Source organism: Arvicanthis niloticus, chromosome 15, assembly GCF_011762505.2.
Source record: "Arvicanthis niloticus isolate mArvNil1 chromosome 15, mArvNil1.pat.X, whole genome shotgun sequence".
NCBI lineage: Eukaryota > Metazoa > Chordata > Mammalia > Rodentia > Muridae > Arvicanthis > Arvicanthis niloticus.
This window is the reverse complement of record NC_047672.1, coordinates 6,467,544-6,539,632: the sequence shown is the minus strand read 5'-3', so window position 1 is coordinate 6,539,632 and position 72,089 is coordinate 6,467,544. Positions and strand designations below refer to the sequence as shown.

The 72,089-nt window shown below is 35.9% G+C and overlaps 3 protein-coding genes across 3 annotated transcripts; all 3 read left to right on the top strand.

Moving 5' to 3' along the window:
- Positions 1 to 2,407: 2,407 nt before the first annotated feature.
- Positions 2,408 to 3,298, top strand: LOC117720974 (vomeronasal type-1 receptor 90-like). Its single transcript, XM_034519668.2, has one exon. It carries the CDS (start codon positions 2,408 to 2,410, stop codon positions 3,296 to 3,298), a length of 891 nt encoding a protein of 296 aa, XP_034375559.1.
- Positions 3,299 to 19,256: 15,958 nt separating this feature from the next.
- LOC117720958 (putative vomeronasal receptor-like protein 4) lies at positions 19,257 to 25,169 on the top strand. Its single transcript, XM_034519663.1, has 2 exons — positions 19,257 to 19,287; positions 24,283 to 25,169. Exons 1-2 carry the CDS (start codon positions 19,257 to 19,259, stop codon positions 25,167 to 25,169), a joined length of 918 nt encoding a protein of 305 aa, XP_034375554.1.
- Positions 25,170 to 35,728: 10,559 nt separating this feature from the next.
- LOC117720957 (vomeronasal type-1 receptor 90-like) lies at positions 35,729 to 55,860 on the top strand. Its single transcript, XM_076913211.1, has 2 exons — positions 35,729 to 35,779; positions 55,162 to 55,860. The coding sequence occupies exons 1-2, from the start codon at positions 35,729 to 35,731 to the stop codon at positions 55,858 to 55,860; spliced, it is 750 nt and encodes a 249-aa protein (XP_076769326.1).
- The last annotated feature ends 16,229 nt before the right edge of the window (positions 55,861 to 72,089 follow it).

Sequence of the window (72,089 nt, the reverse complement as noted above, 5' to 3'; positions counted from 1 at the left end):
AGCCTAAGTGAATGGCAGAGAAAGATGCCACTTGATCAATTAGGAGATGCATCATTTTCTTTATGTGATAAACATTTTCAAAGCAATGGATGTGAAGAGAGGCTTTAAGAACTTATCTCTAGGAGAAGAAAACAATACTACAGATTATTATCATTTAACTTACATTATCATCTTTTTATATTATTCATATTCCATGTGCTATATTAATAAATTGTAGGTGTAAAAGTAATAAAAATAATTATACATATATCTTTTGTGAATTTGCAATTTTATAATTGGTATATGGCTAGTGTTCTTTTAATTTAGAGAGCAGAGCTTGAGGTAAGTGTTATTCTGGAGTTTTTATATAATTATTTAAGTTTTATTCATTTTATTTTACTTATATGAATATTTTTCTTGCATGTATTTATGTGTACCACCAACATTCCCTGTCACAGGCAATGGATTCCTCCAAACCAGAGTCACAGGTGGTCAGGAGCCATCATGTCATTCCTGGGAATCTAAGCCCGGACCATTGCTAGAATTAAAAGTGCTCTTAAGCACTAATCCCTCTCTGAAGCCTTAATCCTAAAGCTTTTCTGCACACAGAACATCAGTGTGCAGCTACTGTAAATATCTGTTGATGACATAATTAGATTTTTTTTATCAATTGAGATTAGTCCATTCTTTAATAAATTAAGCATTTTAGGACCAAAAATTACATAAAAATAAAGTAGGTGATTTATCATTTTATATTCATGGGGAAGTTTTACAATGGACACTTCTACTAACTTCTTCATTATTTCTATGCATACAGGAATACATGCATGTGTCTCTATATGTGTAATATAAAAGTAAAAGTGGACATATACTTAGGCTCTCTTTTCCTCTCAAGGTTCTAGGTCAGTGTAGTTATTTTCTATTTCTTTGTTACAAAGCTGGTTTTAAAGTACTAAATTTATTCAATTCAGTGATGAATTGATCCTAGTAACCAGGCCAAGTAATCTATGTGAGCACCACAGTTGAGACTCCTTAGTGAAACTGTAAAGATTCATGGTCCTGGTGATATGTGATAGCACTTGGCAACTTGTTTGAAAATGATAGGGAAGGAATCTCAAACAGGACAAACAATGTGGTGGTCAACTTTATTATTACATATTTATCATATTGTGTGGAAAATAGTGTTTGTTTTAATGTCACGTGATTTTCCTTCTTAGAGGCTCCTAGCTCCACATCTTCAGGTGTGATTATGTAACCTTTAGAAACTATGAAAACCAAGAAAGAAAACGTTACCATTGCAGGCTAGGGGTGAGTGTGGGAGCAAGAGAAGGCAGAATAGCAAGATACAGGTATCTGAACATGGAAATGGGATAGACTGTGCTACTTAGTAGGCAGGAGGCAAGTACATACAAAAGAAGTTGGGAAGAATATAAAGTGGAATTAATCACCTTATCAAAGAGGAAGATGGTAAAATGCATGGGTTCTTAGGTAAAGGTGAGAGAGATAGTCAAAGAATAGTGTAGTTGGGTAAAATAACAACATGGATGGCTAGAAAAAGTCATAAGGATTCATATTGTTAGTGATTTACTTTTCTCCCCCACAAACCCAAAAGAAAAATAATATTTGTCTTGATAGCTTGAAGTAGTTGTTTAATCCACTATTGAAGTTCACAAAGGGTTTCAATGTGATGGAAAGTGAAGTGGAATCAATCTAGGACCATTTATAACTATAATAGTGAAATAATTAACAAGGTGTGGAAAGTAAGGTAATGGTCTCCCAATGTATTTATATTTTCAGTTCTAAATCCTGAGGATGTAAAATTTCATTGTTAAAAAAAATTAAAATGATTGATTTAGATATATCTTTTCATGATTGAAATAGTGAGATAATCATGAATTATCACTGTAATTCCATTAGAATTATGAATCAAAACCAGGATAGTTGTCAACGAGTATAGTAAAATTATGAAATATGAAGTAGAGTCTCCTGATATTTTTCCTACACCAATATACATTTTGTTCAGATACATAGATGAAATAAATATTCTGTAATCATTAGTACTATTTTAGGTGTTAACTATAAAATGAGACAATTGAAAAATGAGACAATAGTTTTAGATTTCTCAGGCATTAAACTTAGTTGAGACAAAGCGTTCACTCTGTATAGCTATGAATATAAAGGCTCTTATTATCTATAATATTTTATATCCAGGAGATACATGCATGGTATGTATAAATCTTGTCCATGAAGAATATTCTGGAACATGAGTGGTCAGAGATAGATTAATGAAGATTTAGTAGAAAAAAAAATAGAATGATGATATTGACACACCATTTAATAAATCAAAAGTTTTATGTATTCTGTATTTTTTTCCAGATAGATGAAATACACTGCTACTGTGCTTTAAAGATGAGTATACTCTGCATTTATGTCCTCATTAGAGAAGGTCCTTTATTTCCAAGCTGGAATTGGAGTCCTACCCAATATGTTTCTTCTTCTTTTCTATACTTTCATAATCCTACGTCACAGACCTAAACTCATGGATCTAATCTCCTGTCAACTGACCCTGGTTCACATAATGATGTTCCTCACTGGAGGAACTATGTCACTTGCATACATATTTGTGTCACTAAATGTTAACAATGATATCAAATGTAAAGCAACTTTTTACACAAATAGGGTAATGAGAGGCCAATCTATCTGTATCACCTGCCTTCTGAGTGTGTTCCAGGCCATCACAATCAGTCCCAGTACCTCTTTGTTGGCAAAATTTAAACACAAACTTAAAAAAAAATACATTATCAATGCATTATGTTATATTTGGTTTTTCAATTTGTCTGCCAGTAGTAACATGCTCTTTTATGTTGGTGGTTTTACTAATGTGAGTGAGACCAAGCAGGTGAAGGTCACTAAATCTTGTTCACTTTTCCCCATGAACTACATCATCAGGGGATTAAGTATTATACTGTCAACTTCCAGGGATGTGTTTCTTGTAGCAGTCATGCTGACTACAAGTGCTTACATGGTGAACGTTTTGCACAGACATCACAGGCAATGCAAGCATCTTCATAGCATCAACAACCGTAAAGAATCCCCTGAGAAAAAGGCCACACAAACTATCTTACTGCTGGTAATTTTCTTTGTGGTCATGTACTGGGCAGACTTTATCATCTCACTCACCTCACACCTGTTATGGATCTATGACCCAGTTGTCCTGACTGTTCAGAAGTTTGTGATATATGCCTATCCCACAATTACTCCTTTGGTAAAAATCATTTATGATAAGAGAATAATCAATGTACTGAAAAACTTGCAGTAAAGTGCCACTAGATTTTCCAAAAACTCTAGTTTATTTCTTCTCCTTTAAAAATGTTTCACTTATTTTTATTAATATGTACAAGTGTTATACCAGCATGTATGCATGACTGCATTCCTGATGTGCACAGAGGTCAGAAGAGGTCTCTTGGGTTCCCTTGGAACTGCAATTTCAGATGACTGAAGGTGCCATGCTGGTATAGCTCTGGTAATTGTGGGTTTTTTAATTTACAGACTCTTCTTAAACTTCAGTTGTTCAAGTAACAAAGTGACATTTTTCATATGATTCAAATAATGCTTGTGGTATTACATACATATATTTTGTTGACATTATTGATGTGAAAGACTATAAACTTTCTTAACTTCATTGTACAGCATAAGTTGCTCTTTCTGCATGAATTCTCTTCTCTCTTCTTTCTACTTCATAAAACTGTCCTTGATGCTGAAGTTACTCAAAAGTAACTCCTAGATGATAGCAAGTTTCTAAGCCTCTTCTTCGAAACCATCTTAATCTATATTAACTCATATTTTAGTTAATATCATAGTTTTAATTCTGTTTATCAATTCAAATTTCTCTGGATCATAATTTAATGGGAATATATTTTTTCATTTTTACCACAGTTGCTCAATTAGTCCTATATTAAGTTTTCTTATCTCATTTTTTACTTCATTTAATCTATATTCATAGAAATATCATCGATTAATAAATATTGTTATATACAGATAAATATGTCCAATGTAGTTTTTGTGAATGTTTGTATGCTTGTGTATATGTCCACTGACAAAAAAATGTGTGTTCATGTTGATATTGGAGCCAGGAGACAACATTGGTGTTTGTATTTCAGAAGCACTTCACCTAGAGCTATGATAGAGTGAGTGTCTCTTCTGTACCTGGAGCTTACTAAGTAGGCTCTTACCAAATAGGAGCCCATAAGATAAGGATTGTCCCATCTCTGACTCTCTGACCCTGGATTCACAGGTCATACCCTACCATCTCATAGTTAAGTTCCTCTTTTATAGGACAAACTTTCTTTCATACAATATATTCTCATTAGGTTTTCCTGTTCTCCTAGTCCTCCCAGTTCTTCCACATCTCTTTTACCATCTTGAGCAACACTTTTTGTGTCTCTCCTTATGAAACAAAAAGGCATCTAAGCAACAATAATAAAATAAACAGCAATAATTCAAAACAAAATAGACTAACTACAATAGGGCAAAATGTACAGTTGTAAAACAGTCAAAGAAAAAGTACAATTAACTCATACACACATAGAAGCACACAAGTTCAACACAGTGATCTTATAAAAATACAAAACTAGATAGCTTTTGGGTTAGGGAAGGGCTTTATCTACTTCTACTCCAGGACACTATCAGGTGCAATCTCTGCGGTCCCTGTGCATGCTGCCAAAGTCTCTGAGTTTATATGTGTCCATTGTGCTGTGTTTAGATGGCTTGATTTCCTTGGTCTCTCCATTCACTCTGGCTCTTCTAGTCTTTCTACCACCTCTTCCACAAATTTTACTGGGCCATTGGTGAAAGAATGTAGTAGTGACATCTAATATAATACTGAGTGTCTCAAGGTCTCTCACTCTCTCATATTTTTCTGTTGTGACTCTCGGTATCTTTTCCCATTTGCTGATGGCTGAAGCTTCTGTGATGATGGTTTAGCAAGCCTTATATCTATGACTCCAGTAGATTTTCATTAAGAGTCATTTTATTGTTACATTCTTTTACAAGAACATTAGTATTTCATTTTCTCCTTGATCCATAACTTATCAATTCTCAGGTTCTTGTCCACCCAAGCAATACTGATAATGGTTTCATCTCATGCAGTGCATGATGTAAATCAAACTAGATATTGCTTGGTTACTTTCACAGGCTTTATGCCACTAATGCACAGCCAACCCTATCTTGCTGGCCAGTCACTATTGCAGTCTGAAGTTTGTATAGCTAGCTGCATTGGTGTTTAACTTTCTCTTAATGTAGTATGCATGGTACTTCACAGTATCACGAACTCTGACCAGTTAGGGTAAATCATCTAGATAGTTGCAACTTTGACTTCTTCATGTTTAATGAATTGTGTAAGTGATGTCCTCAAGAATATGGTCTTGCCATCAACTTGTGGACAGCAAACAATAGTCTAGACAAGTCACTGTGTAGTTTGAGGTTCCATGTAGCACAGTTTGAGAATAACTCAATTAGATATAGATGGAGCATCATTACATGATGGCAGATTTCATTTTGGTTTCCATGTCCCATGATTTGGTCAACTCATTAAGATTGCCTTTATATTTTAGTAAGCTTCTAGTGTATTAACTTTACATATGATCCCTTAAATGTTCCTTATTTTTAGTTGTTCTTTCCCACTTTCACTTTCTTGACCATCTTGCCTGTTCCCAGTTCATACTTTTATTTTATCTCCCTGCAAACATCCATAACTGTAGAGTCTAATTTCCTCTCCTAGGTAGAGCCATCCTTCCCCTTCTATCCTTACTCTATAACTAACCTTTGTTGTTATCTGAATTATAGCTTGCTTATGAATGAGTTAAGAATTAAAAGCCAAATATAAGCAATCAAATATTTTGTATGTCTTCTTGATTGTTTTACCTGACTCAGAATTATGTTTTCTAGATTTACTCCTTCATCTGAATATTTAATTAGTTTTAATACCTGAATGATGTCTTATTACATAAATGAACTACATTTTCTTTACTGATTTATCTGTTGATGAATATCTAGGTTGTTTGCAAATTCGAGTCTTATGAAGAAACAATGTCTTTGGAGTAGTAGGAATAAGTGTTCTCTGGGTATATGTCCAATAGTGGTGTAGCTGCATTTTGAAATAGATCTATTCCTGACTTCTCAGGAAACCACCACACTGACTACATAGTGGATGTACAAATTTGTACTCTCAACAGTAATGTATGATTTTATCCTTACTCCACATCCTTGTCAGCACTATGTGTCATTTGTACCATTTATCTTGGCCATAATCCTTAGCATAAGGTTAAATCTCAAAGTAGCTTTAATTTGCAGTACACTTATTACTAGAGATATTGACTGTTCTTCATAACTTTCTCAGCCTTTTAAGTTTCCTCTTTTGAGATTTCTATGTTTAGGTCTGTACACCACTTTTAAACTGTGTTATTTGTTTTCCTGATGAGAAAGTTTTTGTGTTCTTTATTTTGGATAATAGCTCTGTATTGACTTGTCCTTTCAACTTGATACAAGCTACAATAATCAAAGACAAATGAGCTTCAGTTGAGGAATCGTCTCTATGAGAACTATCATATTAAGTAATGTATTTTCTCAATTATTGATGAATGAGGAAGGGCTCCACCCACAGTAGGTGGTACTCTTTCTGAGCTGGTTGTTCTGTGTTGTATAGTAAAGCAGAATATGCAACACAGGGGACAGAAGGGGACAGGACACCCTTCCATGGCCTCTGCATTACCTCCTGACTCCAGGATTCTGCCCTGTTTGAGTTCTTGTCCTGATGTCTTTATGTCCTGATGCTGTTAATTAACAGCAATGTGGAAGTACAAGTTGAATAAACCTTTCCCTCCCCAACTTTCCTTATGTTCTTGGTGTTTTGTCATTACTATACAAACACACCCTAAATAAATCAAGCTCTCCACTGGAAGTTTAATTGTTAAAAATGGGGTTGCCAGGCCACAGTCAAAAACTCTGACCCAGAATTGTTCCTGTCTAAAAGAACTACAGAGATAGAAAAGAAAAAGGGTCTGATGGAAAGGAGGTCCAGTGACAGACCAAAAATTGAATTCAGCTCAAGGGGATGCTCCAAAACCTGACACTATTATTGATACTATGGTGTGTTTACAGACAGAAGTTCTAACATGGCTGTTCTCTGAGAGGCACAGCTGCTGACTGAGACAGGAGTAGATACTTACACCCAATCAATGAACAGAAGCCTGGAGCACCTTTGATTAAATTGTTGAAAAGCTGGAAGAAGCTGCGGAGGAGGGCTACACCTTAGGAAGACCTGCCAGTCTCACTAACCTGGAAACCAGAGTTCTCTCAGACATTGAGCCAACAACCAGGCAGCATACACTAGGTGATATGAGGCCCCTGCCACATATACAGCAGAGGATTGTCTGGTCTGGCCCCAGTGAGAGAAGATACATATAACCTTCAAGAGAACTGGGGCCCCAGGAAATGGGAAAATCTGGCATGGTGGGAGTAGAAGAGTGGGAAACCCACTTGGAGACGGGGGTGGGGGGAGATATGAAATGAGGAACAGTCTGAGGGTGGACTGGGAGGGAGATCATTACTGGACAGTAAAAAAAGATTGAATGTTAAAAAATATTTTTTTCCATTTCGTAGCTGTCTAATTTGTCTGAATGATGGTGCCTTTTGCCACGCAGATGAATTTTAGTTATCAAGGTCCCATTTAATAACTGATGTTCTTAGTACCTGTGCAATCAGTGTTCTGTTCAGAAGAAAATTTTTCCTGTAAAAATTACTTCAACACTATTTCCAATTTTTTCTTATGTCTGATTCAGGGTATCTTTCCTTCTATTGAGGGTATGATCCAGTTGGAGTTTAGTTTTGTGCAGGTTGTTAAGTATATATCTAATTGCATTCTTCTTTATTCAGACATTTGTTTTGATCATAACCATTTGTTGAAGATACTGTCCTTTTCCAATTGTTTATGTGTGACTTCATAAAAATTAGGTGTCCATTGGTTTATAAACTTATGTCTAGGTCTTCAATGTTACCTCATTAATCAATGTATTTGTTTTTGTGCCAATGCCATGCTGTTACTATTACCCTAGAACAAAATTTGAGATCACATCTAAAGAACCAGACTGTAATTATCTTAGGCTTAAAAGCCATCTCATAGTAAAAGAAAGCAAGGTTAATGATTAAACTTCTGTTTCTCAAGGATTGGTCAATACTCCACCTGTAACCATAACTACAAATGGTTCTATACTGCCTTTTCAAGAAAAGACAATCATGTCTTTGTTTCAAAATGTTGTTTATAACCATCTTGCAACCCTACCATTGTTTATCAATTTATATATTACTACCTATGACTACAGTGTTATGACAAACTTGCAACTATGTCTTTCTTTTAGGAATGCTTAACTTGTTACATTAATATTCTTCTTCTGTAACCCTGTATATTTTGACACCAAATCTCCTACTTTGAAACCCCCTACTGCTGAACTATACAAGATTTGTCTTCTTCTCATCAAATGCTGACTTCAGGCCTGCATTTAGGGAGAGACAGTCGGTATACATGAATAAGAAAGCTTCCTTTAACTAACTCCTTGCTTTAACTAATTTGGCTATAACAATTTGGGTTCTCTGGTCTTTCTCCTCCAGTCTTTAGAATAAAAAATACCCTCAGAATTATTATTTATTATTATTATTATTATTATTATTATTATTATTATTATTATTATTATCCAAGTGTTTTAGCTACCTCCATTTTTCTTGTTTTTGCTTTTATGTTTTTTTTTGTTTGTTTCTTTTATATCCATATGAAGTTGAGAATTGTTCTTTCAAGTTCTGTGAAGGTTGTGTTGGATTTTTTATAAGGATTGGATTGAATTTACAGATTGGTTTTATGAAAAATGACCATTTTTACCATATCCTCCTGTTCATTGAGCATGGGTTATCCTTCCATCCTTTAATATCTTCTTCAATTTCTTTCCCCAATAGCTGAAAGTTTTTTATGATACAAGTCTTTCACTTGCTGTATTAGAGATTTCTCAAAATATTTTATATTTTTGGAGGCTGTTTTTAAAAGTTTTGTTTCCCTAATGTCTTTCTTAGTCCATTTATATTGTATAAAAAGACTGTTTTTAATAATTTTGTATCCAGGGAGTTTGCTGGAAGTGTTTATCAGTTGTAAGTGTTTTCTGGTAGAAGTGTTAGAGTACATGCTCTCAATCTGTGTGTTCTTAATCTTTTGGGACATTGCATGACTATTTCACAGAAGTCACCTTAGACTACCTGAAATATCAGATATTTATATTGCCATTTATAACTAGCAAAATTACAGTCATAAAGTAGCAACAAAACAATTTTATCATTGAGTGTAAACATAACATGAAGAATTCTATTAAAGGATCACAGAATAACTAATGTTTTGAAAATGTTTTAGAGTCACATTTTATACTATCTGTATTAGTAGGGGTTCTCTAGAGAAATGGTAGAATGAATCTATATCTGTAGGTAATTGTGGCTAGAGAACACAGGGTTCCTCATGCTAGGCTGTAGGTTGTTGGCTAGGAATGCTCTGGGTTCCTCCACTGGGATGTAAGACATGGCTGTTGTGGCTCCAGGATCCCTCATGGCTCCGTCCCAATGACAGGAGAAAGTCCTTGGGTTTCCAGAACAGGTTTATTGGCATGATGGATGGTGGTTGGATCTGGATGCACCCCACCAAAACCCAGGGCAGATCTGAGTTAAATAGGGAAGGAGAGAGGGGGGAGGGGCTGGGCAAGAATGCTTAATTGACTCCACCCTCTGGCCTTCAGGTACCTCATTAGTATGTAAATCTCTCTAGGGCCTGAGGCCTGTTCCTCATGACTGATGGTCTTAAACTTCTCTGTGGGAGGGATTGTTGGAGGGCTGAAGCTAAATGAAAAGAACAAGGGCCTGGGAGCAGAGCTGAACTCCTGCCATCCAATAAAGGTTCTGGGGTTACAAGCCCATGCTCGACCAAGCACCCAGCTGCTTCTCACAGCCCACTGCCCCACATATAGACATGAGTTACATTAGAATTCCTTAAATGTTATGGTCCAGAGAAATCAACAATGGCTGTCCACCAATGGAAAGTCCAAGAACTCATTAGTTATTCAGCTCATGAGGCTGTATGTATTAGCTGGCCTTCAGTATATTCCAGAATCCTGAGGAGACTGGCTCTAATGCTAGTGAAAGAATGGACTTGTTAGCAAGTTCAGGATCAAGCAGGCAAAAATAAAGTAAAGTTCTACCTTCTCTCCATTTTCTTTAAGTAAGCTGCCAGTAGAAGTTGTGGTCCAGAATAAAGGTGGATCTTCCTACCTCAAAGATCTAGATTAGACCTAGCACTTCCTATTTTAAGTGATTTAATTAAGAAAAAGTCCTCTTGGTGCTGGAGAAATGGATCAAAAGTTGAAAGCACTGTCTCTTCTAGAGGTACTGAATTAAATTCTGAGCAACCATGTGATGGTTCACAACCACCTGCAATGGGATCTAATGCCCTCTTTTGGTGTGCATGAATACTGTAGTGGCTATTCCTGGTTGTCAACTTGACTATATCTGGAATGAACTGCAATCCAAAATTGAAAGGATCACCTGTGTACTGATCTTGAGGCTGGGAGATACAAGTTTCTTACCTGGATCTTGGCATGGAGAAATTGAGGCATAGTGGCTATGAATCATAGGAGACTAAGGCAAGGACTCATGGAGACTGAACAACTCTCTACTGAATGACTACGAGAGAGAGAGAGAGAGAGAGAGAGAGAGAGAGAGAGAGAGAGAGAGAGAGAGAGAGAGAGAGAGGAGAAAACCACCACCTTAATCAAAATAACCAGAACTAACAATCATGTTGAATCACTAATCTAATATTCAACATGAATGGTCTACCTTCTCCAATAAAACAACACAGGGTAACAAAATGGATGAATAAAGAGGATCTATCATTCTGTCGAATACAAGAAACAAACCAAAGCACCAAAGACAGCCATTACCTCAGAGTAAACAGCTAGAAAAAAGGTTTTCCAAGTTAACTGACACAAGAAACAAGCTGGAGTAACCATTCTGATATCATATATCTAATAAAATAGACTTTCAACCAAAAGTATAGAGAGATAAATGCGGATATGTAATAGTCATCAAATAAAAATTCCAACAAGATGATATCTTAATTCTGAACATCTATGCCCTAAATACAAGGCCAACTACATTTACAAAAGAAAAAATACTAAGGCTTCAATCACAGAACTAACCCCACATATTAATAGTGGGAGATTTGCCCACCCTATTCTCACAAAAGACAGGATATTAAGACAGAAACAAAACAGAGAAATAATGAAAACAGATGGATCTAAGATGTCTACAGAATATTTTACCCAAACTCAAAAGAATACACCTCTTCTCAGTACCATATGAATCTTTCTTCAAAACTGAACATATACTCATTTATAAAGCAAATTTCAAAAGATACAAGAAAATTGAAATAACCCCTTGTATCACATCAGAACAAAATGAATGAAAGCTAGAATTCAACAACAGAAAGAAAACACAGCTTACATACTCATGGAAACTGAACAACAGTCTATGTAATGATCACTGCATCATGGAAGAAATAAAGGAATTGAAGACTTTCTAGAATTCAATGGAAATGAGGGCACAGCATACCCAAACTTATGGGACAGAATGAAAGCACTGCTAAGAGGAAAGTTTATAACACTAAATGCCTTCATAAAAATTTTTGTAGAGTTCACATTCAAACAACTTAAAAGCACACCTGAAGGCTCTAAAAAAAAAGAAAAGAAAAGAAAAATAAGCAAATATATCCAAGAGGAGTACATAGTAGGAAATGATCAAAATCAGGGTCAAAATTAATTAGAAACAAAGGGAATAATATAAAGAATCATCAAATTCACAATCTGAGTCTTTGAGATAATCAACACAACAGACAATTTTTTTAGCCAAACTAGTGAAAAATGCAGAAAGAGAGTACACAAATTAACAAAAATAGAATGAAAAAGGGAGATATAAAAACAGACACTAAGGAAATTCAAAGAATCATCAGATAATACTTCAAAACCCTGTTTTCCTCAACATTGGAAAGTCTAAATGAAATGTACGATATTCTGGACAGATACCACTTACCAAAATTGAATTAAAATCAGGCACACTATCAAAATATTCCTATAACTCCTACACAAATAGAAACAGTCATTAAAATCTCCAAACTAAAGGCACTCAGGGCCAGGTGGTTTTAGGACAAAATTCTAGCAGACTTTCAAAGAAGAGTTAACACCAATACTCCTTAAACTATTCCACAAAATAAAAACAAAAGGAACATTCTCAAATGCATTCTTGCAGGCCATAGTCACATTGATATCTGATCCAAACAAAGACAAAACAAAGAAAGAATTTCCCACCAATTTTACTTATGAACATTGATGCTAAAATATTCAATAAATACTTGAAAACCAAATCCAAAACCACATCAACCACATCATCCACCATGATCAAGTAGGTTTCATCTCAATGTTGATCATCTCATTAGATGTTGAAAAAGCCTTTGACAAAATCCAATATCCTCTCATATTAGAAATCTTGGAGACATTGTGGATATAAGGCACACACACAAATACCATAAAAGCAATATACAGTAATCCATAGCCAATATCAAATTAAATGAAGAAAAATCTAAAGAAATCCTTCAAAAATCAGGGGAAAGGCAAGGATGTCCATTCTCTTCTTATCTTTTCAAAATAGTACTTAGATTTCTAGTTAGAGGAACAAGAAAACTGTAAGAGATCAAGGGGATACAACGTGGAAAGGAAAAAGTCAAAGTATCTCGGTTCACAAATGATATGATAATATCCATAAGTGATGCCCAATACCTACAGCAGATAAATACTTTCAGGAAAGGGGCTGAATACAAAATTAACTAACAAAAAATAAGTAGCCCTCCATTACAAAAATGAAAACTGGCTGAGAAAGAACTCAGGGAAACAAGAACCTTCACAATAGTAAGAAGTTGTATAAAGTATCTTGGTGTATCTCTAACTGAGAAATTAAAAGATTTATATGACAAGAACTTCAAGCCTCTGAAGAAAGAAACTGAAGAATATATTAGAAGATGGAAAGATCTCTAATGCTCATGGTTCAGTAGAATTAATGTAATAAAAATGGTCATCTTACCAAAAGTCATCTACAGTTTTAATGCAATTTCCATCAAAATTCCAACACAATTCTTTACAGATCTCAACAGAACAATTCTCAACTCCTTTTCATCTCTAGGCTGCCATGTTGTCTTATTAACAGTATCATTTGCTTTACACAAGATTTTCAATATCATGAGATTCCATTTATCAGTGCCTGAGACATTGGTCTTCTGTTCAGGAAGTTGTCTCCTGAGCCAATTAGTTCAAGGCTATTTTCCAATTTCTCTTTCATTACATGTAGTGTTTCAGGTTTTATAATGAGGTCTTTGATCCACTTGGACTTGAGTTTTGCACAAGGTAATCAATATAAATCGATTTTGATTCTTCTACATGCAGACACCCAGTTAGTCCTGCACAATTCATTGCTTTATTTTTTCCATTATATGGTTTTGGATTCCTCATCAAAAATTAAGTATCTATAGCTGTGTGAGGTTGTTTCTGAATCTTCTATTTGATTCCATTAATTAACTTGTCTGTTTCTATAACAATACAATGTACTTTTTATTGGTATTGCTCTGTAGTACAGCTTGAAATAATTGATGGTGATGCCTCCAGAAGTTCTTTCATTGTGCAGAATTGCTTGAACTATTCTGGGCTTTTTACTTTCACTTAAGAAGTTATACACCAACAAATCAAATAACCCAATTTAAAAAATGGGGTATAGAGCTAAACTGAGAATTCAGAACACATGGATCTCAACTGGCCAGGAAACACTTAAAGAAATGTTCAATGTACTTAGTCATCATGAAAATAATCCTGATAGTCCATCTTACAACCATCAGAATGGCTCAGATCAAAAATTCAAGAAACTGTACATGTTGGTGAGGATAAGGAGCAAGAGGAAAACTTCTTCCTTGGTGGTGGGAGTAAAAACTTGTACAACCACACTGGAAATCAATCTGTTTTTTTTTTTTTTCAGAGATTTTGGAATAATTCTAACTCAGGTTTACCACTCCTGGCATATACCCCAAAAATGCTCTACCATATACAAAACACATGTTCTTAGCACCTTTATTCCTAAAAGCCAGAAACTGGAAACAACTCAATTGCCTCTTAATCAAAATAAATAGATAGATAGATAGATAGATAGATAGATAGATAGATAGATAGATAGATAGAGAAAATGTTCACTTACACTCAGCTATTAAAGAAAAGGACATCATGAATTTTACAGGCAAATATATAAAACAAGAAAATATCAATGGAGTGAGAAAAAAATGGAGTGAGATAATCCAGACCCAAAAGACACACATGGTATGTACTCACTTAAAAGAATACATTAGCCAAAACGTACAGGATACTCACAATATACTCCACAGTCTCAAAGAAGCTAAGCAAGATGGAATTCCCAAGCAAAGATGCTTGAATCTCACTCAGAAAGGTGAGTAAAAACATGATAAGCAGCAGATGCAGGGAGCAAACTTGGTGGGAGAAGGGATAGGATGAAGAATGAGGACTGGGGGTTCAGGATCAAGTGTGTGGAGAGACCTCAGAAAGGACTAGAGTGCCAGAAAAATGATGGGAAATCAGCAGATGGTGGGGAAGAGGGTCGTCTCTAGGAGATACCAGAGACCTAGAATGGGTTGGGAACTGCCAGCGTTATATGAGATTGACTTTAGTTGAGATTCCTGGCACTGGGGATTGGAATCTAATTGGCCACATCCTCTAGACAGGCAAGACCTGAAGAATAGTCATATGGACACCAACCTGTCAGGATCCATAATGGGACAAGCTAATAATTAGCAGGTGATAATCCTGAAATGGCTTGCCTTGGATTATTATATAATCTGCGACATGTGAGTCCTTATTCAGCAAGTCTGTAAGGGACTTATTTTAAGAAAGATTCCAGCTATTAATATGCTTTCCCTATTATTATTAAATATATGTAACAATCACTAGACAATAGCACACCCCTTTGTAGCAGATCTCGGCAAATCCATGAAGATGTACTGTCTTGTAGTGATCCTATATAGACAAATAGATGACTTCTTAAGTCTTAATGATGATCCTATAAGAATTCCTGAAATTATATCAATGATTATTAAGCTCTTTTATAGTGGGACTGCTATTAGGTCCCTTTCTGATAGTCAAAACTGCAATGAGAACTCTGCCAGTCTCCCAAGTGTCATCAGTTAATTGCTCTTAGATAGTAACCAGACTTTCTCCTACTCAGAGCCCATTCCAAGAAGTTGTAAAACAATTAACCACAAATCACTAACAGGAGACTAACGATTTATTATAGGTTCTAGGACAGAAGATAAAATGTTGCCTAGGTTTATTTGTACAAAACTTCACTAATTTCTTAGTTATAGTTTTAAACCTTCAGTGACCTTGTGGAACTAGAAGGTGATGGATGTTTAGCCAGATAATTACTCCTAATGGATATGCATGTAAACACTCTCTGTTGTAAACTTCTATTTCAATTTATGATTTGATTTTTGGTGTGAACTTGGGTGAACTTTGTAACTTGTGATCATGTACTCTGAAAGATGTATAAGTACTGAAGACAAAGATAAAGTGGTTGTCATCAATGTTTGCCCCTTCCTTTCTTCTTTCTCTCCCTAGAATTTTTTCCCTTAGAGTTTTTCCCTAATTAATTTTTTTATTTCCCCACTTAAGACCTTTCCACTTTTCCCTTTAGATAGCTTTCATAGAAAACTGTTTACACTTAGTAATAAACTCTATAGTAACTTCTCTAAGTGTCTTTTTCTTTCTGGGATCTCAGACTAGCAGCCATATGTTAGAGTCCAGAAGTTCCTGCTGAGATAATACAAAGACTATTTCCTTAATCCTTTGCTGCTTTTATGATGAGGTGCTAAGTGCCAGAAACTGCAGTCTCTGGCCTCAGAGGATCATAGAAGGCAAATCAGCTACAGTAGCATAGTAACATAGATGAGTAAACTTTTATTATACAGTAACCCTAAATATCACGTAAGACCAAAGTCTTACCCAAACCTTGTAAGATCAAGTCTTATCCCCACTGATGTTCTTCCCCCTCTGCTGCCTCAAGAAGAACCAAGAAGAAAAGAGAAGAAGAAGACTTCCCCACCAAGCCAGGGCTGGTCCCCCAGCACCAACACACCCTCAAAATATTTGACCCCCAAATTTGCACTATCTACAAGAAATGCATGGACAAAGATAGAGCAGAGACTGAGAGAATGGCCAATCAATATATGGAGCAAGTTGAGATTTATACTAAGGGCAAGCACCAATCCCTGACATTATAAATGATACTGTGTTGTGCTTGCAGATAGGAGCCTACCATAAGTGGCTTCTAAGAGGCTCATCCCAGCAGCTGACTGAAACAAATCCAGATGCCCACAGCCAAATATTGGATGGAGTTTGGAGAGTCTTATGGAAGAGTTATAGGGAAGGAATTGTGGGCCCCAGAAGGAATTGTAAATCCATTTGAAGACCAACAGAGGAAATAAACATAGACCTTTGAAGGTCCTCAGAGACTGAACCACCAACCAAAGATCATAGAAGGGCTGGGCCATTGGCCACCCACACATATGTAGCACTTGTGCATCTTGGTCTTCATTTGGGTCTCTCAACAAGTGAAGGAAGGGCTGTCTCTAAATCTGTTGCCTGTCTTTGGATACTATTCCTCTACCTGAGCTGCCTTATCTGGCCTCAATGGGAGAAGATGTACATAGTCCTGCAGAGAGTTGATATTCCAGATTAGGGGAGAGGGATACCCAAAGGCAGGCTTCCACCATCTCTGAGGAAAATGAGAGGGGTTAGAATATGTGAGAGGAACACCTGTATCAATATGTAGCTAGATGATAGATAGATAGATAGATAGATAGATAGATAGATAGATAGATACATACATACATACATACATACATACATACATACATACATACATACACACACAGATACATAGATGATAGATGATATAATAGATACATAGATAGACAGATAGATGATAGATAGAGATAAATGACACATAGATAGATGATAGATAGATAGATAGATAGATAGATAATGAGAATATGATAGTGAAATCTCTCACTCTCACTATGAGAGCATTGCTATGTAATTTAAGCTGCAGTAGTGCCTTTTGTTTTTGTTTTTGGTTTTTGGTTTTTATTAACTCGCGTGACCTTGTGTTTGGTGCACAGATGTTAAGAATTGTCTATATTCTTGGAGTATTTTCCTCAGATGAAATTTAGTATCCTTTCCTATTTCCTCTCATTAGTTGTGGTTTGAAGTCTACCTTGAAAGATAATCCAACAGCTACTCCAGCTTGCTTCTTAGGTATATTTGCCTGGCTGTCCTGGAACTCACTCTGTAGACCAGGCTGACCTCGAACTCAGAAATCTGCCTGCCTCTGCCTCCCAAGTGCTGGGATTAAAGGCGTGCACCACCACCACCCGGCTTTTGTGTACTTTCTACATGAAATGAAGTATTTTGATCATATCCTTCCTCTATTTCTTGGTAGTGATTTTTCGTGGAAAATCATTTGAATAACATTCTTAACAATCTTGAAAATTTTAATGTTTACCTCAACAATAGTATGTATGTTGATCTCCCATACTGAATTACATTGCAACCAATAGTTTAATGAGGGTTAAAATCTTTCCTTCTTTCTCTCTCCCTTTAATTTAAGATAATAGCCACCCTATACTCCTCAGATATATGTTTTAATTTATGTAAAAATGAACTATATGGTACTTGCCTTTCTATATCTAGAGTATTTCTTCCAGATAATATTGATTTGTCTATACTGCTACCAGTGAAAAAATGTACTAATATATAATAATTTATATGGTATTTCACTGGAGTTCATCACCTGCTGAAGCTTATAAGTTTCTGTTCATAGTGCCAGCTGAAATACCTGGTTCTATATTCCAGTTGAAATTAGTACATAATGCCTTCTGTGCTCATTGGTGAATTCTGAAAAAGTAGGATTTAAAGGTACGAATACAATCAGGTTGAATCATCCATATGCTATGTACTGAAGAAATGACTTATCCTAAATGACATATAACTGACCTGTGCAAGAAGTATGCTAGTCAGTAGAACAGGAAAAAATGTACAAGAACCATATTTATAGCATGTCCTAAATTCAGTTTTCACCAATCTATTGGCTCTAGCCCATGAATCAGTGAACAACTGGACATCTGTTTACATCTGATTTCATGCCAAATATATTCATAATCCCCAAAGTTTTTTCACTTATGTCTTTTATTGTTGTCCCAGAAATGGGTTGTAATGCATTAGCTGCACACTTCCAGGTAGAATCTGCATAGTGTGCAGACCCCTCAGCAAACCAGGCCCTAATCTTGTTTTCTTAAGTCATCTAATCATAGGTCAACCATGCAATACCCTCAGTATATACTTGATGATTGAAAACCTTGTGATAGGAGAAGAGCAATAGGCATTAATCATTACTCTTTGTGCCACCAGAACCTGCTGTGGCCTTATCATATAATCAACACCCAGCATGTTGATTGATGGGTACTGTGCACACCCAAATTCATAACTTGGTTGTTCAAATAATACCAAGCTTAAACAGAACCTAGAATCACAAGGTAATCTGGTGGTCCACTGTGAAATGTTTGGTTTCTTCTAAGAGTCAATAACAGGTACTGAGCTGTCTCTCCAGGAGAGACCATCTACTTGTAGATGATGATAGAGTCTTGTTCCCAAATCCCAAGGGCTCCCGTTGTGATTCACATATAGGGACACACTGAAGCTCCAAACAAGATCTCTATCTGCTACTGAAACTCAAGTAACTTGGATCTTCTTCCTTCAATCACAGCACGGCTTTTACTGTGTATGTTACTTTAAGATTGGTGTCATAAAGCACTTGGAATGTATTGAGCAGGCTCTGCTAATTTCAAAAGTTTACCTTGAGAAATCAGCTGTTCCTACTCCACAATTCCCTGTAATCAGGAAAATTCAATTTTTTCATTTAATGGGTTTTTTTTTTATTTGTCATTTTAAGTTTTTCTCCTAGAGCTTTCAATCAACTATTTAGTTCTCTATACTTATAATATGCATGAAACTTTTAATTCTGCTCTTGTCTTTCCTATGTGTTCTTTGTGTTTCTTGAGTTTTATAGGTGTGTCCTTAGATTGGTTTCTTCTATGATCTTATTGAAAGTCTCGTGTTTGCCATTGACTTGGGATTATTTTCCCTCACCTGTGCCTTAAACTCTAAGGTTTGACATATTTCATAGTGTCTTACATACACAAATCATTCTACGCATGGTCTCTATCAACTGAGCTACATCTCAGCTGTACATTTCTATTTCTTCTAATAAAACAATTACATTACATCACTTCTGTGTGCTGTATTAAAAAAGATTACTTTTCCTAAGTGTATTTGGAGGAAGTGAAATTTTCCTAATTTTATCAAAAGAGATGTTAATTTCTTGGTGAAACCTTGAAATTTCTGTCAAGTAAAAATGGAGGACACCATGAAAGTTTGGGAAGCAGGAAGAATACCATAAAGTATCTAAAAAGTTTTTATACTTATTTTAATTGAGGTATTAGTATTATTGATACATTTGTTTTGTTAAGGACTGAGATCAGTTAATCCACATAGACAGATATGTCTGGAGAGCATAGCTCACACCTAGGGAACCCAGAGTTCAGCTGTTCCTAATACACTGCTCTTCCGGAATTAGAAAAGTTTAACTTTTCTATTTGAAAGTAAAACTTTGTAACAATGTCAAGGTCAGAATTTCCTTCTCCAGATGATATGATAATTATGGGGCTATAGGGAGATGAGCTGATGACAGTATTTCCTTATAACTAGTTTTGGGGCCTCATGCTACAGGAATGCTTGTCAAAGGCACAGCCAGGTGAGTGTTTCTTTTTCTCTTCATTATAGTGAGCTTTAAGTGGGTATGAGAATGAAGCAGGATTTTCTCTACTAAGTGATTTAAAAAAATCTGCTGCTTAGAATATTAATTTTGAGACCTATTATATAATAAGCATTCAATGGATGATTGTAGACATAAAGATATCAATGTAATAATTTATAAAAGAACAAAGATTACACATTGTGGTCTAATTATATACATCACCAAAGAAGGACGCTATTGGAAAGTGGACAGGTGCCTAGCAGAAGGATGAAGAAAGAGACAAGAAAGGTTAGTAGGGTGAAGATGAATACAATGCTTATGCATTATGTATTGAGTGAACATGTCCTGAAACTCACCACTTTTTACAATCAATGTACATTCGTGTGAATGTTTAAAAGTAGCTCCCAATGCAACATTTAAGCAGAATAATTGACATAAGGTTCTCCTGAGAGTGTACTCTAGTAATTCTAAGATCACGCAGGGTCCCACCTAGGTATTGCCAGCTCTATTAGTTTTCCACTCCTGAAACAAGACCCTCAAATACTTTAGAGGGTAAAAAACAAAGATCACACATTTGTTGGTATACAAGAGTTCATTTACAGCATTAGGTTACATTTAAGTTGTAATTTGTATTTTCTTCCTTTCTCAAGTTAACTGGTCATATGCCTTTAATTATATAAAGTGTAATATTATAAAATATAAACTGGATAATTTGCTATAGATATTTGAATGTTTCAATTAAAATATATTCAGTTTTAATATTTCATGTTTTCTAAATTGAACTTTTTTCATATCCTACTGATATAATATTCAGCAAGCTTTTCATTAGCAGTGAGAAAAGTATTTTAAATTACTAAATAGTATAAAATTATTTAAAGTCAATAGCCCCAAGTTTCCTACAATAGTTAGAAATACAATTGCTTATTAAAATGTATTTCACAAAGAAATGCAGAGTAAATTTATGTATAGGTGATGAATATCTCAAACACTATTCTTATTTTTCTGGAATATATTTTACTATTGTATATAAGATTAAAGTGGAAAATGAATACAGGTGTAGTGGCACATATCTATCACACTTGTGATCCCAGCACTTTTTTTCTTCCTTCCTTTTCTTGGCTTTCAATATAGTTTATTCTTATGAACTTACAAAAGTAGATAAAAATACTTATTTTCAAAGTACAGTTAATGACTTAGAAAAATTGAAAAGCACTAAAGGTTTTAAATTTTTAACAGAAATTTTTATGTGAGGAATATTTTAAGTCATTCTAGAGGGCAACCAAGACTACTTTATGCAAAGTGTTTTTTATGCAGACTAACACAGAATGCTGTTATATAATCAGCCTATCCCGTAGCCATCCACAATGGCTTTACAGAATACTTATTTGACCCACTCTGATGGGGAAACTCATGTGAATTTCAATTCAGTTGCTTCAGTAAAATTACTGCTGCCACATGAGATCAAAACCCCATCATAGCCCTGCATCAAAATTGAATGTAAAATCAGAAAGACTAAAAGACTACCATATCCTTCTTTGCCAGAATTCTCACTGACCTCAGGTGGAAAGACCAAACGTGTTCAGCAGTTCATGTCTAGGCTGGCAGTGGTTCAGGGCTTCATATTAACTGGTGATGGCTTCCATAGAGAGTAGAGGAAGCCTGGCACCATGACTGGACACACTTGTAGTGACTACACTTTTTGGGTTGTTGTGTCAGGAAGTGTTCTTGAACCCCAAACTACTCGGGCATGGGCTCTACTCCAACACAGCCTGGACACAGCAGGATGGAAAGAGAAGGTGGAGCAGCCTTGAACCCTCAGCAGGACAAGTTTTTATAGGAAAATAGGAGCAAGTGAGAGGGTGAGAAGGGAGTATTCAGTCTGGCAAGCATCCAATAGAATGACTATAAGTAGACAGGGGGATGCTCTGAAGCTAGACCTTATATACAATCACAATAGTCTAAAAGTACACTTAAAACAATCAGATAAATCTTTGCTTAACTGTTGCTAGGAAGTAGCTAGGGAGTAACTCTTGCCAAGGACAAGTGTTGAGAATTTAACCTATGTTCTTTGGAAGAACAGTGAATGCTTTAAATGATGCTCCATCTTTCAAGCCCCAACTGTCCATGTTTTTCAAAATCCTGAGAGTTAAAGCAACACAGAGCTAAGGCAGAATTCATCAAACAACTGGAAGCCACTGCAATGCAGTCCAGGGAGCAGAATCAGACAGGACAGCTGACTTCTGCTGAGGAGAGCAGGAAAGCTGTGAATTGAGCAGATAAACCCAGGGCAGACTGTTGTTTTTCAGACGTTATAAAACAGCCCTCTAGGCAAAGATAGAAAGACATCCTCCTCCTCCCACATTCCTGCCTCAGAGATAAGCAACAGCACAATGTGTGTACAGGGTTCATTAAGGCAGATTGGTTTGAGAGTCTGGAGCTAGTAATTTTAAAGGACAGAAGGAAAAAGAGGAGGGAACCACAAGAATAAATGAAGACACTCTTAAGTTTCAAATCTCCAATGAGGCTTTGCTTTATATTCCACTAATGAGTATATCTTAGCATCTGTTTATATTAGCATCTATCCATCTTAGCATCTATCCATCTTAGCATCTGTCCATCTTAGCATCTATCCATCTTAGCATCTATCCCAGCACTTTCAGGGCTAAGGAAGGAACACTGTAGATTGATTGAAGTCAGTTTGAATTACAGGTTACCATATTCCTCCCTCTTTTTCTTAAACACACACACACACACATACATACACACAGAGAAAGGGGCCAGGGACGGAGAGGGAGAGAGAAATATAACAAAATTAACCTAGAAACAGATAATGTAGATTGATGAAATTGTTGATTTTTATCAAATGGAACAAAATTATGCCAGTTAATGTCATTAAGTCACTAGCCACAAATTTACCACACCACAAAATCCAAATAAACAAACTTGAGTTTGCATTTGCAGTCATTACAGAATTTTCAGTTTGTTTTGAATAATTCATGTCAAATGTCTGCACCAGTAGTGTAGTCAGGGCCCATGGATTTGATTAATTCAATAGGAATCACATTCTCTATTTTTAAAAAGTTTATTTTGATGCACAAATGTATATTATGTAAGTCTTAGTTTTTCACTCAGTTGATGTAAAGATAATCTGTGAGCATCTCTGGACCACAGTATGTCATTGCTCTATTCATAGTCTCAGTAGTCCAATAATTTCATACACACACACACACACACACACACACACACACACACACACACACTTCCAGACCACATCTTCATATCTTTCCAAAACTCATGCTGTGCCACTTGTTATCAAACTCTGGATATGATTGCTTTCTCACAGTCTCCGAAGTGACAGTTCGGCTATTCTGCTTCATCTCAGGGAAACTGGCTGGTAAGTGTGAGATGGTAACACTCATCAACATCTGTGTGCTTCCAATTACACTTGTCATAAACTGAATTTTCGAAGAACAATTCATCCCTTTAAGTTATCTAAGAGTATCAGGTAATAGCTCTGAATGGTCTCCCACTGTATCTGTGTCTTCAGTTCTAGATTATGGGGGTGTACAGTTTCATGGAAAAAGAAACAAATAAAGGATGAATTGAAACAGGCCTTTTGCTGATTTTATCATGATTTTTGTTTATTTTAGTGATTCCATTAGAATTATGAATCAAGAAAAATATAGTTGCAAAATGAAACATTGTAAAAGAATGGAACATGAGACAGAATCACTGAATTTTTTGAATATCTTTTGTAATTTTTTTCCAATCCAACATACATTTTGTTCAGTTGTACAATTTTAATTAATATTCTGTGCTCATCTTTACCATTTTAGGTGTTAAGTATAAAATGAAAGAAATTATATCAATAGTATAGTATTTCTAAATTATTATTTATTTATAAATTATTTATAAATTATTTCTAAGTTTACTAGGGTAAATCAAGCAAAAATTTTATTATGTACAAGTATGACTGTTATACATTTATTATTTGTAATATTTTATATATACAGGAGATACATGGAGAATATCTAGACATGTAGGCCATGATGTACACTGTGGAACACCAAAGTTAAACAGAGAGGTTAATCAGAATTAGTATTGAAAATAGAATAATTATAATAGACAATGCTTTCCAGTGAATCACAAGTTTCATTTATTCTCTGTTGTTTTTTCTTCTAGGAATGAGAAATATACTTCCAACTATACTCTTAAAATGAATACGCTTTCTACTTATGTTCTCATTAGAGAATTTCCTTTATTTTCAAGCTGGGCTTGGAGTCCTAGCCAATATGTTTCTTCTAGTTTTTTATATTTTCATAATCCTAAGTCACAGACATAAGCTCATTGACCTGATCTCGTGTCAACTGACCTTTGTTCATATAGTGATGATCCTCACTGGAGGAAATATCATGCTTACAGACATATTTGAGTCTCTGAATGTTGAGAATGACATCAAATGTAAGGCAACTTTTTACATAAATAGGGTGATGAGAGGCCTCTCTATCAGCATCACCTGCCTCCTGAGTGTGTTCCAGGCTGTCACAATCAGTCCCAGTACCTCTTTGCTGGCAAAATTTAAACATAAACTAAGAAAACACATGATTAATGCTTTATTTTCTATTTGGTCATTCAATTTATCTCTTAGTAGTAACCTGCTCTTCTATGTTGGTGGTTTTACCAATGTGAGCCAGACCAAGCAGATGAAGGTCATTAAATCCTGCTCACTCTTTCCAATGACCTACATCATCAGGGAAATGATTTTAACAGTGACAATTTCCAGGGATGTGTTTCTTGTAGGAGTCATGCTAATCACAAGTGCATACATGGTGATTATCTTGTTCAGACATCAGAAGCAATGCAAGCACCTTCATAGCATCAGCTATCTGAGAGTGTCCCACGAGAAAAGGGCCGCACAAACCATCTTGCTGCTGGTGGGGATTTTTGGGGTCATCTATTGTGTAAACGTCATCATCACACACACCTCCATCCTGTTGTGGATGTACAGCCCAGTTATCCTGACTCTTCAGAATTTTGTGGTGAATGCCTATCCTACAATTATTCCTTTGGTACAAATCAGTTCAGATAAGAGAATAATCAATGTGTTGAAAAACTTGCAGTCAACATGTCCCTAGATTTTTTCATTTTTTACATATTTACTTTATATAGTACTCACAGTGCCCCTTCTGGTTACCTCCTCCCACAGTCCTTCCTGCACACCTGCTTTCCCTTCTCCTAAGAGAGGGTTTGCTTTTCTTGCCTGGGCATCACTCTACCCTTGCATTTCAAGGCTCTGTGAGGCTAAGGTATTCCTTTCCCACTGAAGAGCAGCCCAGATAGAAGAGCATGTCCCACATACAAGCAACAGCTTTTGGGATAACACTAGCTCCAGTTTGGGACCCACATAAAGACCAAGCTGCATATCTGTTACATATGTGTGGGGAGTCCTGGATCCATATGTGGGGAGTCCTTGATCCAGTCCGTGTATGTTCCGTAGTCAGCAATTCAGTCTCCAAGAGATCCAATACTTCAGGTTAGTTTTGTTGGTCTTCCTGTGGAGTTCCTACCCCCTTTGGGGCACAATTCTTTCTCTATTCTTCCACAAGTGTCTCGAAGCTCCATCCACACTTTGGATGTGGGTGTCTACATCTGTCTGTGTCAGCTGCTGTGTGGAGCCTCTCACAGACAAACCATGCTACATTTCTGTTCCAAGCATAGCAGAGTATCACTGACAGTGTCAAGGATTGGTGCTTGCCCATGAGATGGGTTGGGCTAGTTATTAGCTGGCTATTCCCTCAGTCTCTGTTTCACCCCTCATCCCTGCATTTCTTATAGATGAGATAATTTGGGGGTTTAAAGTTTTGTGGGTGGGTTGGTGTCCCTATGGCTCTACTGGAGTTCCTACCTGGCCAGAGGTGTCAGCCTCCCAGGTGTTCATATCCTCAGTGCTGTGAGTCACTGCTAAAAACACTCCCATTAATTCTTTGGTGCCTCCCCTATCCAAGGTCTCTATCTCTTTCTGGATATGACCCCTACTTCTTCCTATCCCCATCAGTTGCAGGTTTTCATTCATTCTTATGGCCATCTGGCTAGCATGCTTTTCTCTCATCACACCTGACCTTGAGGACCCAAGCCCCCTGATCCCCTCTTTTACCCAGTTCCTTTTTTCAGCTGCCTTACATGACTTTTCCATTCCTCCTTCTATATGAGGCTCAAGCATCCTTGCTTGTGTTTTTCTTTCTCTCCAACATCCTTGAATCTCTGGAGTGTAGCATGGGTATTCTGTATTTTATGGCTAATATCTACTTATAAGTAGATTCTTTTCAGTTTCTAGCTATTATGCATAAAGCTTGTATAAACATAGTTAACTAAGTGTCTTTGTGGGATGTTTGAGTATCTTTTGGGTGTATACCCAGGAATAGTATAGTTGGGTCTTGAGGTAGGACTATTCCTAGTTTTCTAAAAAATGACCAAATTGATATCCCAAGTGGTTGTACAAGTGTGCACTCCAATCAGCAATGTAGGTGTTTTCTCCTTGTTCCAAATCATAGCCAGCATGTGTTATCACTTGACATTTTGATTTTTGCTATTCTGACCAATATAAGATGGTATCTCAGCATTGTTTTGATTTGCATTTTCCTGATGGTAAGGATTTGAACATTTCTTTAAGTACTCCTCAGCCATTAGAAATTCCTCTATTGAGAATTCTGTTTAGATCTGTACCTTATTTTTAGTTCAGTTATTTGGGTTGTTGGTGACTAATATTTTGAGTTCTTTATAAATTTTGGACATTAGCCCTCTGTCAGATGTAGAGTTGGTGAAGAGCCTTTCCCAGTCTGCAGATTGCTGATTTGTCCTACTGACAGTGTTCTTTTTTTTTTTTTTTTACAGAAGTTTTGCAGTTTTATGAGGGCCCGTGTATTGATTATTGATCTTAGAGCAAAGCCTGAGCTATTGATGTTCTGTTCAGGAAATTGTCTTCTGTACCAATGCACTCAAGGATATTTTCTACTTTCTCTTCTATGAGATTTAGTGTACCAAGTTTTATGTTGAGGTCCTTGATCCACTTTGAACTTAAGTTTAGTGCAGGGTGAAAAGTATGGATCTATTTTCATTCTGCTACATTTAGATTCCAGTTAGGCCCACATCATTTGTTGAAGATGATTTCTTTTTTTTTTCTATTGTCTGGTTTTCGCTTTTTTATCAAAGTGTTCATAGGTATATTGGTTTATTTCTGGTTCTTTGGTTTGATTCCATTGATCAATGTGTCTGTTTCTGCACCAATTACATTCACTTTTTGTCACTATTGTTCTGTAGTACAGCTTGAGGACAGGAATGGTGATTCCTCCCAAAGTTAAGGAATTGTTTTGGATATTGTTTGCCAATTGTTTGGCTACTTTTTGGCTACCCTGGTTTTAAATTTTTATATAAAATTCAGAATTTCTTTTTCAAGGCGTATAAAATATTATGTTTGAATTTTGATTGAGATGGCATTGAATCTGTAAATTACTTTTAGTAAGATGGCCTTAAGAAAGCAATGCTGGCCTTCATGCAGGTTCCAAGCAACTGAAATGGGGGCTATCTTAAAAGTTGTTGTTTGTACATGTGTTACATTCTACTAGCTGGGATTCTTTGTCTGGTCTTAGTAAGAGATAAAGTGCCTAGCCTCACAGAGTCTTGTAAAGCCAAGGTGAGGAAGATACCCAGGGCCTTCCATCTTCTCAGAGGATAAGGCAAGTGGTGGGGGAGGGGTTATGGTACAGTGTGACTAAGAGGGACAGTGAGCAGGATGAGAAGTAAATAAGAAAAAATAATTAAAAAAACAAAGCAATGCTAAGACTCAGATGTTCTCCATGTCCCCTTCGTACCTTCAAAACCAGCACCATGTAGGTGACACTTACACTAACAATTATGGCTGTCAGCCTTAGCTCTGTCTGGAATGCAGCTTCTGTGTGCTGACTCTCAGGAGACATTTTCCAAAAGATTTCATCACAATGATGTTAGACTCTTCCTAATCAACACTAATTTCTCAGCTTCCATTGACATGAATCAAATATTCCAACAAAGCAGAGGCTTCACTTTAGTTCTTCTAGTAAATTGATGATCACAGCAGCTTCTTCAGGCCAAGCTAGAAAGAACCACAGAAACTTAATTCAAAATACCAAATGGCTTCTATCCAGGGCAACTTCCACATGTAATTGTGGAGCAGCACATTATTCCTGACACTACAGGTTTCCTGACTTCTTAAAAGCCTGCTCAAACTTAAGACTCAGAGGTAAGATATTCATGGTCCCACTTCTCCCCTGTCCCCTTGCCCACTGGGACATCAGCCAGCCCATCAGCCAGAAAGTCTACTCCCCCCATTTGAGCTCCATCTTCCTTCTGTCCAATCATCATGCTACCCCTGAAACAGAGGAACTCTACACTGCTTCCCATCCCTCAGATCTACCTGAGTTATGGGAGTCCTGCTCCAACCCCAGACTCACAGGGACTACAATGCCAGCCAAGACCAGAAAAAATCTGGTGGTGAAAGGCAAGCTCGAGAATATAGTCAACAGAATCCAATACAGTATAACCGAATCAGAACCTAGCTCTCCTACTAGAGCAATCACTAGATATCTTAACACACCTGAGGAACAAGACTGTGACTTTAAATCTCTACTAATGAAGATGATAGAGGCTTTTCAAGAGGAAATAAATGAATGCCTTAAGGAAACAGGTAAACACAATAAAAAAGGTAGAAAGAGATTTTTCCAGCCAATTTCAGTAATGAACTTCTACACAAAAATATTCAATAAAATTTGAGCAAACTGAATTCAAGAACATAGCAAACATATCATTCAAGTAGGCTTATCATTCTAAGAATGCAGAGATGGTTCAATTTGTGAAAATCTATAAACACAACCTATTATATAAGTAAACTTCAAAAAATTCCCATGATCATTCCATTGAATGCTGAAAATCATTCAATAAAATTCAACACTCTTTCATTTTAAAATTCTTGGAAAGATTAGAGATTCCAGGCACATAACTAAACATAATTAAAGCAATACACAGCCAGCCAAGAACCTACATAAAATAAATGAAGAGAACTGTAAAAGATCCCACTACTATCCATTAAATGACAGGTCTGCCTACTGTATCCCTGTCTAATTAACATAATAATTCTATCTAATTATAATTCATAATAGTTCTAGCTAGAGTGATAAGACAGCAAAAGGAGATCAAAAGAATTCAAATTAGAAAGAAAAAATTCAAAGTATCACCATTTGCAGATGACACTATAATATGCATAAGTAACCCATACTACCAGAGCACTCCTACATGTGATAAACAACTTTGGCAACATGGCTGGATATAAAATTAACTCAAAGAAATTACTAGCTCTCCTTTATATAAATGATAACCAGGCTGAGAAAGAAATCAGGAAAGCAACAACTTTCAAAGTGACCACAAATAATATGCTCTTTGATGTAACTCTAACTAAACACATAAAAGATCTGTAAGACAAAAATATATCATGCTGAATGAGGTAACTCAGCCACAAAAGGACACATATGGTATATACTCACTGATAAGCAGATATTACAAAAAAAAAAAGCTCTGAATACCCAAGATAAAACTCACAGACCATATGAAGCTCAAAAAGAAGAAAGACCAAAGTTTGGATTCTTCAGTCCTACTTAGAAGAGGAAAGAAAATAATCACCAGACATAAAGGGAGGGAGGGACTTATGAGGGAGAGAGAAGAGGGAAGAAAAACAGGGGTCAGGACTAGGTGTGGGTGGAGATGGGGAAATGTACAGAGAGTTAGGAAATTGAACGAGGTATATAGCACTGGGAATAGGAAACCAGGAATAGCCACCAGAAAGTCCCAGATACCAGAAAAGCAAGAGGCTCCAAGCACCCGCTGGGGATGAGATTAACTGAATACCCAACAAAGGGGAGAGAGAACCTTTATAGATCATATCCAGAAATTAGGCAGGGCCCCAGGTTGAAGGATGGGACTACACACCCCTCTCAAAAATATTAACCCAGAATTGCTACTTTCTAAAGGAAATACAGGGACAAAGAGTGAAGCACACTGAAGAAAAGGCCATCCAGAGATTGCCCCACCTGGGGATCCATCTTATATGCAAACACCAAACCAAGACACTATTGTTGATATAAAAAAATGTCTGCTGAGAACCTGATATAGCTATTTCCTGAGAGGCTCTGCCAGAGTCTGAACAATACAGATGCAGATGCTTTCAGATAATCATCAGACTGAGCACAGGGACCTCAATGGAGGAGTTAGTAAAAGACTGAAGGAGATGAAGGCTTTGCAATCCCATATGAAGAACAATATTAACCAAACAGAGACACCCCACCACCACCACCAGAGACCTCAAGGACTAAACCATCAACCCATAGTACACATGGAGGGACCCATGGCTCCAGCTGCATATGTAGCAGTGGATTGTCTTATCTGGCATCAATGGAAGGGAGACCTTTGGTTCTATGAAGGATCAAAGCCCGCACAGTAGGGGAATGCTAGGGCAGTAAGTTGGGAGTGGGTGTTTGGGGAAGAGCACCCTTTTAGAAGCAGGGGTTAGGGGAGGGGATAGGAGGTTTGTCTAGGGAAAACTGGGAAGGGGAATAACATTTGAAATGCAAATAAATAAAAATAAAAACAATAAAAAATTTTTAAAAATTTCTGAAGAAACAAAATGAAGAAGGTTGAATGATCTCCCATGTTCATGGATTGGTAGGACTAACATAGTGAAAATGTCCATCTTACAAAAAGCAGTCTATGGGTTCAATGCAATTACCACCAAACTCCCAACACAAGTTTTTACATAGCTGGAAAGAGCAATTTTCAACTTAATATTGAAAAACAAAAACCCAGAATAGCTAAAGCAATCCTGAGCCATAAAAGACCATCTGGAGGTATCACCATCCCTGATTTCTCAAGCCAAAATGCAAAGCAATAGTCATAAAAACAGCATGGTCTTGGTATAGAAAGAGACATGTTGATCAATGAAATTGAATGGAAGATCCAGAAATGAATACATGTGCATAAGGACACTTGATTTTTTGTCAAAGAAGCTGAAAACCATACAGTGGAAAAAAGAAAGCATCTTCAACAAATGGTGCTAGTCTACCTGAATGTCTGCATGTAGAAGAATACAAATAGATTCATATTCATCATCCTGCACAAAAACTCAAGCCAAAATGGTTCCAGGGTGTCAACATTAAAATGGATACATGAAAGCTAATGGTGAAGAAAGTGGAAAATAGCCTGGAATGCTTTGGTACAGAGACTTCGCGAACAGAATACCAGTTGCTCAGTCTCTAAGATAAGCAATTGATAAATGGGACCTCATAAAACTGAAAAGTTTCTTTAAGTCAAACGACAGTGTCAATCCTACAAATGGCAGCCTACCAGTTGAGAAATTATCTTCACTAACCTTACATGTGACTGGGGGCTAATATCCAAAATTTATAAAGAACTCAAGGAACTGGACACCAATGACACAAATGACCCAATTAATAAAAAAAAAGTACAGAGCTAAACAGAGAATTATTTTTTTCATTTTTATTGGATATTTTATTTACACTTCAGATGCCATCCCCTTTCCCCATCTCCCCCCCTTTAGAAAACTCCTATCCCAGTGAGGTACAAGATCGTCCTAATACCCAGTCCATCATTTTGTTGACTAACCAGAACATCTGTCATCTATCCTAAGAAGGGGGCGGGGGGAGGATGGGGAAAGGGTATGGCATCTGAAGTGTAAATAAAATATCCAATAAAAATGGGAAAAAAGAAAACCCCTATCCCATGCCCCCTTTTCCTTTTTGCATTTATACATTTTTAAAAAATGTTAATCAGAGGCTTTATAAGTTTGGTAATGCTCAATCAGAGGTGTAACCCACTACCCAACCTAGATATATCAACTATCTTTGACTGGTGGAGATACGTGAACATCTGTCTCCCTGTCTCCCCCCTCTTTCTCTCTCTCATCACCTAGCTTCTCCTCTCCTTCTCCTCCTCTCCTTACTCCTTCTCTTCCTCTCAGTACTCCTCCCACCTTATCTCCTCCTACATATCACCCTTCCTGTTAAAATAAAACTTTTCTCTCAAAATACAATTAAAGCATAATTATGCCAATTTGTACCAGTGAGGTACAAGATAGTCTTAATACCCAGTCCATCATTTTGTTGACTAACCAGAACCTCTGTCATCTATCCTAACTAAAACACTTAGTTCTGAGTTTGGCTTTTTCCTTGGCTTTAGGATGAATGTCAGCTGACAACCAGCCACTCAAATCTTTTCTCTCAAGGTAAATAGCCAGGATTGGCTATGAGGCTATAAGTTTTCAACCCCATCAGAAATCCAGAATGACTGAGTTAACTATAATTGTGGGAAGCACAAAGCATAGCTTCTAAACCTTAGCCAATTTATAGAGACCTCTGAACACCTGGACACTCCCTCTACTACAAAACGTTGGAGCATCTGTTCTTCTGCCTTCTGGCCCAGGATCATCTGACAGACCTTAGTGATACAGAGTTATTAAGGGCTGATTACTCTGTCTAGGCAGATATAATCAGTCGACTATTCTGCAATTGTGTCCTTTTCTGGACAGTAATTTGTCTGTAGATGGAAAGAGGCAATTCTTGTCTAGTGTCTGTCTCACCAAAACTGGAGTAACTCCAAAGATGCACAATTTCTTCTTAGAATTCAATATAGGAAGTTGTCAGGAGCAGACAGGTCTCTAATCAAAATGAACATTAATACAGAAATGTTTGTCACATCAATTCTGTGGACTTCTGACATTTTGAAAACCAACTATCCATGTAAGGTAATCTGGACAGTTATCTGTTAACTCCTCTCAGCTATTTCTAAATAAAACATAGAAAACACCCTAACAATAAACTCCAAGCCATGAATTTGCTATAGTCCCTTAACTCACAAGCTAACCATCTCAAATCAGTTAAACAAGTTAAAGAAGGACTGGGTCTAAGCCTTATATTCCTAAATGTGTTATACTGGTACAATGCCTATGAGAATAACAATATGCATCTCACTTTTATATCACTAAGAAGCTCATACCAATGAAAACCTTAAAATTTGTAATCAAAGTAAATTGGTGCAATTTAAGAATTTATATCTTCATCTTGATAAAAATTGTACAGATTTCTACTAATAGGTTATGGCTATGCAATAAATCCTAGCTAATCCTCTTTATTCCCACAAAACCACTACTTTTCCCTAGAATGACAGCCCAACATTTACCACCTTAGTCCCCAAGCCCAGGGAATAGGGGTGCTGACTCTTCAGTAGCTTCTTCAAGCTGATTATGGGCATTGAGATATTAAAAGAGGAGTGGGAGGAAGAGCAAATTGATAAGCCTCTGATGCTGTGTCTTCACTGCATCCAGATGGAATTCCCAGACCTCAGAGATTTGAGCAGGTCTGCCCAGCTTGCTTGATGAGAAGATACACCAAGGCTGGTCATTCTTCAATATACAATTTAAACAGAGAATTCTTAACAGAGCAATCTCAAATAGCCAAAAATCACTTAAAGAAATATTTGATGCCTTATTCATCAGGGAAATGCAAATCAAAAGAACCCTGACATTCCATCTTATGACAGTCAGAATGTTTAAGTTCAAAACTTAACAGATAGTACAGTCTTTGCTGGTGAGACTATGGAGAATGGAAAAAAACACTTCTCTATGACTGGTGAGACTGCAAACTGATACATTCACTCAGGAAATCAATCTGGCAGTTTTTCAGAAAATTTGAAATAGTTCTAACTGAAGACCCATTTATATAGCCCCTGGGCAAATACCCAAAATATACTCTATCATAACATAAGGACACATATTCTAATATGTTCACAGCAGCTTTATGGATAATAGCCATAAACTGAAAGTGACTCAGATGCCTATCAACTGAAGAATGGATCCACAACACAGCCTAACAAGACCAACACCCACGCACGAGTTAAGAGCCCTGCACATGTATGCTCTTTGGTTGGCTCAGTCTCTGAAAGCCCCCAGGGTCCAGGTTAGTTGACACTGTTGGTTTTCATAACATGCTCCCATCATTTTCAAGACTTTCATTCTTAACCCCACCACTTCCATAAGGGTCTTTGGTGTCCATCTAAAGTTTGACTGTGAATATCAGCATCTGTTTTCATTCAATGTGGGTTAAAGCCTGTCCGAGGACAGATATGCTAGGCTCCTGTCTGAAAGCATAATGGGATATCATGAACAGTGTCAGGAATTGGTATGTGCCCATGGGATAAGTCTCACGTTTGGCCAGCTATTTGTTGGCCATTCCTCAAGTCTCTCCTCCATTTTTGTTCCTGATTTCTTTTTTTTAGTTGAGACAAATTGGGATTGAAAGATTTAGGTGTGGGTTGGTGTTTTTATCTCTTCTCCGAGGACCTTGCCTGATTTCAGATGGCAGCCTACTCAGGTTACATGTTACCATTTATTGGGCATCTCGGATAAAATCAGTTGCATTTACTCCTGGGAGCCTTCCATATCCCAGGTCTCAGGAAAGGCTACAGATTCAGATTCTTTTTAACTGTTCAATAAAAAGAACTTCTGTACAATAAAAGAACTTATAGAGGTATCACCATCAATGATTTCAAGAAGTACTACAGTTCAGTAGCAATGAAATATGCATGCTATTGATATAAAAACAGACAGGTTAGTAAATAGATTCAAATTGAAGACCATGAAAGAATCTCATTCACCTATGGACACTTGATTTTTGACAATGAAGCCAAAATTATAAAATGCTAAAAAGAAAACATCTCCAGTAAGTAGCACTGGTCTAACTTGGCGTCTGCATGTGAATGAATGGAAATAGAGCTATATTTATCACCTTGCACAAAATGAAGTCTAAGTGCAAAAAACTTGATACACAATATCTAATAGAAGAAAATGTGGGAAATAGACTTGAACTCATTGGTCCAGAAGCCAACTTCCTGAACAGAACATCAGTGTCTCAAACAAAAAGATCAATATTTAACAAATGGGACCTCATGAAATTGAAATGCAAAGGAGAATGTCAATAGAACAAAGTGCTAGATTGGGAAAATATTTTCAGTAACCCTTCATTTGAAATAGGGCTCATATCTATAATTTATAAGGAACTCAGGAAGTTAGACAGCAACAAAACAAAAAATGCAATTAAAATAGGATATAGAACAAAATAGAAGGTTGTAAACAGAGAAATGCCAAATGGACAAGAAGCACTTTAAGAAATGTTCAATGTCCTCAGTCACCAGGGAAATGCAAATCAAAATGACTCTGATATTTCATAGTATAACTGTCAGAATGGCTAAGATCAAAAACTCAAGTGACAGCATATGCTGGTGAAGGTATAGAAAAAGAGTAACTCCATTGCTGGTGGGATTGTAAACTGGTACAACCACACTGGAAATCAATCTGGTTGTTCCTCAGAAAATTGGAAATAGTTCTACTTAAAGACCCAGCTATACCACTCCTTGATATATACCCAAAAGATACTCCACCATACCACAAGGACATGTACATACTCCACTGTGATCATAGCCAACTTATTTGTATTAATCATAATCTGGAAACAACTCAGATGACCCTAAACCAATCAATGGATACAGAAAATGTGGTTCATTTATACAATGAAATACTACTCAGCCAATAAATGAGGACAACATGAAATTTGTGGCCAAATGGATGGAACTAGAAAATATCATCCTGAGTGAGGTATTCCAGACCAAAAGGGCATGAATGGTATTTACTCACTATTAAGTGGATATTAGCCAAAAAGTACATAATATTCAGGATACAGCCCACTAGTTTAACCAGAGGGAAGGACTACATAAGGATGCTTCGATCCCACATAGAAGGAAAAAAATAATCATAGGAGGCAGAGGGCAGATGGAACTATGTGAGAGAGGGGAGGGGAAGTGGAAAAACGGAGCAGGAGCAGGTATGGGAGAACAGGAAAAAAGCCCAGATGGCCAGGATAATGAAAGGAAGTCTGCAGCAGCATGGGGAGGGAGCAAGGGGAACCCTCTAGATAGTACCAGAGATCTGTGATGGGACAGACTCTCAAGACTCAATGGGGGTGCCCTTAACTAAAATGCCCAACTCCAGTAGATACCATGGGAGGAATGGGATCACCAACCATCTCTTAAAATTTCTGACCCAGAATTGATCCCTTCTAATATAACTTCAGAGACAAGATGAAGAAGAGACTAAAGGAAAGGCTGTCCAGTGATGTATCCAAATTGTAATCTATGTCGTGGGAGGGGGTTGTGGGGGGGGTCACCAAGGCCTGACACTATTATTAATGTAATAATGTTCTTACAAACAGAAGCTAAGCATGCCTGTCCTTAAGAGTCCTTACTGGCAATTGACTGATAGAGATGCAGATACTTACACCCAACCATTGGAATGAAGTTGGGGACCACTATAGATGAATTATGGAAATGATTGAAGAATCTGAACAGGATGGCAACTCCATAGGAAGACCAGCAATCTCAACTCACCTGGACTCCTGTGATCTGTAAGGTGCTAAGCCACCAATCATGGACACACATGGATGGCTCAAGTCCCTTGGAACATATGTAGCTGTGGACTGACTTTTCTGGTCTCAGTGGGAGAGGATATACCAAATTCTGCAGAGACTTGAGACCCCAGATAAGGGAAATACCCAGAGAGTGGTGTGTGGAGCATGCTCTCAGAAGCAAAGACAAAAGGGAGTGGGATGAAGAACTGTGTGGGTGCGTACCAGGGAGGTACAACATCTGGAATGTGAACATTAGTAATTAATTAAAATAATGAATTAAAATTCGAATTGTCCAGGTTCTTAAGAAATGTTTCATTTGTTAAGAGCCCTTGCTCTCTTGTGAATAAGACACAAGTTCCCAGCCTTCTTCCAGGATTTTTTACATCACAACCAGACACACATTTTTCTGGAATTCACATTCACAGCAGAATTCCCACATTAATCTTCTCACCGGCTGTGTGATACCTATTATGATTGGAAAGCAGAAATTGAGGTTATTAGAGTTGCTTTTACCAAATAAAACAGTGAAGTAAAAACACTATCTGATTCCCAAGGAGGACTGGAGAAATTAATGCTAGTATCAAGGATTAAAGAGATGCAGAGGTAGTGATTTCTACCACTATCTCTTATTTGGCTCGTGTAGAAAAAAAATTAAAGTATTCCATGGTGGAGCATTGATTCATGGAGAATAGCTGTTGACTATGATGATGGTATTGAATAACTTTCTTCAATTACACTTGTTATTCCAGATGCAATTTTTTCTCTTGGGCAGATTATCTTATTTTCTGATATCAGTAAGTAGACAGTGACCTTTCAAATGGTTTTTAGAATACTTGTTTTTTTTTTAAATTAGATATTATATTTATATTTCAGATTTTATCCCTTTACCCAATTCCACCCACTACCCAGGAATTCCCTATCCAATCTACCCTTCTCCTGCTTTTATGAGGATGTGCCCCCACCTGCCCCTCCACTTCCACCTCCACACCCTTGATTTCACCCCCAATCAGGAAATGCAAATCAAAACAACCCTGAGATACCACCTCATACCAGTCAGAATGGCTAAGATCAAAATCTCAGGTGATAGTAGATGCTGGTTAGGATGTGGAGAAAGAAGAACACTCCTCCATTGTTGGTGGGATTGTAATCTGGTACAACCACTCTGGAAATCAGTCTGGTGGTTCCTCAGAAAATTGGACATAGCATTACCTGAGGATCCAGCTATACCACTCCTGAGCATATACCCAGAAGATGCTCCAACATATAACAAGGACATATGCTCCACTATGTTCATAGCAGCCTTAATTATAATAGCAAAAAGCTGGAAAGAACCCAGATGTCCTTCAAAGAGGAATGGAAACAAAAAATGTGGTACATTTACACAATGGAATATTACTCAGCTATTAAAACAATTAAAACTATTAAAAACAATGAATTCAAGAAATTCTTAGGTAAATAGATGGAACTAGAATACTTGTTCTTAAAGGCCTAAGAAAAGCAATTTGTTTTCATTTAGCAATATCAGGTGAAAATCTTGACATTTCTACCTCAAAGTATATTAATTCTCTAGCCTTATAAGTTAGTTCAAAGGGATTCTGATCCTTTTTCTCTTTCATAAGATATAATGCTAGTCTACTTTATTGATGAGATTATGCTGCTTGGAGCAAGTAAGCAGAAAGTATCAGTCTTTCAGGACTTCTTGATAATACACATGAACATTAGAAGATGGGAAAATAATTCCAACCAAGATTTAAGGACTTTTTACCTCAGTATACATTCTAAAATTCTAGGGGTGAGGAGGATGAAGAAATATTCCTTGTAAGGTAAAAGGTAAGTTGCTGCAACTGTTTTTACCTACTAACAGGAAAATGAATGCTTACTGTGCCTATATAGATTCTGAGGACAACACATTCCTTACTCGGATGCATACCTCCAGACCATATATGCAAAGCCACTTGGAAAATCTCTAGCTTTCAATTGTATTGGAATAAGTTAAAACTCTTCAGCAGGCCTATACTGTAGTATAAGAACTTTTCTACTTTGGCCAAAGATCTAACAGACCCATTTTACCTGAGCTTCAGTAGAAGACAGGGATCCTCTTTAGATCTCTAATGGCCCATCTATATGAATCATAATGGAAGTCCTTGGGATTTGGGATTAAATATCTACTTTGCTCTGTGGGCAGATAATCTCCTTTGAAGAGCAGTTCTTAGACTGTTAGTGAACCATAGAAGAAGGCAAGCATTTAACAGTGATTACCATGTGATTTTACCTCCTATTTATGTTTGAGCAACCAAGTTGTGAAGTTGGATGTGCACAGTAGCCAACCATTATCAAATGGAAATGGTGTTTATGTGATAAAGCCCCAACAGGTTATGAGAGCACAACAGAAAATGAAGAATGCCCATGGTTCTACTATTACAATGTCTTCACCTTTAAGCATGCACTGAATGCATTATGGGATGTGACCTATGAACAGATGACTGTAGAAGATAAGGTTAGGGCCTGGTTTACTGAGGGTTCTGCACAATATGAAAATGTCATCAAGAAGTGGATAGTTATTGCACTATAGCCTCTTTCTAAAGAATCATAAAAGACATATATGAAGGAACTCACATAAAACTTCAGAGACTACAAATATGTTTTTCATGAAATTAGATGTAGACAGATGTGTAATTATTTACTATTCATTGGTTGTAGCCAATAGATTGGCTGAAAACTAAACATAGAACATGCTGAAAATTTTGTTCTTGTACATTCTCCTTTTCCAATGCCTATCACTCATTTTATTCATGTCAGATGTTGATGAAGGTTATATTTGATTTTAAGGTGGGTCATTACTTCAGTGCATAGTATATGGATGATTCAACCCAATTGAATTAGTACCATCAACAGCCTATTTATCCAGAATTTAAAACTTACCAAAGAAGGCAGCATAGAATGCTTCCAACTGAAGTATCAAATCAGAAATCTTTGCTAATGGTATGGTCAAAACTTTAGGAATTTAAACTAGTGATGAGATCTGCATATTTGTGGGTGTATCTTAGTGTTCTTAACATGGGCATCACTATTGTATTAGATGAATGAAAATGAAGTAAACTCTTTTTATTGATTTTTTATTTATTAAAATATTTCAAATGTTATCCTCCTTCCAAGTTTCTGATTCTCAAACCACCCATCCCATGACCCTCCCCCCTGCTCCTATGAGGATGTGCCCCCACCCAACCACCCACTCTCACTTCACTGCCCTAGCATTCCCCTAGGTTAAGGCATTGAGCCTTCAAAGGACCAAGGGCTTTGCCTTCCACTGATGCCAGAAAAGGCAGTCCTCTGCTACATAGGCAGATGGAGTCATGTATCCCTCCATGTATACTTTTTGTTTGGTGTTCTAGTCTCTGGGAGGACTGGGGGAGGGTCTTGTTGATTTTGTTGTTCTTTCAATGAGGTTGCAAACTCCTTTAGCTCCTTTATTCCTTCCCCTAACTCCTCCATTGGGGTCCTGTGCTCTGTCCAGTGGTTGCTTGCAAGCATCTGCACTTGAATGAATCAGACTCTGGCAGAGTCTCACTGGGGACAGCTAAACCAGGCTCCTGTCAGCAAGCTCTTTTTGGTATTAGCAATGGTGTCTTGGTTTGGTGTCTGCAGTTGGGATAGATCTCTAGCTGGGACAGTATATGGATGGCCTTTCCTTCATTCTCTGCTCCACTTTTTGTCCCTACATTTCCTTTAGATAGGAATAAGTCTGGGTTAATATTTTTGAGATGGGTGGGTGGCCCCATCCCTCCACCAGGGGCTGTGCCTAACCTCTGGATATGGTCTCTACATGTTCTCTCACCCTTTTGTTGGGTAGTTCAACTAATGTCATCCACTTTCAGTCCTGGGATACTACTCTTGCTTTCCTGGCATCTGGAACTTTCTAGTGGTTACCTCTAGTTTCCCATCCCCCACTGTTACAAACCTCCATTCTACTACCTGACCCTCTTCTCCCAGGTCTTCTCCCACACCTGATCCTGTCCCCTTTTTTCTTACTCCTCCTCTTTTCCTCTCAGGTCCCTCTCTCCCTCTACTTCCCATGATACTTCTATTCTCCCTTCTAAGTAGGACTGAAGCATCCACACTTTGATCTTCCTTCTTGAGCATATGGTCTGTGAGTTTTATCATGGGTATTTTGAGCTTTTTGGCTAATATTCACTTATCAGTGAGTACATACCATGTGTGTTCTTTTGTGCCCTATTTTCCTCATTCAACATATTTTCTAGTTTCATCCATTTGCCTGCAAATCTCATGAAGTCCTTATTTTTAATAGCTGAGTAGCACTCCATTGTATAAATATGTGACATTTTCTGTATCCGTTCCTCTTCTGAGGAGCATGTGGATTGTTTCCAGCTACTGGCTATAATAAATAAGGCTGCTATGAACTTAAGAAAGCATGCATCCTTGTTATATGTTAATGCATCTTTCGGTAAATGACCAGGCAGTAAATTCTTATTAGAACAAATTTTTAAATGATATATTTCTATTCTATATAATGTTAAAATGATCACAATACTTTGTTACAAACTATATTATAAAGCCGTAGTTAGACAAAGAAAGAGAAAGAAACAACCAAGCAACAGTAACAAAACATGGCTGTCACATGGAATAATGGAACAGAAGAGAAGTTAAAGACATTGAGTCATTCATTATATTGCAGCCACTAATCTTTGCCAAAGATGCTAACAACACACACTGGAGTAGAGTCAGTCTCTTCACTAAATAGTGCAGGAAAATTCTATGTCCACATATAAGATAGTTAATGTACAGCCATGTCTTTCATGCCACACTAAAATTAATTCCAAATGTCTTAAAGACATTAACATAAAACCAGTTTCTGGCTTTTATGAAAAAATTTGCTATGAACACAGTAGCGCAGGTGGCCTTGGGGTTTGGTGGAGTATCTTTTGGGTATCTGCCCCAAAAGTTTGTTTAAATAGTAGTTTATGTTGATCAATTTTCAGTTATTGAACCATGCATGCATCTGTGGTATGATGCCTAGTTGATGATCATTTTGATGTGTTCTTGGATTGGGTTTGCAGAATTTTCTTGAGTATTTTTGCATCAATATCCATAAATGAAATTTGCCTGAAGTTCTCTTTCTTTGTTGGGTCTTTGTGTGGCTTAGGTATCAGTGTAACTGTGGCTTCATAGAATGAATGGGGTAGTGTTCCTTCTGTTTCTACTTTGTGGAGTAGTTTGAGGAGTAACTAGTAACTTACCACATCTGAAAGCTCTATAACAGAAAGTAGCAAATTCAGCCAAGAAAGAAGATGATAGGAAATCATCAAGGCTGAAATTACAAAGGAAAATTTTACAGAGAATGAACAAAACCAAGAGCTGGTTCTATGAGAAAATTACCAAAATACATTAACCTTTAACAAAACTAGGTAATGGGCAAAAAGACAGTATCTAAATTAACAAAATCAAAAATGAAAAGGAGACATAACAGTAGAAACTGAGAAAATTTAAAAAAAAACATTCTACTATAGATTCTACTACAAAAGGTTAGACTCAACAAAACTGAAAAACCTAGATGAAATGGATCATTTTCTATGAGATCTAAAGTACCAGGTTAAATCAAGATTGAGGAGGGAACATGTTCCTAATTTTATAAGAGTGGCTGAATCCTAGGTGACAAACTGAAGTCACTGTCAAGTAAATATGAACTGAACCATGAATGTTTTCAAGGAAGGATACCTTGGGTAATCTTAAATGTTTTCTCTTTCTTTTAAATTAAATATTATTATTGTCACTTTTGTGTGCAGAATAAGTTAATCACACAGACAGATATGGCAATGAGAGAATACCTCACACATGGGAAACTCAGAGCTCAGTTGTTCCTACTCTACTGTTTTGTCTTTTGTTATTAGGGAAGTTCACTTTTCCATTTGATGGCCTCATTTTATAACAACCTTAAGGTCAGATCTGCCTTCTCCAGGTGATTATAATGATAATTATGAGACGAGAAGAAGATGAGCTGATGATATTTTCTTCTTATAACTACTTTGTAGGACCCCACTCTTATGATTCTCTTCATTATAGTGATAAAAGGATGGAGGAGATTCTGTAAAAAATGAGAAGAGAATTTTCTGCTTAGAATATTACTTTTGAGCCATACTGTAAAATAAGCACTCAACAAATGCTTGTAGACATGATGATATTAGTTGTAACCATTTATAATAGAACATAGATTTTACTTAATGTGATCTCTGATTATATACAGGACACTTGAAAGGGGCTATTGGAAAGAGGACAGGGACCTAGAAGAATGATGGAGAGAGAGACAGGAAATGCTAAATAAAGTTCATCATTGGGTATTGTATAATGAATGAGCATGTCATAAAACCCTTAATTTTTACAATGAATATGCATGTATAAATTTGTTCCAGATGCAGTATTTTAGAGAACACATTTGACAAAGAATTCTCCTGAGTGTGTATTCTAAAAATTCAAAGATCATGGTTTCACCTAGGTATTGTCAGCTGTGTTAGTTTTCAATTCCTTTATTAAAACACTGCAATACTTTAGAAGACAAAACCAAAGAAAGCACATTTATTGGTGTGCAGGAGTACATTTATAGTAATAAGTTAATTTAAATTTTACTTTGAATTTTCTCATTTTACTCCTTTTCTCAAGTTAACAGAATTCATGCTTTTCATTCAGTGAAAATTAGGCTAGGAATATACAAGAAATTATAACTAATTTACTGTTCATTAGTAATTTTATAGTTTGTTAAGTTTGTATATACTTAGGAATTCTTAGGAAAGTTTCAATTCATAGCCTAAGAAAATATAAGATATTGCTAACATTATATAATAACGTTTTTTTTTTAATTTGAGAGAAATTCTATTTTATTGCAATAATTTTTAAAACGGAAATCTTTTCATTTTGTTTCAAAAGTATTGGAAAATATCAAGTCATGTATCTATTAAATCCATGTAAATTTATCCTTATAAAATGATAATCTAGATAAGTTTCAGCAGATATTTGAGTATTTCAACTAAAATAAATTCAGATTAAATATTTTAAGTTTTCTAAATTGAATCTTTTAACATTGTTATTGGTATAGTATTGAATGAACTATACATTAGCAGTGAAAAAATATTTGCAATTCTCAAACAGTATAAAATTATTTAAAGTCAAATCCCTCATGATTTCCTCCAATAATACAATTTCTCATTGAAATATGCTTTCCCAAAGAAATGCAAAATAAATTTAAGCTTAGGTGATGAATATCACAAGCCCATTTTTATTTTTGTTGAATATCATTTACTAATGTACATAGGATTTTAATAGAATATTTAGGCAAGTGTGGTGATAGATGCATATGACCTCTGCACTTTCAGGGATAAGTGTTTGATCAAAATCAGTCTGAACTACAAGTCTCCCTTCCCATATTTCTTCAAAACACACACACACACACACACACACACACACACACACACACACACACATCAATATTGAACTGGAAAACAAATAATGTAGAATTATGAAATTGACAACTTTTAAAAAGTTAATGCCAGTTAATTTCATTACATCTTTGGCTATATAGTATCAATGCTAAGAAAATACAACAACAAATGATAATTCTTGAGTTTATGTTTGTAATCATTATGGAGTTTTTAATTTCTTTTCAGTAATTCACATTAAAAATCTATACTAGTGAATGGGCAGGGCCCATAGATTTGATCAAGTCAACTGTAAGCCAAGGACACATTCTTCATTTTTCTTAAAATTAATTTTAGTTATCAGATATATTTTATTTAAGTCTCAGTTTTTTACTCAGTTGATCTCAAGGTACATGTATTAATAGCCCTGGCCATCACTTAGCCATTGCTTTACTCTCAGTAATTCAATAATTTCAAACACACACACACACACACACACACACACACACACTCTTAATGAAATTTTCATTTTCATATCTTTTCAACAATTATGCCATGCAACTTGTAATGAAGATCTGGGTATGATTGCTTCCACAAAAGTCTCTGCAGTGGCACCTCTGCTGCTGCTGCTGCTGCTGCTGCTGCTTCATCTCAGAGAAACTAGCTTATAACTGTGGGACTGTAATATTCTAGTCAGCATTTGTGTTCTTACTATTACACATATGCTAAACTCAATTTCTAACAAACAATTCACCCATTTAACTTATTTATGAATATTGGGTAATAGCTATAGATTAATACCTTATAAATAAGCGATCAGTTTTTATTTCTACTGTCATTATCTAATTCATAAAGATTCAATGGAACTAGCTTGGGTGGCTAATCTCTTGATCTACTGATATTACTGAAGACTAATTTTTGTTGCTGACAGTGGACAGCACATCAGCAAATATCATGTATCTTGTCACCTAAAAGTAGCTTTTGGGTCATTACTTACTAAATGTGGTGACACTTAAATAACTAATGTGTCTTTAATACAGATCCAGGCATGTTGGTACACACTTTTAATCTGGGGCACATCCTCTGCTGGAGACCTACATAAGGACGTTGAAAGAAGGAATACTTGCTCTTCTTCACCTGCTTGCCTTGTGGTGCTGAGAAACTGCTAGATACTTGGACTTCCATTTATTTGGACAACAGACTGTAAGTCATCAACAAATTTCCTTACTATATAATAAAGACTACCGATAAGTACTGTGACTCTAGAGAACCCTGATTAATATAGCTCCTTTCTGCAAGCATAGCCAAGTATTATTAAGAGTGTCAGGGACTGTATCTCTCCCAGGGGATGAGTCCATGTCCCCATCTCAGGTATCTAGATTGTCACAGAGATGCCCTCCTCCATTTTCTTCTATTCACTTCTAACTCTTTTCTGCTCCCCCTTGCCACATTAGATCCTTAATCTCCTCCTCACCCTCTCTCCCACCTAGTTCTCTCTCAACATCCACCTCCAATATCTGTTTTATTTCTCCTTCTGAGTGATATTCAAGCATCATAGCTTGGGCCCCTCTTTTTAGTTTTTTTTTTTTTTTTTTGGGGGGGGAGGTGTCCGGAGAATGTTTATCCTGTACTTTTTGGCTAATATCCACCTATAATTGAGTACTATCCATGTGTTTCTTTCTGGTTCTGGGTCACCTAACTCAGGGTTTTAATACTCTCATGGGTATCTTGTGTAATCTTAGAGTTATTTTGACTTGTATTTCTCTGGGGAATAAGGACATTGGACATTTATATAAGTGCTTCTTGTGATTAGAGATTTCTGTTATGAATTCTTTGCTTACCTGTGTCAGGGTGAACCTTGACACAGTATCAGCATTCACAACTGGAAGCAGAGTATCTGGAAGGCACATAATAAATATACACTACTCTTCTGGGTTATAAGCTGGCAGGCAATAGTCTTTTAAGGCTTAAAATTTCTCTAACTTCTCTTTTACTCTCTGCTTTCTCTCTCATTCCCTCACAACTCAAGTCTGCACCAACTGCATTCTCCCATGCACTCTGCTTTTTTTCCTGTGTACTTTTCTTGAACTCTGACAGTCATATATACCTCTGCACATTCCCTTTTCACTCACACTAACACACACTTCACACCCACCTCATACACACAACATGGACTCTCCTTTCACTCACACATACAGTCTCCATACAATATTCACATTCTCTCTTCCATCACTCTTTACATTTTCCCTCCATTCACTCTTCACATGCTCTTCTCATACTCTCTCACTTGCTTACTCACTTGCTGGCTCACTCACTCACTCACTCACTCACTCACTCACTCGCTCACTCACCTTTCTCTTGCCCCAGTCTTTTATTGATACTTCAAAAGCTGGCAGAAAAAAAAAGACATTGTATAATCATTGCCAAATCTAATTCAAAATTATAACAACATCCCAGAAAGAATAAAAAATTACAATTGTTCCCCAAAGTATCAAACTTTCCTATCCCCAGGCCTGTAGCCAAAATAATAATGGCAAACATCATTATTTAAACTTTAACTTTTGAGTAATTATACTTCAGAGTTCAGAGCTCCGAGGTCAGCTACTTGCACTTTCCTGTGAAGCTATAGTGATAAGTGACATGGGAAAGTTGCCAGGCAGTGGCCAGAAAGAATTATGTTAATGCTTAATCCAGCAATTCTGCTAGTTTTCTGCTTCTATACATTTCATACAATGACTCTCCTAAGAATTCCAGTGTTTTGACTTAGTTTAACTAGTATATCATTTTATGCATTCTATAATTGCATAAAAAGGAACCACTCTTAAACCTTATGCAAGACTTATTTTATAACTTCAATAGTTTTTTTTTCCTTTCTCAGGGTGCAAATATTGGCTCCTTTTCATTTTCTAATAATTTCTTCAAACTTTCTTTGCAAGTCAAGCATTAATCTGGAACTACTGTTGTGTACTTATCATTTTGTTTCCAAGATAAGAACACACAGCATGGACATGTTCCTTTAGGATTGTGCTGTGCTGTGCCCTATTCCTCAGTTTTTAATTGTTTAAGAATCATTACATTAAGGAACATCTAGTTTCACAGAATTCACCAGAGCAGAGGGAGAAAGAAGTAAGAAAGTCAGATATAATAGAATAATTATGTACACCAAGGCCAAATAAAAAACCATTGTGTAAAAATAAAATCTATATGGCCATTGACCATGGCTAGGGTTAGGACAAATGGGAACAACTGTTTTTACAAAGAGCTACCATGGGCTACTGAGATGTCTCCATCTCGGCCTATTGCAGGCAGTCCCTGTCATTCTATGCTGTCCCCAGCATATCTATGTACCCCATTTTTGTTACATTATTTTGTTTGATTGTATCTAATTTCTTAAATTCTTTACATATTTTGGATACTAGTCTCTTGAGTATGGGGTTGGTGAAGACTTTTTCACATTCTGTAGGCTACCATTTTGTCCTATTGATGTTGGTTTTTGCCTTAGAGAAGCTATTCAGTTTCATGGGGTCCTAATTTTTAATCATTGATCTCAGTGCCTGAAATGTTCTGCTCAGGAACTTGTCTCCTGTTCCAATGTGTTCAGGCAGTTCCTCCATTTTCTATTCTATTAGATTTAATGTGTCAAGTTTTAGGTTGAGGTCATTGATCTACTTAGGCTTGAGTTTTGTGGATGATGATAAATCTGTATTTGTTTGCATGATTTTACATATAGACATTTCCTTAGAACAGCACAATTTTTGGATGATGTCTTCTTTTATCCATTGTATGATTTTGGATATTTTGTCAAATTTTAAGTGTTGATAGGTTTGTAGGTTTATTAGTCTCGGGTGGATTTGGTTAATATTTTGTTGATTGATTTTACATATATGTTCATGAGAAAAATTGGTGTAATTTAATTTCTTTGTTGAATCTTTATGTTGTTTGAGTATCCACATGACTGTTGCACAATAAAATGAATTTGTCAATGTTCCTTCTGTTTCTATTTTGTGGTATAATTTGAGGAGTATTGGTGTTGACTCTCCTTCAAAAGTATGGTAGAATTCTGTACTAAATCCATCTGGTCCTGGACTGTTTTGAGTTTGGAGACATTCAATAACTGCTTCTATATCCTTAGGGTATATAGGCCTATTTAAATTGTTTATCTCATATTGATTTAACATTAGTAAATATGATCTAATGTGAAAATTGTTTATTATTTATTTATTTTTCCAATTTTGTGGAATGAAGTATTTTAAAGTATGACCTGACAGTTCTTTGGATTTCCTCAGTATCTGTTGTAATGTCCTCCTTTTTATTTCTGATTTTGTTAACTTGGATAATTCCAGTGGTTTTTTTTTTTTTTTTTTTTTTTTTTTGGTTAGTTTGAGTACAGGTTTAATCTATCTGGTTGATTTTCACAAAGGACTAACTCTTTGTCTTATTGATTCTTTGTATTGTTCTCTTTTTTATTTTATTGATTTCAGGCTTTAGTTTGATTATTTTTTGCTGTCTACTCCTTTTGGGTGTGTGGTTTTGTTGTTGTTGTTGTTCTAGTGTTTTCAAATGTTCAGTAAAGGTGGCTAGAAGGCCCCATTTTAAAAAATATTTTTAAAATATGTTTAAAATATATTATATAAATATATCTAAATATATTTTTAAATTTCTGAAATATAAATAAAAATCCAAAAAAAAGAAAAAAAGAAATTTGTAGGAATAATGCTGTATAAAAACCTATAATGTTAAAAATCTAGACAAAAATAAATATTTTATTTGATTACTTATAGCATAAAATAAACTCAAAATAGTGTATATTTTAGGAATATAAAAGGTAATATGTAATAACTTAGGGATCAATTAATTAGAATAACAATAACTAAATTAATTAGTATGACAATAAGTTTACAATGTCTCTTATTTCACTGTAATGCTTCAAATTTTATATATATTTTTTGAACATAAAAGTTACTAACTGCATAATAGTAAATGATTTAATGAGAAATAATTACTTAAAATATGATAAAATATTATTTATATTAAGAAATACATCAAAATATGTTATATCAAGAATACTGACAGTCACAACTCAAAAAAAAACTATTACATATTTTATAAGAGGTCCCAAACTAGCATTAAGAACATTAAAGAATGAAAAGGAACCCCAATTTTTTAAAATATAAGCAAGTAGTCCTGTGAATTTTCTTCTTGGTACTTCTTTCATTGTGTCCCATACATTTGGGAATGTTGTACATTTCTATTGCACTCTTTCTAGAATGTCTTTATTTATTTTTTATTTCTCTCTGTCTCTGTCTATCTGTCTCTCTCTGTCTCTCTCTGTCTCTCTCTGTCTCTCTCTCTCTCTTTCTCTCTCTCTCCCTCTCTCTCTCTGTCTGTCTCTCTTTCCCCAGTAGTCATTCAGTGGAGAGTTGTTCAGTCTCCATGAGTCATTAGGATTTCTGGTGTTTCACTTGTTGTTGAGATCCAGTATAATCCATGATGGTCTGGTAGGATATGGGGAGTCATTTCACTTTTGTTGTATTTGTGGAAATTTGCTTTGTAACCACATATATGTTCAGTTTTGGAGAAAGTTCCCTGGGGTGCTGAAAAGAAGTTATACTGTTTTTGTGTTTGGGTGAAATGTTCTGTAAATACCTCTTATGCCTACTATTTATCTGTTTATTTTTTGTCTGGATAGCCTGTCTATTTGTAAGACTTGGTTATTGAAGTCTACCAGTATCCATGTGTGAGGGTCTGTAAGAGAAATGAGTCAGCATATCCTGACCAGCAGCCCATAATAGCCCACACATGTCCAAATGCTGCATATGCATTTTACAACCTTAAGATCTGTCTAGCACCTGGAGACAGATGAGGCCAGCAACAAGGATCAAGATGCCATGGTGCACTTTTGGGTTGATGGTATAAAGGAAGTCTCAATTCTGCAATAAATTTGTCTGTTTCCCTTTCTCACCTGACTCCCAGAGTCTGTGTCATTGACTTCATGCCTTTTTACATGCTACCCCCCAGGAACATCCCAAAGGGCCAAGAACAAAGAAAATAAGGGTCAATATATAATATATGCTTTCATAGTGTTACCAATACAAATGTAGACACCTTTCATTTGGGATATAGATGTTTATAATTAAAGATCAACTTTATGGGTTGTTTTTGTTTGATGAGTGTGCAGTGTTCTTCCGTATCTCTTTTGTTTCATTTTGCTTTCAAGTCTATTTTGATAGATGCTGGAATGGCTACCCAAGCTTGTTTCTTAGGTCCATTTGCTTGGAAAACCTTTTTTCAACCCTTTATTTTGTGGTAATACCTATCCTTGATATTGACCTGTAGTTTCTTTTATTCATCAAAACACTAGATTCTATTTTTGCATTCATTTTGTTAATCTGTGTGGGTACATCACTTTAGATTGGCTGTCGTTTAGCACTTGGGATGTTTTGCTGCAGGCTTTTCTGGCTTTGAAAGTTTACACTGAGAAAACAGTAGTTAATAATTTAACATTTTACTATAATTATCAAAGTTTGCATTTCCATTGGATGGGTTATGTTTATCTGTAAATAGCAGTTTTTCTCTTATTTTTTCAATCCTCTTCTGTTGTTTTGTATACTTAGTGCTTTAACTATGAGATTCATGGAATTTTTTGTTTCTGCTCTTGTCTTTTCTGTGTTTTCTCTGCGCTTCTTGATGGATATGGGTATATCTTTTGGCTGGCTTCTTTTATGATTTTATTAAAGTTCTTATGTTTGCCATTGAGTTGGGTTTATTTTCCCTCACCTGTGCCTATAACTTGAAAGTTGTACTTATATCATGGAGTCCCACATACACAATACTTTCTAGCCTTGGACTCTGACATTGAGCCACATCCCAGCCATATGTTACAGTTTCTCATGATAAAAGAGTTACAGTACCTCACTTCTTTGTGCCCTGTAAAAAAGATTACTTTTCCTAAGTGTGTTTAGAGGAGCTGACATTTTCTGATTTTATAATTAGGTGAAAGAGACACTGGAGCAACAGTCAAGTAAGTATGTAGGGGACCAAGAATGTTTTAGAAACAGGGAGGATAACTTGGGGGATCTAAAATGTTTTCTACTTCTAAGTGAGATATTATTCTTTTTACTATTTTTGTATTCCCAAGGACTGGGATCAGTTAATCCACACAGACTGATGTGGCCTGGAGAGAATAGTTTACAAATGGAAATCCAAAGCTCAGCTGTTCCTAATCTATTGTTTCATTGGAATTAAGAAAGTTCACTTTTCTACATGATAGTACCATGTTGTAACAACTTCAAGATCAGGAGTCCCTTCTCCAGATGACATGATAATTATGGAACTAAAGGGAAATGAGCTGATGACATTCTAACTTATAACTACTTCTCGGGGCCTCATGCTACAAGGATGTGTTAACAGAAAAGCCTCATGAGTGTTATTTTTTCTCTATATTAAAATGAGAGCTGTAAGTAAGTGGTAGAAGGAAGCATGGTATTCTGTAATAAATTATTAGAAAAGTTTATGCTTAGAATTTTACTTTTGAGACATACAGCATAATAAGCATTCAACAGATGCTTGTATACATGAAGGTATCTGTTGTAACCATTTATAAAAGAACATAAATTTCACTTAATGTGGTCTTTCATTATATATGCAACACTAGACGGGGAATATTGGTAAGAGGGAAAAAGCATAGGAGAAGAATGGAGAGACACAAAAGGCAAAAGGGAAAAGTTCATCAATGGGTATTATGTTTTGAATAAACATGGCATGAAATTCATAATATGTCACTTCAGATGCAATAATTTAGAGAGAATATTTGAAGGAGTTTCTCCTGAGTGTGTACTCTATGAATTCCAATGTTTAACTCTGTTGGTCTTGAATTCCTGTAACAAAACTCTGAAATACTTTATAGGGTGAAAACAGAGAACACACATTTATTGGTGTGCAAGAGTATGTTTATAGTATTAAGTTACATTTAAATTGTACATTTTATTTTCTCATTTTACGTCTTTATCCAGTTAAGTGGCTGTATGCATTTAATAAAATGAAACTTAAGCTGGAAATATACAAGAAATTTTAACCAATTTAGTGTTTATCAGTAATTTTCTGTTTTTTGATAGTCTCAGCAATTATATTTTATTTTATATACTTATTTCTTATTTACAAATATATTACAACAATTAATTTATTCCAGAGACAGTAATTAGCAATCAGTTTAAGTTACTTTGAGTATTTCTTTTACATTCAATTAAGTATATTTTCAGAAGACTTCTTTCTAAGACTCACGTCCTCTTCTCTGTGTAATTTCTTTTTCTCTGGTCACTGCTCTTCTCCAGGCCTACATTTTTGCCTCTTTTTCCCATTCTGCCTCATGAAACTACAAATATTTTGAGTAAACATTTACTAATATTTACAAATTAATAACCTTTATTTTTAAATGAAGAGTTTTGATATTATAAAGGCTTATAGAAAAAAATATTTTTTCTCCATGCATATGGACACCTGTCATTATCATCTCTTTGCAGTGTTGTGGTATCTTCATGGTGGCTCTGACCTGATGCTGTATCTCCTGATATTTAATACATTGTATCTATTGATAAATATGTTTTTTTAAAAAAAAAAACTGTTGTTGTTAACAGTCCCCAATATTTCTTCATGTCAATTGCAAAATATTAAAACATGCTCATCAAATGAGGGCGCCTTACTTCTGCAGTAAACATAAATGTTGTTTAAAGAAGACAGCACTATCTTTTATATCACACTTTTTTGATGTATAGCATCAATACTACTCCATTTTCAGTGTATTTATTATTTTTTATTACCAGGCTTAGCTTCAGATTCACTGTAGATAGGAAAATAATCTAGGTGTACATTTAACTTCTTGGTTTGCCCCTAGCCAAATTGCTGTTTGTTCTCACCATTCTGTGTATATTAATTCTTTCTAGGACAGTTAACTCTTTCTGTGGAAATGCACTTTTCTTATTCATGAAAATTCTCTATGACTATCTAGGAAAGTTGTTTGGGAAAGGTTTCTTTGAGTGTTTTTGCTTTTGTTTTGTTTTGTTTTTAATTCTTTCCAGGAATAAATGTGTTTAGTTCACCCTCATGCTTGATTGATGCTTTGGCTAGACACAGCTACTGTTTTTTCTCAGAATTCTGAAATGTCTATTATTCCTACAGTATTTCTGTTAAACAAAAGGCCATTTTGATGGCTGGTGCTTCTTTCAAACTGATGTTATGAAATTTGAAAAATATGTGTTGTTAAGGTGTGGTTATCATTTTGATATTTCTTTTCTGTTTCCTTTATTTTTGAGAGGTTTATTGAGATATTTTCTATAATATTTAGAGTTTTATAGGCATTTTGTTCTGTGACATTCTATTTTATCACTTTCTTATTTTATAGCACACTGTCTTTTTCTGAAAATTCCTTTTTTGTTTGTTTGTTTTCCGGCAGGCTTTATGACAGAACATGGATTGACTGCCTTCTACATCTCCACCCTGATTTTTTGTCTCAGGTGAAGAAAACAGATGAAGGTAAATTGAGTCAAGAAGCAGATATTTTGAGATTTAGACATAGTAATATTTATATACTTAGGAATACTTGGGAAATTATCAACTCATGGCCTAAGAGATTATAAGATATTGTTACCATTATAATAAGTTTTTTGAAGATTTGAGAAATTTGTTTTTTTGTACTGCAAAGATTTCTAATAAAATTTTCTTTAGTAGATTTATAATAATCTTTTCTGTGTGTTTCAAAAGTATTTATCTAGAAATCTCACCTTACATACTAAATCCATGTAAAGTTATTCTTACAAACAGGTAAACTGGATAACTTTCAGTAGATACTGGCACATTTCAGTGAAAATAAATTCAAGTGTAATATATTTCTTTCTAAATTGGATCTTTTAGCATTGCTTCTGTTATACTATTGAGTGAACTGTATATTGGGACTGATTAAAATATTTCCAATTCTCAAAAAGTATAAAATTATTTTATATCAAACCCTCCAAGCTTTTTTCAAATAAATACAAAAACCAGTTGATCACTGAAATACGCATTCCCAAACAGATGAAAAGTAAATTGAAGGTTAGGTGATGAATATCACAAGTTCATTTTGATTTTCTCGAAATATCATTTACTAATGTATATATGAGATTAAAATGAAGAATAAAGGCAAGTGTGGTTGTATACCTCTATGATCCCAGCACCTTCAAGCCTAAGGAAGGAGGAACATGGCTTTGATTGAAGTCAGACTAAACTACAGGTTTCAATATCTCTTCCTCTTTTTCTTCAACACACACACATAAACAGAGAGACACAGAGAGAGAGAGAGAGAGAGAGTAAACATTCTCATATTCTAATTATGCCTTGTAATTTGTGATGAAGAAAATCTGGATCTGATTTATTCCATGAAGTCTCTGCAGTGACTCCTCTGCTGCTGCTACTTCATCTCAGGGGAACTGGCTCATAACTGTTAGGTTGTAATATTCTAGTAAGCTTCTGTGTGCTTACTGTTATACCTGTGCAAAGCTCAATTTCCAAAGAATAATTCATCCATTTAAGTTATTTAAGAGTATCAGGTAATAGCTATGAATTAATACCTTTGTAATAAGTGACAATATTTCTATTATCATTATCTATTTCATAAAAAATTCATAGAACTAGTTTGTGTGGCTAAGGTCTTCATCTCCTGAGATTCCTAAAGACTTATTCTTGTTGCTGACAGTGGACAGTACATCAGCCAATGTTATGTATCTTGTCACCTGAAAGTCATATACTCACTTTATGTTCTTTCTGAGCAGTTGTACAGCTTTTAGGTCATTACTTAATAAATGTTGTGAAGCTTAAAATACAATTGATAATTGCCCTCTATTATGTTTGTATGTGCCTTAGGTTACTAAATCTCTACAAAGCAGAAGGCAAAAATCACAATAAATTCATATAACCAGACTTTTCCAAAATTACTGTGATAATGAAGAGATAAAGTGATCTTCCTTTTTAAATGTAGGACTAAGTAGAAAGCAGCTCTTGGTCTCTTGTGGTACATTTCTTGAGGCAGCTGGCTGAAGACTGCTTTTTTTGTTTTTGTTTTTGTTTTTTTGTCTAGGAGATGTTAATAGTAGTGGCTTTTCCAATTTTATGATTGTTTACAGACATCAAATGTAAATGACATCAAATGTAAGGCAACTTTGTACACAAGTAGGGTAATGAGAGGCCAATCTATCTGTATCACCTGCATTCTGAGTGTGTTCCAGGCCATCACAATCAGTCCCAGTACCTCTTTTCTGGCAAAATTTAAAGACAAACTTAAAAAATACATGATCAATGCATTATGTTATATTTGGTTTTTCAATTTGTCTGTTTGTAGTAACATGCTCTTTTATGTTGGTGGTTTTACTAATGTGAGTGAGACCAAGCAGATGAAGGTCACTAAATCCTGCTCACTCTTCCCCATGAACTACATCGTCAGGGGATTACTTATTTTACTGTCAACTTCCAGGGATGTGTTTCTTGTAGCAGTCATGCTGACCACAAGTGCATACATGGTAAATATTTTACACAGACATCAGAGGCAATGCAAGTATCTTCATAGCATCAGCAGCCTTATAGCATCCCCTGAGAAAAAGGCCACACAGACCATCTTGCTGCTGGTAATTTTCTTTGTGGTCATGTACTGGGTTGACTTCATCATCTCACTCACCTTGCTCCTGTTATGGATCTATAACCCAGTCGTCCTGACTGCTCAGAAGTTTGTGATGTATGCCTATCCCACAATTACTCCTTTGGTACAAATCATTTCTGATAAGAGAATAATCAATGTACTGAAAAACTTGCAGTCACAGTGTCACTAGATTTTCTTTTAAAATCTAGCTTATTTCTCTTCCTTTAAAAATGGTTCACTTATTTTTATTAATATGTAAAAGTGTTGTACCAGCATGTATGCCAGACTGCATTTCTGATGTGCACAGAGGTCAGAAGAGGTCTTGGGTTTACCTGGAACAACAGATTCAGATGACTGTAGAGGCCATGCTGGTATAGGTCTTGTTGATATTTTGTATATAACTTTCTTGATTGTTTTACCTCCCTCAGAATTATGTTTTCTAGATTTACTCCTTCATCTGCATATTTTAATTAGTTTTAATAGCTGAATGATGTCTTATTACATAAATGAACTACATTTCTTTACTGATTTTTCTGTTGATGAATATCTAGGTTGTTTGAAAATTGTATATCTTATGAAGAAACAATATCTTTGTAGTAGTAGGAAGAAGTGTTCTCTGGGTATATGTCCAATAGTGGTGTAGCTGTATTTTGAAATAGATCTATTCCCAAATTCTAGAGGAACAATCACACTGACTCCATAGTGGGTATGCAAATTTGTGCTCTCAACCGCAATGCATGAGTGTTGTAATTACTCCACATTCTTGTCAGTACTATGTGTCATTTGTATTGTTTATCTTGGCCATAATCCTCAGCATAAGGTTAAATCTCAAAGTAGCTTTAATTTGCAGTACACTTATTACTACATAAGTTGACAGTTCTTCAAACCTTTCTCAGCCTTTTAAGTATCCTCTTTTGAGATTTCTCTCTTTAGGTCTGTACCTAACTTTTAAATTTAGTTATTTGTTTTCCTGATGACAATGTTTTTGAGTTCTTTATATATTTGGGATATTAGCCCTATACTGACTTGTCCTTTCAACTTTATACAAGCTAGAATTATCAAAGATGAAAGTGCTTCACTTGAGGAATTACCTCTATGAGATTATTATATTGAGTAATGTATTTTCTCAATTATTATCAATGGGGAAGGGCTTCACACACTGTAGGTGGTACCACTTTTGAGCTGGTTGTCCTGGATTGTATAGAAAAGCAGGCTGGACAACAAAGGTGAAGAAGCCAATAAGTATCACCCCTCCATGGCCTCTGCATTAGCTTCTGCCTCCACAACCTGCCCTGTTTTAGTTCTTGTTCTTATGCCTTTGGTGATTAACAGCAATGTGGAAGTACAAGTTGAATAAACCCTTCCATCCCCAACTTTGTTTATGTTCATGGTGTTTTGTCACCACTATAAAAACAAACCCTAAATAAATCAAGCCCTCCACTGGAAGTTTGTTAAAAAATGGGGATGCCATTTAACAGTCAAAAATTCTGATTCAAAATTCTTCCTGTCTAAAAGAACTCCAGGAACAAAAAAAGGAGAAGAGCCTGATGGAAAAGAGACTCAGTGACAGACCAAAACTGGGATTCAGCTCAAGGGGATGCTCCAAGACCTTATACTATTACTGATGCTGTAGTGTGCTCACAGACAGAAGTCTAACATGGCTACCCTCTGAGAGGCCCAACAAACAGCTGACCGAGACAAGTGCAGATAGTTAACATCCAATCAATGAACAGATTCTGGATTCTATGTGGTTAAATTGTGGAAAAGTTGGAAGAAGTTGAGGAGAAGGGCTACCCCATAGGAAGACCAGCAAGTTTTACTAATTTTGAAACCAGAGATATCTCAGATACTGAGCTACCAACTAGATAGCACACAGAAGGTGATATGAGGCCCCTGACACATATACAGCAGAGGAGTGTTGGGTCTGGCCCCAGTGAGAGAAGACACACATACCCATCAAGAGATTGGAGGGCTCAGGAAATGGAGAGATCTAGCATGTTGGAGGTGGAAGAGTGGGACACCCTCTTGGAGACAGGGAAGGAGTTATGGGATTAGGAACAGTCATAGGGCAGAATGTTAGGGGGATAATTACTGGACAGTAAAACAAAATTAAAGAATAAAAAAAACATTTTTCCATTTTGTAGCTGTCTAATTTGTCTGAATGATGGTGCCTCTTGCCAAGCAGAAGATTTTTTTGTTAGCAAGGTCTCATTTAATAACAGATGTTCTTAGTGCCTGTGGCAATCAGTGTTCTGTTCATGGAAACAAGACCCTGAACAATATATAAAAATAATACAACGTATCTTGATGTATTTCTAACTAAGAAAGTAAAAATCTGTATGACAAGAAATTCAAGCCTCTAAAGAAAGAAACTGAAGAACGTATCAGATGATGGAAAGATCTCCAATGCACATGGATCAGTAGGATTAACATACAAAAATGACCATCTTTCCAAAAGTCATCTAGTGTTTCAATGCAATTTCCATCAAAATTCTAACACAAGTATGTACAGATCTTGACAGAACAATTCCCAACTTAATATGGAAAAGCAAAAAGCTCAGAATAGCAGAAACTATCCTGCACAATGAAAGAACTTCTGTAGGCATTATCATAAATTATTTCATGTTGTACTACAGAGCAATAGTAATAAAAGGTATATGGTATTTGTATAGAAACAGATAAGTTAATCAGTGGGATCAAATAGAATCTCCAGAAACAACCTTACACAGATATGGATACTTGATTTTGACAAAAAAAAAAAAAAAAAAAAAGACAAAACCATATAATGGAAAAAAGAAAGCATCTTCAATAAATTATGCAGGACTACTTGGGTGTCTGCATGTAGAAGAATGCAAGTTGATTCTTATTTAGCACCTTGTGCAAGTAGATCAAAGACCTCAATATAAAACATGATACACATCATGTGATAGAGAAAGTGAGAAATAGCTTTGAACTCATTGATTTCAGAGACAACTTTCTGAACAGAAGACCAATGTTTCTTGAACTAATAAATGTGATCTTATGATATTAATATGCTTGTATAAAGCAAATGATATTTTGTCAATAGAACAACATGGCATCTTAGAGATTAAAAAAAAAAGATGCTTCGTCCAACAAAGGGCTCATTTTATAAATTTTACAAATTTATAAGCAACTTAAGAAGTTAGGCACCAACCAAATAAATAACCCATTTTTAAAAATGGGGTATAGAACTAAACTGAGAATTCAGAACACAGGAAACTCAAATGGCCAGGAAGCACATAAAGAAATGTTCAGTGTCCTTAGTCATCATGGAAACACAAATGAAATGACCCAGATATTTTATTTTACGATCACCAGAATAGCTAAGATAAAAAAATTCAAAGAACTATACATGGTGGTGAGGATATGGAGCAAGAAAAAAAATCTTCGTTGGTGGGAGTAAAAATTTGTACAACTGCTCAGAAAATCAATCTGGTTGTTTTAAAAAAAAAATGGGAATAGTTCTAACTCAAAATCCAGCTATTTCACTTCTGGCAAACACACAAAAGATGCTCTATCATACAAGTCAAATGCCTCTTTTAAAAAATGGATACAGAAAATGTGGTTTACTTACACAATGGAATACTACTCCGCAATTAAAAACAGGGACATCATGACATTTTCAGGCAAATGAATAGAACAAGAAAATATCAGTCTGAGTGAAGTAATCCAGACCTCAAAGGACACACATAATATGTACTGGCTTAAAAGTAAATATTAACCAAAATTATAGGATACTCATGATGTACTCCACAGTCTCAAAGACGCTAAACAAGATGGAAGTCCCAAGCAAGGAGGCTTGAGTCTCACTCAGAGGGGGGAGTTGAAGTGTCATAAGTTGCAGATTCAAGGAGAAAATTGATGGGATAGGGGATGGGATGAAGAATGGGGCTGAGGATTCAGAATTAAATGCAGGCAGAGATATCAGGGAGAGCCAGAAGGCCAGAAGAATAATTGAAAATCAGCAGCAGGTGGGGATGGGGAGAATCTCTATGACATACCAGAGACCTACAGTGGGTGGAGGACTTCCAAGTTTATATGAGGTTACCTTTAGTTGAGACTCCTGGACAGGCAGATTAGAACCTGAAGTGGCCATATCCTCTAGACAGGGAAGACCTAAAGTATAGACATATGGACACCAACCCACCCTCAAAACTTTCGACTGCAAAGTTGTACTGTCTACAAGAAATGCAAAGACAATGATGGAGCAGAGCCTTAGAGAGTGGCCAATCAAGATATGGACCAACTTGAGACTTAGCCTAGGGCAAGCACCAACCCCTGATACTATAAATGATACTGTGTTATGCTTGCAGAGAGGAGTCTACCATAACTGTCCTCTAAGGGACTCATCCCTGCAGCTACTGAAACAAATGAAGATGCCCACAACTAAATATTGGGTGGACTCCCTTTGGGAAGAGTTATGGGAAGGAACAAGGGTCCTAGAGGAAATTGCACCTCCAATTGAAGACCAACAGAGTCAATAAACCTAGACTTTTGGGGATCCTCAGAGACTGAAAAACCAACCAAAGAGCATACAAAGGCTGGACCTTTGGCCACTCACACATATGTAGCACATGTGCAGCTTGATATTCATGTGGGTCTCTCAGCAAGTGAAGCAGGGGTTATCTCTAAAGCTGTTTTCTGTCTGTGGATCCTGCTCTTCTACCTGGGCTACCTTGTCTGGCCTCAGTAGGAGAAGATGCACCTAGTGCTGAAGAGAGTTGATGTGTCAGGCAGAGGTAGGTGGGTGTACCCAAAGGGAGGCTTCCATACTCTTTGAGGAGAATAGGAGGGGAAATGGACTGTGAAAGGGGAGTACCCAGAGGAAGGGGATCAGCAATAAGGATGTAGACAGACAGACAGACAGATAGATGATAGATAGATAGATAGATAGATAGATAGATAGATAGATAGATAGATAGAAATTAAAATAATATTTTCCAACCTAATCTTTTACTGTTCATTTGGAAATTTCACGTTATACATCTTATCAGACTCATGTCCTTGTCCTCCCATATCTGACCCTTTTCCAAATCCTTCCCAACCAAAAAGGAAAAAAAGGTTCATTTTGTATTGTTCATATACAAACTGGAGCATGGTCAAACACACATTTGCCATCTGCCTATGGAATGTTGAATTGTAGGTAATTGGCTGGAGATGCTCTGAGGGTTCCTCCAGACTGTGGGTAGTTAGGCACGGCTGCTGTGGCTCATTAAAGGCCTCTCTACAGCTCCTCATGGCATGGCCCCAATGACACTAAAAGTCCATGGGCTTTTACAGGCTTTTAATGTCAGGGCAGATGGTGAATGTATCTGGATGCACTGCCCTCCTGAAATCCAGGGCAGACCTGACTTAAATAGGGAGGGAGAGAAGGGGGAGGGGCTGGGGAATAATGCTTAATTGGCTCCACCCTCTGGCCTTCAGGCATCTCATTAGTATGTAAATCTCTCTAGTATTAGTATTAGTATTAGTATTAGTATTAGTATTAGTATGTAAATCTCTCTAGTATTACTATTAGTATTAGTATTAGTATTAGTATGTAAGTCTCTCTAGTATTACTATTAGTATTAGTATTAGTATTAGTATTAGTATTAGTATTAGTATTAGTATTAGTATGTAAATCTCTTAGGGCCACTGTTCCTCATGACTGATGGTCATAGACCTCTATGTGGGAGGGGTTGTTGGAGGGCTGAAGCTAAAAGAAAAGAACCAGGGCTTGAAAGCAGAGCTGAATCCCTGTCATCGAATAAGGTTCTGGGGTTCCAAGCTCATGCTCAACCAAGCACCCAGCTTCTTCTCACAGCCCACTGCCCCACATTGAATAAGTCTATACCCCAGCAAGGAACCATCAGCTGTGTAGAGCTACATTTCAGTGACCCTACCAAAATTTTAAAACTTCTTTTTGATGGCTTATTATAGGATTTTCTTTATTGGGGTTGGGTAGGGTGGATATAGAGGCTTCCAGAAGCCTTCTATGTTCATCTTTCTCAAGTGTGCACCTGCAGTTCACACATAACTTTCTCCCCACTTATAGTCATTGGGACTGGAGATCCTGGGCTGCTACATGGTTTCTCACAATAACAAGGTCCAAGAACGTCCACCTGGTCTACAGCATCTGTCCACTTGGACAGCACAGGAAACAATCAGCACCTCCATGTATTTGGCTATAGATTTTCACAAAGAACCAACACTTTGTTTTATTGATTCATTGTATTTTTTCCTATTTTATTAATTTCAAATCTAAGTGTGATTATTAATTGCCATCTATTTTTGTGTACTATTTTGTCTTTTTCTTCTAGAGCTTTTACGTGAGATTTTAAGTTACTAAATATATTTCTAATATATTATGTAAAAATTGCCTCTTAAGAACCCTTTCATTATGTTTACAATGTTTGTGTATGTTGTGTTTTTAATTAATTCAATTCTAGGAAGTTTTTCATTTCTTTAATAATCTGTGAGTTTACTCTTTTTTATTGGACATTTTATTTATTTACAGTACAGATATCATCCCCACTTTTCATTCAGTAATGAGTTGTTCAGTTGTGATCAGTTTGTAGGCTTTCTGCTGTTGATATTTAGATTTAAACTGTGGTGTAATGTGGTATTTACATTGTTATTTCAATTTTTTATTTCTGTTGAGACTTACTTTGTGTTCAACTATGTGGTCTTTTTGGAGAAAGGTACAAAGGAACTGAGAAAAGATTCATATATATATACATACATATATACATACATGCATATATACATACATATATACATACGTACATACATATACACACACATATATATACATATACACATATATATATATATATACATATGTGCATATATGTACATATATATAAATATATGCACATATGTATATATATGTGTGTATGTATGTACGTATGTACATATGTATGTATATATACATGTATATGCTGCTTGGGTAAAATTGTCTGTAAAAATCTTTATCTTTTAGGTACACTTGGCTGATGATGTCTTTTAGCACCAACATTTTTGTTTAGATTTTGTCTGGCTGACCTATTTATTGATGAGAGTGTGGTACTAAAGTTATCCACTCTCACTATAAGAGAGTTGCTATGTGATTTATGAGGTAGTACTGTTTAATTGCATTGATTTTCATTTTGTTTTCCTGTTTTGGTTTTTTTTTTTTTTTCATCTTGACTGACCTTGTGTTTGGTGTATAGATGTTAAGTATTGTCCTATATTCTTGGAGTATTTTTTCTCAGATAAATATGCAGTATTCTTTTGTATTTCCTCTCATCAGTTGTGATTTGATGTCTACATTGAAAGATGAGCAAAGGGCCACACCAGTTTGTTTCTTAATTTCATTAGCTTGGAAAGTCTTCTGTCATTCTTGTACCTTTATGTCACATTTCAAATAGATATTAAGTTGTGTTTATACTATGAAGCAGAAGGATAGCCCATGATTATTTTGGTCCATCTTTTAGCCTGTGTCCTTTTACTGGGAAATTGAGAGCACTTATGATAAGAGTTGGCTCAGATCCCTGTTGCTTAATTTTTCAGTTTGGGACCATTCTAATTTCTGAGCACAGTAATGAGTGAGGTTGCTGATAAGCTGAAAGATAGGCTCTGAAGTCCTCTAAATGGGGTTGTGCCATATATAGTTGCAGAGCCTAGTGGTTGGTGGGGTAGCTAAAATGCAAGCAGGCAGGTAGACTCTTAGCTCTTTCAAATCAGCTATTTGCATACTTTGTACATGTAATAAAGTATTGTGATCCTATCCTTCCCCTATCCTTTGGTAGTGTTTTGTTTTGTTTTTGTGGAAAATCATTTGACTAATCTTCTTAAGAACATTGAAGATTTTAATGTTTATCTCAACAATAGTATATATGTTAATCTCCCATAGTGAATTACATTGTAACCAACAGTTTAATCTCAGTACCAATATTTTCTCTTCTTTTGTTGTCTCTCCTTTTAATTTCAGATAATAGCCATCCTATTCTCTTCACATACATGTTTAACCTTATACAAAAATAAAATATATGGTATTTGTCTTTCTATATCTAGAGTATTTCTTCCAAATACTATCAAAATTTATCTATATTTCTACCAATGAAAATGTACTTATATATAATCATTTATATGATATAAGCCATTACATTATATAAATTCTGTTTTACAAGAGCTCATCACCTGTTGAAGCTTATAAGTTTCTCTCCATACTGCTAGCTGAGATCTCTGGTTCTATACTCCAGTTGAAATGAGTACATGCTGCCTCTCTGCCCATTGATGAATTCTGAAATAGTAGAATGTAAAAGGTACTAATTCAATCAGGTTGAATCATCCATATGCTATGCACTGAAGAAATGACTCATCCTAAATCCACATATCACCTCCATCAGCAACTGAATTATGAAGATGTATGCTAGTCAGTAAAACAGGAAGAATGTACAAGAACCATATTTTCAGTATGTCCTAAGTTCAGTTTACCAACCATCTGTAGGCTACAGCCCATGAATCAGTAAACAACTGCACATCTGTCCACATCTAATTCCATATCCAATATATTTGTAATCCCTGAAGTTACATAAAAGTTTCTTCACTTATGTCTTTCATGGTTGTCCCAGAAATAGGTTTGTAATGCAATAGCTGCATACTTCCTGGTGGAATCTGCATAGTGTACATAACCCTCAGTAAACCAGGCCTTCATCTTATTCTCTTCAGTCATCTGATCATAGGCCACATGATGTAATCCCCTCATCAGTAGATACTTGTTGTCTGAAGACCTTGTAATAGGAGTAGAGTGATAGGCATTTTTCATTGCTTGTGCCCTCAGAACCTGATGAGGCTTTACCATATAATCACCACATAAATTTGATGACTGATAGTTACTGTATACACCTGAATTTGTAACTTGGTTGGCCAAATAATACCAAGCTTAAACAGATCCTAGAATCACATGGTAATTTGGTGACCCACTATCAAATGTTTGGTTTCATCTAAGATTCAATAACAGGTACAGAGTTGTCTCTCAAGGAGAGTCTATCTACTTGCCAAAGATGGTAGAGTCTTGGACCAAAATCTCAAGGGCTCCCATTGTGATTCACATATAGGGGCCTGCTAAAGCTCCAAACAAGATCTCTATCTGCTACTCAAACCTCAGGTAAATTGGATCTTCTTTCTTCAATCACAGCACTACTTTTCCTAGGTATGTTATTTTAAGATTACATTTAGCACTTAGGATGTGTTGAGCAGGCACTTCTGCCTTTGAAAGTGTTTATACTTAGTGTTTTACTTATAAGATGCATGAAAATTTTTGTTGCTGCTCTTGTCTTTTCTGTGAATTGTGTGTGCTTCTTCAGTTTTATGCATGTGTCTTTAGGTTGGTTTCTCCTATAATCTTACTGAAGGTCTTGTGTTTGCCATTGACTTGTGATTATTTTCCCTTACTTGTGCCTATAACTTGAAGGTTTGACATATTCCATGGTGTCTTACATACATAATATATTTTAGGCATGACCTCTATCCACTGACCTACATCCCAACAGTACAGTCCAGCTTCTCCTGATAAAACAATTACATTTCCTCACTTCTGTGTGCTGTTAAGAAACATTACTTTTCCTAATTGTATTGCAGGAGGTAACATTTTCCTAATTTTCTCAAAAGGGCTGTTAATTTCTAGGTGAAAGCCTGAATCCTAAGTAAATATGGAGGACACCATGGAGGTTTGGGAAGCAGGAAGGATAACATGGAGAATCTAAAATGCTTTCCTACTTCTTTTAACTAGGTATCATCATCATCATCATATTTGTTTTGCTTAGGACTGAGATCAGTTAACCCACACAGACAGATATGGCCAGGAGATAATAGCTCACACCTGAGAAATCCAGAGTTCAGCTTTTCCTAATCTTCTGGAATTAAGAAAGTTTACTTTTTTATTTGAAGGTAACACTTTGTAACAATGTCAAGGTCAGAATTGTCGTCTCCAGATGATATAATAATTATGAGACTATAGGGAGATAAGCTGATGACATTATTTCCTTATAACTAGTTTTGAGGCCTCATGCTACAGGAATGCTTGTCAAAGGCACAGTTCGGTGAGTGTTTCTTTTTCTCTTCATTACAGTGAGCTTTAAGTTGGTGTGAGAATGAAGGAGGATTTTCTCTAATAAGTGATTAAAAATCCCCTGATTGGAATATTATTTTTGAGACCTACTATATAATAAGCATTCAACAGATTATTGTAGACATAAAGGTGTTACTGTAATAATTTATAAAAGAACATAGATTTCACTTACTTTGATCTCTGATTATGTACATGACACAAGAAGGAAGCTATTGGAAGGAGGATAGGTCATTAGTAGAATGATGGAAAAACAGGAAAGGCTAATAGAGTGAAGGTGTTCAATGGTATTATGTATTGACTGATCATGTCATGAAGCCCATCTCTTTTTATAATGAATGTACATTCATGTGAATGTTAAAAAGTAGCTCCCAATGCAACATTTTTAAGCAGCATATGTAACATAGCATATGTAACTCCTGTGAGTGTACTCTAATAAGTCTGTGATCATGGTTCCACCTAGTTATTGCCAGCTCTGTTAGTTTTCCACTCCTGTAAGAAGGCACTGAAATACCTTACATAAATTATACCAAAAATATAGCTTGAAAAAAAACGTCATTATCCACTTTTTAGTTTAATGTGTATTGGTGTTTTTCCTGCATGTCTCTTTGTGTGAGTGAGTTGGGTCCACTGGAACTTGAGTTACAGGAACTTATGAGCTGTCATCTGAGTGTTGAGAATTGAACCAAGTTCTTTGGAAGAGCAGCCAATGCTTTAAACAATGCACCATCTTTTGAGCCCCAACTGTCCAAGTTTTTCAAAATCCCGAGAGTTAAAGCAACACAAGGCTAAGGAGATATTCAGCAGGTAATTGGAAGCCACTGAAATGCAGTCCAGGGAGCGGAATCAGACAGGACAGCTGACTTCTGCTGAGGAGAACAGGAAAGCTGTGGATTAGGCAGATACACCCAGGACAGACTGTTTTCAGATGTTATAAAACAACCCTCTAGTCAAAGATAGAAAGACATCCTCCTCCTCCCATATTCCTTCCTCAGAGGTGAATAACAGCAAAATGTATGCACAGGGCTAGTTAAGGCAGGTTGCCTTAAGATTCTGGCACTGCTTTAATTTTAAGAGACAGAAGGAAAAGGGGGAAGAAGACACAACAATAAATGGATACCCTCTTTTAAGATTTAAATGACCAACAAGCCTTTACTTTATATTCCACTAGTGAGCTGTCTCCGTATCTTAGCATCTGTCCATCTGAGCATCTGTCTCAGCATTTTCAAGGCTAAGGTAGGTGAATTGTAATTTTGATTGAATTCAATTTGAAGTACAAGTTGTGAGATCTTTCCCCCTTTTCTTAATCTCTCTCTCTCTCTCTCTCTCTCTCTCTCTCTCTCTCTCTCTCTCTCTCATAAATATAACAAAATTAACCTGGAAACAAATAATATAGAATGATGAAATTGTTGATTTTTAAGAAATGGAAAGAATTTTGCTAGTTAATGACATTAAGTCACTGGCCACAAAGTATCAACAACACAAAAACCAAATGATAAAAACTTGAGTTTGTGTTTGCAATAATTACAGAATTTTCAGTTGGTTTTGAATAAATCACATTAAATGTCTATAACAGGAATATAGTCAGGGCTCATGTATTTGATGAAATCATGGGAAACATATTATCCATTTTTAAATGTTCATTTTATTGCACAAATATATTTTACATAAGTCTCAATTTTTTACTCAGTTGATCTAAAGGTATTCATGCTAGCAGCCCTGGCCCACCATATGTCATTGTTCTATTCATAGTCTCAGTAATCCAATAATCTCATACACACACACACACACACACACACACACTTCCAGACCACATCATCATATCTTTCCCAAACTCATGCTATGCAAATTGTTATGAAACTCTGGATATGATTGCTTTCCCACAGTCTATATAGTGACATGTCTGGTAATCTGCTTCATCTCAGGGAAACTGGCTGGTAAGTGTGAGACATTAATACTCATTAGCATCTGTGTGCTTATACCACTATAAACTCAATTTCCAAAGAACAATTAATCCTTTAAGTTATTTAACAGTATCAGATAATAGCTCTGAATTAATACCTTGTCAAAAATTCACTAGTATTTAGTTCCTTTGTCATTATATACTTTATAAAGATTCCAAGGAACAATTTAGGTGGCTAGGGTCCCAAGATTGCTAAAGGCTCATTCTTGTTGCTGACAGTGAATAATATATCATGCAACCCTATGTATCTTGTCATCTGAAGTCACATACTCAGTTTATGTTCTGACTATTCACTCTGCTTTTAGGTCATTACTCACTATAAATATGGTAAAACTTAAAATGAAAATGTTACTTTTCACCTAGTATATTTGTATGTTCCTTAGATTATTATTCTCCACAAAGAAGAATGCAAATATCACTATAAATTCATAAAAGAAGTGTAAAATGAAATACTGTTATAATGGAGGGCTAAAATGATTTTTCTTGGACAAATACAAAGCTGTGCAGAAAGCTACTCTTCCTCTCTTATTAAACACCTCATCAGACAGCTGCTTGCATACTGCTTAGTCTTTTGGTCCGTGTCAATTTAATAGTGACGGCTTCTGCATTCTTATTAAGTTTCATTGACACACTTTTGAATTTTTACTTATAACTAAATATTATATTTTAAACTATTGTGAAAGCCCCCAGAACTGAATTTGTCTTTCAAATAAAATAAATTAGTTTTCTCAGTGCATTACATGATAACAGCTCTTTAATTATGTTCCCAACCTCCTATTGCATTCCTATACAATCTGATGGGACAAGCTGCCTTCTGTCAATCTTTTAGACCTTGTGGAACAGAGTATTAAAAAGAGAAGTTACAAAGCCTCTTGTATTTTTCTTAAATGTTACCAGTTATTTGGACTCAATCATAGACTGGTCTAGAAATCATTCCAATAATGAAAATAACATTCTTCATTTTTTTGTCTGGTTCTGGACATTTTCAGAGACATATTTGGAAATTAGCTGCAGTTCTCTCTGACGTTATGCTAGCAAGAAATAAAGTTAGGGCCGGATCTGAATGTCATACTCGTGTTAGCACCTGTGTTAAGGCTCTTAATTGTCAAGTTAAAAATACTTTTGTTTCTTCTACAGTATTTAATGTAAGTTGCATTGATGTTACTCATTCTAAAATGTGCTTGTGTTTTTAAATCTGGCATATCAGTTATGGAGGTCTATCAACCAGCTTTTGTTTTAGTGCCCTGAGTATCAGAGAACCTTAGTATTCTAAAAATAGCTTACAACTACTGGAAGAAATGAGTCAGGCAGAAGAAAGAGGGTTGTGTGTTTGATTATTGCTGGTATAACAGCTTTAACTACATTAACTGCTAGTACCACTGCTTCTGCAATTGCTTTGACACAAGAAGTTAAGGCAGCTACTTTTGATTATCATTTAGCAAAAAAAAAAATATTACTAATGTGTTGAATATACAAAGGAACTTAGATAGGCATATGGAAAAACAGATTGATGCTCTTTATCGTATTCAAATTATTGGCAGGAGGTTCAGAATTTAAGGATAAGGAGCCATCTTGAGTGTCATGCCAAATACCATTGGATTTATGTTAGTTGTAAAATTTACAATAGTAATTATAATTAGAACAAAGTTTAAAGACACTTGCAATATATTTGGCTTAATTCTAACACCTCTCTGGATGTTTTAATGATACATAGTGAGCTAATGAATTTCAAGAATGCTGCTCTGCTGAGTGTTGATGTGGTAGATACTGCAGATAAAATTACCCATGGCATGAGATCAGTATTTCTATTTTGGTCAAGCTTCAAGCATGACATATACAGCTTTATCATGCTAGCCCTTTTGGTCCTGATAATACTTTTATTCCTGCCCATTGTGTTAAAGCTTTTTTTTTAAAACAACATCAACATGTTGGCAGCCAAAGTACATGGCTTGAACCTGAAAATAGACCCCCAGACAGAATTATTAAATTAACAGGCTGGCAAGCAAAGGACAGGTAAGAATCTGCACAGAACCTTACCAACCTAAGACAGAACTGCATTTCTTTGGATAATGCATATTCTATGACAGGTAAGAAAGGCATTCTTGTCAGAATGACATAAGACAGGCTCAGTCTCGTTAAAGAAATAAAAAAGGGGGAAAGGCAGAGAGCCTTGGAGGCTGCTTGGCAAGAATCTGACATGGGCTAGGGACAAGGAAATGGGCTGCTTGGCAGGAATATGACATTGGCTAAGGACAAGGAAGTAAGATTCAGGCAGGAATCTGACATTAGGCTAAAACAAAGAAGTAATTTCAGGTAGGAATCTAAATCTTAGGCTAGAACAAAAAAGTAATTTCATACAGAAATCTAAATTTTAGGCTAAAACAAGAAAGTAGGCTTCAGACATGAAAATGACTTTGTGTTAATACAGAGAAGTAGGCTCAGAAACTTTGGTTATCCTGATTAACCCTTAGAAACAGTGATCACGGGAGTGTTCATGTAATTAGGTAATGCCTTGCTTGTTCTTTGACTATTTGTGTTTATTGTTTTGCTTGTTGCTTGACTATTTTCATCTGTTGTATTGTTAGACCCTCAACCTAGAACTAACCTTAATACATGCATGTAATTAACATGGTATAAAAGCAAAGAGAAGGATAGAGGATTGAATAGAGTTTTCTAGGGAGGGGAAATGGCAAAATGTGATGACACCACTATTGTAAATAAATAAAACATTTAATGAAAAAAGAATGATAATGCGCTGTAAATTTCAAGAATTAAATTTTAACTTAAATAAATGACAAATGTATGAAGAGAAATAAAAAGATGTTTCATTTTCTGTATGTGATAAATATTTACAAAGCAATTGAGGAACTAGAGAGATTAGAGTACGTACCTTAAGAAAAGAACATGCTAGAACACTATCTCTTACTTTATATTAACATACTTTTATATTATTTTATTATATATTTTGTTATAATAAATTGTGAACAAAGAGTAAAAATTTTATACATATGTGGTTTGTGCATTTGCAATTTTGATATTCAAATAAGGCTAGTTTTTTCAACTGGGTAACTAAGTCTTGAATTAAGTATTATCCAGTAGCTTTTATTTGGGATTTATTTATTTATTTATTCATTTATTTATTTATTTACATATATGAATGTTTTGCCTGCATGTGTGTCTGTGTAACAGTGGTATGACATATCAGAGAGGACAATGTATATTCTGGAATTAGAGTTAGACATTGTCTGGAGCTACAACATCATTGCTAAGAAGCTAATAGAGGCCCTTTGCAAGTGATACAAGTGATCATAATAACAAATATGACTCTCAAGCCCATATCCTTAAGCTATCAAACAACAGACCATCACTGTGTAGCTACTGTTAAGGCTTTGTTGATGAGAAAATTTAATGTCTGGCTCTGGACATTGAGATGAATCCATTTCTTTATTTATTAAACATTTTAGGATCAAAAATCATGTAAATATAACATGTGCAATTTATCATGTCATATTCATAGAGATGTTATAGGATGGTTTCTTCTACTAATTTCTGGATTATTTATTATACACACATGCATATATGTGTCTATATATACAGAATGTTTAAATAAGGTTGATAATATTATTGGCCATAAGATTTTCACACAAATATGAGTTAATATAGTTTTTTTTCTATTTCTTTATGACAAAGCTGATTTTGAAGTACTGAATTAAATCAACTCAATAGTAAATTGTTCCTGGTAACCAGGCAAGTAACTTATCTAAGCACCAAAGGTAAGACAGTTTAGTAAAACTGTAAAAAATGTCTGGATCCTGATGATGCATGATAACATTTGGGACTTTGTTTTCAACTGCATGGAAAGGAATCTCTTTTAAACTGAAATTCTCAAACAGCATCACTATGTGGTTATCTTAAACAAGTTCATGTTTGTCATAATGTGTGGAAAACACTACTTGCCTTACTGTCAGCAGTTCTCTTTTATTGTAGGCTTCTAGCTGGACATCTTCAGAAGTGATTATGTAGCCTGTAGAAAGTACAGAAATCAAAGAAGCAAAATGGAAACATTGCCAAGATAGGTGTTGCAAAGTGGAGCAATAGGGAGCTGAATAGCAGGGTATTCTAGTCAGAGAAATTGAAAAGACAGTGCTTACTGAGTGAAAGAATGAGCTAAACACAGAAGTTAGGAGGTAGAAAAAAACGGAGTGGCAGGAAAAAAATATCAGAGATGGAAATAGGAACATGGGTGGGTTCTTAGGTAAAGGGGAGGGAGATAAATTTAGAGAATGATGTGGTTAGGTAAAATAAATATAAATATCTGAAAAAGCCCTAAGAAATAATACTGTTA

Excerpts from the sequence above, each read along its gene's own strand:
- LOC117720974 (XM_034519668.2), top strand. The coding sequence starts at position 2,408 with ATGTCCTCATTAGAGAAGGTCCTTTATTTCCAAGCTGGAATTGGAGTC.
- LOC117720958 (XM_034519663.1), top strand. The coding sequence starts at position 19,257 with ATGTGTTCTTTGTGTTTCTTGAGTTTTATAG. Across the intron at positions 19,288-24,282 it reads GTGTTTCTTGAGTTTTATAG|AGAATTTCCTTTATTTTCAA; the intron begins GTGTGTCCTTAG and ends TGTTCTCATTAG.
- LOC117720957 (XM_076913211.1), top strand. The coding sequence starts at position 35,729 with ATGAAATTTGTGGCCAAATGGATGGAACTAGAAAATATCATCCTGAGT. Across the intron at positions 35,780-55,161 it reads AAAATATCATCCTGAGTGAG|ACATCAAATGTAAATGACAT; the intron begins GTATTCCAGACC and ends GATTGTTTACAG.